At 39.9% G+C, this 72089-nt stretch overlaps 4 protein-coding genes across 12 annotated transcripts; all 4 read right to left on the minus strand.

Moving 5' to 3' along the window:
• Positions 1-23675: 23675 nt before the first annotated feature.
• On the minus strand, positions 23676-31436 carry LOC103710495 (histone-binding protein MSI1-like). The gene is made up of 6 exons (XM_008796218.6): positions 30893-31436; positions 29966-30292; positions 28106-28258; positions 25784-25908; positions 25577-25672; positions 23676-24103 (listed from the first exon to the last, which is right to left on the minus strand). The coding sequence occupies exons 1-6, from the start codon at positions 31235-31237 to the stop codon at positions 23875-23877; spliced, it is 1275 nt and encodes a 424-aa protein (XP_008794440.2). The 5' UTR covers positions 31238-31436; the 3' UTR covers positions 23676-23874.
• A 155-nt stretch (positions 31437-31591) lies between these two features.
• On the minus strand, positions 31592-35335 carry LOC149752802 (uncharacterized). The gene has a single exon (XM_089925424.1). The coding sequence runs from the start codon at positions 35333-35335 to the stop codon at positions 31592-31594; it is 3744 nt and encodes a 1247-aa protein (XP_089781550.1).
• A 2094-nt stretch (positions 35336-37429) lies between these two features.
• On the minus strand, positions 37430-47976 carry LOC103710496 (WPP domain-associated protein). 9 transcript variants are annotated; one of them, XR_015968691.2, is made up of 7 exons: positions 47669-47976; positions 44195-46518; positions 43209-43335; positions 41083-41184; positions 39445-39930; positions 38171-38249; positions 37430-37973 (listed from the first exon to the last, which is right to left on the minus strand). XR_015968691.2 is itself a non-coding variant. In XM_008796221.6 (6 exons), the coding sequence occupies exons 1-5, from the start codon at positions 47684-47686 to the stop codon at positions 38196-38198; spliced, it is 2625 nt and encodes an 874-aa protein (XP_008794443.2). In that variant the 5' UTR covers positions 47687-47976; the 3' UTR covers positions 37430-37973; positions 38171-38195. The 9 variants fall into 9 exon arrangements, 4 of the variants coding, with proteins under 4 accessions (XP_008794443.2, XP_038987885.2, XP_088560238.2 ...); XR_005514102.3 differs by having other exon boundaries at positions 39445-39943; XR_015968694.2 differs by having other exon boundaries at positions 39445-39943; positions 44195-46514; positions 47669-47931.
• A 12673-nt stretch (positions 47977-60649) lies between these two features.
• Positions 60650-61951, minus strand: LOC103710530 (caffeoylshikimate esterase-like). The gene has a single exon (XM_008796286.4). The coding sequence runs from the start codon at positions 61678-61680 to the stop codon at positions 60700-60702; it is 981 nt and encodes a 326-aa protein (XP_008794508.1). The 5' UTR covers positions 61681-61951; the 3' UTR covers positions 60650-60699.
• Between the last annotated feature and the right edge of the window lie 10138 nt (positions 61952-72089).

Below are 72089 nucleotides of genomic sequence, written 5' to 3' on the forward strand. Positions count from 1 at the left end.
ACTTTTGGTGCTTTTAAAAACTTTCTTAATTAAGTGTGGTGGATGCTTTCTTAAGCTATTTTAGTGAGTTACGCTAATGCAATAATAGAAGGTAAAGCAAGAGAAAATAGAGACACAAGCACAATACAAACACCACAATATATAGTGGTTCGGTGCTCTCCTTAGCACCTACGTCCACTCCCCAAGCGTACCCTTGGGATTTCACTATAATCACACGGATTACAGTTGGATTGTTTTCCGGGCTCACAATCCAAAAACCTAGTTGGTTTTACGGGCTCACCAACGAACCTATACACTTGGTTTTGCGGGCTCACCAAGAACCTTGTTGGTTTTGCGGGCTCACCAACGAACCTATACAACTTTGGTTTTACGGGTTCACCAAAAACCTTTGTTGGTTTTGCGGGCTTACCAACGAACCTTTACAAAGTGTTTAAGCAAATGAAAATAAAAGATTTAACTCCTAAATGAGCATATAAGACAATATGAACAACAAAGAAGAGTTTAGAAAGAAATTATCGCTTTGAAGTTGCTTTGCTCTTCTTTGTCAAGGAAGCTTCACTCTTCAATGGGGGAAGGAGCTCTTGATGCCTCTTTGAATCTGCTCAATCCCTTTCTTTTGATTCTTGAATGAAGCTTGCCTTGCTAGGGTTCTCTCTTGAATGCACTTGATGTATTTTCCCCAAGTCTTGCTTCCTCTGATGAATACTCCCTCTTAAATACTTCTCCAACCTCCAAATAGTCCTTTCTGACCGTTGGATTGAAGAAACTAGCCGTTTATAGCCGTTGGGAGTCCAAAAAGCATTTCTGCACAACTAGCCGTTATGTTCAGCCCGTGTTTGGGTCGGCTCAACCTGTCCTTGGGTCGACCCAACTTGGCCTTGGGTCGACTCAACCATTTCTTGGGTCGACCCTCTCAGTAACCACAGAAACCTCAATTTTCAGCCTTCCATCCCTTGGGTCGACCCAACCTTTCTTTGGGTCGACCCAACCTTGGGTCAGCTCAAACTTTTCTTGGGTCGACTCAAACCTTGGGTCAGCTCAACATTTTTCTTGGGTCGACCCAAACTCAGGAAAATCAGAACCTTGAATTTCAGCCTTTCTTCACTTGGGTCGACTCAACCTTTCTTTGGGTCGACTCAAGGTTTACTTGGGTCGACTCAACTTCTTCTTGGGTCGACCCTCTCAGTAAATCCAGAGAGCATTCTTCCTTTGCATTTTGAGGTTCTTTGGAGGTTGGGTCGACTCTTGCTTACCTTGGGTCGACCCAACTCACTGTTCATTTGTGCTGTTTTTGCAGGAGTGTGCCAGATGATTCCTCGATGTGCCGGGGTCGACCCAATCAACCTATGGGTCGACTCAATCCACACTTTGCTGCATTCTTAAGGTTAGATTCATTCAAATGAACAAGACCATATATATATTCTCAATTAAACAAATGTACTGAGAGTAATGAACTTATAAATGAAGTATCAATTTAACTTATAGCATGCTCTACATAATTGCTTGTTAATCATCAAAATAACACTATCATCCTCAATCTCCCCCTTTTTGATGATTACAAAATAAAGAGTATAAGCTTATTGATACTTGTCTTTAAAATCAGTTTATAAAAGGGATTGAATTTCTGAATTTCAGCTTTTGATATATATAAGTGAAATCTCCCCCTATATTATTCAAAATTTGCCAATTTGACTTTTTGAATGGCTCCCCCTTTCATTTATAATTCATTAGCAATGAAACTTCAAAAATTTGAGATAAAATATGAGTTTCAGCTTATGTATCGGGGTGAGAGAGGAGCGTGCCAAATTCTGAATTTATATGTGGCAAATTCTGAATTATGATAGAAATTTTTGATTTGATGATTTTCATTGTTGCAAATCGCTCCCCCTTAGATATATAAGCTTTCTTATATGATTTTCAATTTGTTTGCCCATTTATTTCTCTTTTCTTTTCATAACTTCTTTACTCACTCTTTCTCACAAAATTGAATACTCTATCTTTTCTTCTCCCCCTTTATATACTCTTTGCTTCTCCCCCTTTATATACTCTTTCCTTCTCTTTTCTTTTATATACTCTTTCCTTCTCTTCTCCTTTATATACTCTTTCCTTCTCTTCTCCCCCTTTTTGTTATCATCAAAAACATATATATGGGAAAAGATGCAATAAATAACAAGCTTCAAATTTCATTGATCAAAATAGGAACATTTTCATATATTAATGCTCAAAATGATGATAAGTACAATGTTCCTCAATCAAGATTTAAAGATATAAGGGAAAAACAAGATACATATGGGAAAAGGCAAGATACATATGAGAACTAGATACACATCCTAGGCTAGATAACAAGATCGTGAGACTCTCCCGGATCGCTTGGCTACGGCTCTCTTGGGTTCCATTTCTCCAAGATCTTGAAGTAATCTACTGTTTGGAGATGATTGGAGAAGATTTGTGAGTGGGGAATAGGATTTTCGGAAGAGGACAAAAGGTAAACAGTGCCCTAGATATGCTCTCGGGTCCCCTTTTAACAGTGGGGTCCCGACGTTGGGTCGACTCAAGATTTTTCTTGGGTCGACTCAACGTTGGGTCGACCCTGTTCTGGGTTGGGTCGGCCCAAGTGCAGACTTTTTCTTTTCTCTTCCTTTTTGCTTCTAAAAGGTTTTCCTTGCTTCCAATCCTTATAAACTCTTTATGGGACAATGATACATGAGTAAGGAATCTATAGATAACAAATTTGACTCATGTTTCATGGGTTTTTAGAAATGGAAGGAATGTATCATGAGACTGCTTGCTCCCTTTTATATCTCTTCAATAAAAAGGATCACATATGCCTAATTTCCTCCTTAGGAATGTATCTATCTTCACTCAAGGGTTTCATAAATATGTCGGCTAATTGTTTTTCAGTGCATATATGTTCAATACATATATTTCCATTTTGCACATGATCCCTAATAAAATCATATCTGATTTTTATGTGTTTGGCTTTAGGAATGAGATATTTAGGGTATAAGCCAGACGTGATCTCTAAATGTAGATTCCAAAGATAGTTTTGAAGTCAAGTGTAGATGGAATCTTTTTCAAGTTATTTCAAGGAGTATCAAGAATAATATTCAAAGAAAGCACGAATGTAAATCCAATACTTTTTTTTTTAACATGTTAAGTATATAACAACATGAGAGCAATCTAATTAATTTTTAGAGTATAGTATAAGAGCAGATAAAGATCAAAAACTTATATACTCGAAAAATATAAGATTATGTTGAATCCTTAATTCTTAATGACTTCAAAGTTCTTTCATGATGTAAAAGTATTGGAGCATAGATACCAAAACATGAATTTATGCAATGTAGGATACATAAGATTCAAGACTTTGAACGTTCTTTTAGAGCTCTCTTAAAAACTTTCTTTTACTCCTTTAAAGATCATAACATCAAAATCAATTAAAATGAATTGGCTCATGATTGAAATACTAAAGTGTAAGCCAATAAGAGCTCATTAGTAGATTCCAAAGTAAATTTTTAATACTAAGACAAATGGAATCCTTTTTACTTAGTTTTCAAAACAAGTGATTTACCAATTAAGTACAGATAAAAATCCAACTTTCAAAAGATATTCAATGAAGCACAAAGTTTAATACCACTTTACATTTAGTATTCTTTCTCTTATCTTTAGTTGAATTTCAGATTTTAATGATAAACGTGAATAAAACTGAACCTTTATGATATCAAGAATGTAGAGTGATCTAGAATTATTCAAAATTTATAGCAATCACTCTTTTTAATCTTTTAAGAACAAGTTATGCTTCCTCTTAATCTTTGAGAAAATGTACTGAAATATTAATCAGAAAATGATTCATTTGAAGCTCAAATTCTTTCAAAAGCATTTACATTTTCTTTCTTTTAAGAATTATTTGAGTGAGCTGAAATATTTCTAGACTTGAGATCATTCACTCTTTTAATAATATATATACATATATATTTTGATGAAAGTCCTTAACAATGTAGGAGAGGAAAAAAAAAATATATAGATGATCATTGAAGTATATGTATTTATAGAACTCAATTTTTTTTAATCAAGATTTTTCAGCAATGTATATATGAAGCACAATAAATCTTTTCAATATCAAAATAAAATCATATATTAAAAATATTTATTTGCAATCAAGATCATCAAAAGACACATCATTCAGACCAATATTAGTACACTTTGAAGATAAGAAATGATATGTTTCAGATGCGTATCGGGGCAAGCAATCAAGGCATCAGAATTATTCTATTTTTCTTAAGCTGTAATTTTATCTAGAAATTCATATTGAGTTTAAGCTTTTATATAAGATCAGATTCTGAATTTCATAAAGATTCTCAAGGAGGCTTTCAAAGTTGTAATTTGAGATATGTATCTTCTCATTGTAGCTCATCTTAAATCATTACGATTGAAAATACATATTTCAAGAACATTAGAGCACATCCAGAATCTTTGTAATTCATATTGAATTTTGGTACAAATTGGAGGACATGATGTTCTAATGTTAGGCAAGTTGAAAGATAAATTATAATCAATTCATTCTGCCTAATTTGCAAATTCAGATTATCCTTTTTTTTGAAAGATATTCATTGAAATAGAAGTATCCTTTTCTTCTTCTTTTTATAAATATATTCAACTTTCAGATTTCAAAGGTGATCATGAAACAAGAGAAATCCAACATATCATTGATGAGTATAGAATACAAGTAAAAACAATTTTCATTAGGCTTTGAGGCACAAGTTATTTCGAAGTCAAAGGTGAAGGGAAAACTTGTATACAAAGTTAAAGCCTATTCCAAATTATGAGTGTCATAGAAAAAAAATAAATTTGCTATTGGTAGAAACATGTTTCAATCAAATTATTCAAGCATGAAGCATTTCAAACTGAATATTGAAAACATATAATTCAAAGTATGCAAAACATAACAAGCATGTCATGGATCAAAATCAATTCTTTTCAAATAAAATTTCCTTTATTTAAATACAATTTAGCACTGATTTTATCCTTAAGGTGTGTTTTCAAGTGATTGAAACTTCATTTGATTTTTACAACCTTCTTATATATTTTCATTTATTTATCATTCATTCTCCAAATTTTTAATTTCTTTCTTTAACCATTCAATGAACATTTTGATTATCTTCATTTATTTTTCGGTTTTACTTTTCTATGCTCTATACTCTATTTGCTCCCTATCCGGTGGAGTTGGAAGGGGCACGAGGTACTACCATTAGCCTCCCTCTTGTGCCGTCCCTAATATGCCCTACACCGAATAGTTGGGTCAAATAGTGCCGGGTACTACCACTAGCCTCTCCATTGGCACCATCCCTATAATGAGCAATGTAGAAATGTTAAACTGTTCTTTTTAGCAATAAAATATTCACTCCAAACTCTCCCTATTTAAATATAATTAATTACGGATTTTATTCCTTCCAAAAGAATGTTCACACAAGTCTCACAAATATGCTGAATATATTATGCTTGTTTTGCTTTTCCTAAAGATTGGAGTATTTGCCTTTACTTAGATTTTACTTCCCTTGAGTAATTGTTCATTTTCTTTTCTTTATCTCTCCCTCTTTTTGTTATTTTCAAGTAATTTCATGAAAGAGCAGAATAAAGAATTAATTTAATATGCTGTTTATAAATATATATCATGCAAACAGCATTTTCATTATGCCCAATGATTCATAGCTTATCACAAGTTATTTTGAATTAGAGAATTGAGGCATAAACTTGTGTATTTCATGGTTATGCATTATACAGGCAAAAGTGAACTTCAATTTAATCATACCATGAAATAATTATCATTAGCATGAGAATGAAGCATGATATCAAGAAGATTAGCAATTAAATATTTGATCATGCTACCATATATTTTCAGACTATTAATTTTGCTCAACTAACTCACAAGAGAAGGGTTTAGATTACCAATGCATTTAGCATTCTTCAAGCCAAATATCTTTTAGATTCTTTACACCCTTGGCTGAAGAAAATCTCTCCCTTTTTTTTGTTTGCAAGGGAATGTTTATTGTATCTTTCATCGAGGTGTCCTTCAAGTTGAAATTTCTTGCTCATAAATCCTGTATCATTAACAAAATCTTTTTCTTTCTTGAAGGAGAGTCATTAGTTTCTTCAAGATACAAAACATTCATACAATATATTTCTTAACTAGATGGCTCAACATAAGATATGACAATAATTGAATATTGAGTTACTTTACTCAAGAGATTGTCTAAATATAAGCAAGCATATGTCACTTGAACTAGAGAGATAGTTTCATTAACCAAAATGGTTCAAGAACAAGCATGTGAGGCAATAGGAAGATTCATCAAGGTCAAATCAATTTCTTGTTTTCAGAATCAATTTAGCCTAGATTCTATTTGCTTAAGATAACTATCAATAAGATGTGCTAGCTAAGTTTTAATCAAATTATCTTAAACAATTGTGTCTATCAAAATTCAGATTGTTACATAGAATCAAAATAAACTATATTCTCAATAAAGGATCTAGTTTTAATAAGAATAGTATGAATTGATATTTCTACAACTAGTATATTTTCATTGAATATTCTATATGCATTGCTTGAAGAGTAATATCCAAAGAAACACTGTTTTATCATATTTGGCATATATTTCATTCTTGAGAATATAATATATATAACTGAAAAACATGAAGGTATGCAACATTTGATTCTCTGTTTTTCATGAGTTCACATGGGGTTTTCTTTAAAAATAGATTTAATAGAAACCTTATAATATGACAAGCTGTGATGATAGTATTAATCAACTGCTATCACAAAGCATTGTCCTTACACAACAAAGGTTCTATTTTTATATTTTTATAACCCCTATATGCAATACCATTTTCTGTACAAAACTTATCAACAAATTTGGTTTTCAAAGCTGTGCCATGAATTTTCACAGTTTGCAAACCTTTTTCATTTGAAACCTTTTGTAAGTTTGTGCCAAAGCAGAAAATATTTCAATTTAAGTGCCAAGAATAAAACCAACATTAGCTTTGAGAAATCATCCATAATTACAAAATTAGAGAGCTTATCTCCTAGGTCCACAATCCTAGAGATCCAAATAAGTTCTTATGGAGAATTTTCAAAGGCTAAAAGGTGGAAACAATGTTTTCAAATTTAGAAATGATTCTAGTTTATTTTTCTAGATAGCAAACTTTGACCTTGCAAAAATTAATCTAAGTGAGCCAATGACAAGGTCTTTTGAGATTAAGTCCATGCTAGTATGAGTTGATTTTATATGCCAAAACTAGACTCTTTAATCTTGGTATTCTTAATACATATATTTAAAAAATATACCAAGTAAACATTCTTATGTTTATGATCAATAAAAGATAATGCCATGGATAAGAACACTCAATCAAGCATATAGAGAAATTAAAGAGTTATTCTAAGAGTATTGATTAAGCAGATTATCCATCAATAACTGAAGCATAATATAGAAAGATGGAATGATTTGGTTATATTTTCTTTTCATACCAAAAGTATCACTTATATCACAGAAATGATCAATACCTGCAATTTATTTGATACTAAGGCAAAGAGAATGATGAGATGCAAGGATTACTAATTTCATTATTCTTTTTATTTCAATTACTTTTCTTAAGTATATTTTAAGTTTCATTCTTTAATATATGTCTAGAGCACCCAATGTCTAAATTAACATCTTTTGTTGGAGCCTTGAGTGCTAGATATACCTACAGAAAGTATTCAGATTTTCAACTTAGGAACCCAAGCTCTTTTGGGTCCTTGTAGGTTAGCTATTATTGTTCCTTTTGGAACCCATATTTTCTTAATAGCTATTTTGTCCATAGACTTGCAAATTTTAGGATTACAAGGAGTGAACTTCAGCATTATCTTGTTAAATTTAACAAACATAGATTTAACATGAGTAGTAGATAAACTTACAATTTTCTGTTTTTGCCTATTAGAATCTGTCTTAGGATAGATAGTAGAGGATTTAACACACATGTCATTAAGGGATTTTTGTGTGTACCAAGATTGATGTCCTAATCCATCCTTTTCAAATTCAGCCCTTTGATTATTTATCATTAAGTTCAATTTTTCATAGCTAATAGTAAATTTTTCAGCTATAGGCTTAACCTTGTTAACTTCTTTAGTTAGCCTTTCATTATCTTCTGAAAGTAATTTATTATTTTTCTGAGTTATATCATAGCTTTCAGCAAGAGATAGAATTTTTTGATTTAGCTTTTTATTCTTTAACCTAAGCTTCTTATATTCAAAGTATAGATTATGAAAAGCATCATGAAGTTCATCAAATGTAAAATCAGTTTGAGTTTCAGTAAGTACCTGATTTTTGAAAGTGAGATCACTTTGTATTTGAGTACATACCTCATCTTCAGGTGCTCCAAAGCATAGATTTTCAGTTTCAGTTTGATGCTCTTCTTCTTCGGAACTAGTTTCAAATTCACTAGAAACGTTAGTGCATTCATATTTAACTTCAAGCATATTCCATATTTCCTTAGCAGTTATGCAAAAAGATATGCTATTAAGTTCACTATCATCTAATGCACAATATAGAATATTCATGGCTTTTGCATTTTGCTGAGCCCTTTCTTTATCATGATTAGTGTTTGTATGTAGCCCATTGACTATGATACTCCATAAATCGTAGTCATGTGCTTGAATGAAAATGCGCATGCGTGCTTTCCAATATGTATAGTTTATACCATCAAATAGTGGAGGTCTATCAATTGATTGTCCCTCACTCATAGAATGTCCCACTTGGGTTGTCATGATCTTTAACTCTTGATTGTGAGATCAATGAGTACTATTAGAGCACCTTGCTCTGATACCACTTGTTGCCCAAGGTGACAATCCAAGAGGGGGGGTGAATTGGTTTCTTTTATACTTTTGGTGCTTTTAAAAACTTTCTTAATTAAGTGTGGTGGATGCTTTCTTAAGCTATTTTAGTGAGTTACGCTAATGCAATAATAGAAGGTAAAGCAAGAGAAAATAGAGACACAAGCACAATACAAACACCACAATATATAGTGGTTCGGTGCTCTCCTTAGCACCTACGTCCACTCCCCAAGCGTACCCTTGGGATTTCACTATAATCACACGGATTACAGTTGGATTATTTTCCGGGCTCACAATCCAAAAACCTAGTTGGTTTTACGGGCTCACCAACGAACCTATACACTTGGTTTTGCGGGCTCACCAAGAACCTTGTTGGTTTTGCGGGCTCACCAACGAACCTATACAACTTTGGTTTTACGGGTTCACCAAAAACCTTTGTTGGTTTTGCGGGCTTACCAACGAACCTTTACAAAGTGTTTAAGCAAATGAAAATAAAAGATTTAACTCCTAAATGAGCATATAAGACAATATGAACAACAAAGAAGAGTTTAGAAAGAAATTATCGCTTTGAAGTTGCTTTGCTCTTCTTTGTCAAGGAAGCTTCACTCTTCAATGGGGGAAGGAGCTCTTGATGCCTCTTTGAATCTGCTCAATCCCTTTCTTTTGATTCTTGAATGAAGCTTGCCTTGCTAGGGTTCTCTCTTGAATGCACTTGATGTATTTTCCCCAAGTCTTGCTTCCTCTGATGAATACTCCCTCTTAAATACTTCTCCAACCTCCAAATAGTCCTTTCTGACCGTTGGATTGAAGAAACTAGCCGTTTATAGCCGTTGGGAGTCCAAAAAGCATTTCTGCACAACTAGCCGTTATGTTCAGCCCGTGTTTGGGTCGGCTCAACCTGTCCTTGGGTCGACCCAACTTGGCCTTGGGTCGACTCAACCATTTCTTGGGTCGACCCTCTCAGTAACCACAGAAACCTCAATTTTCAGCCTTCCATCCCTTGGGTCGACCCAACCTTTCTTTGGGTCGACCCAACCTTGGGTCAGCTCAAACTTTTCTTGGGTCGACTCAAACCTTGGGTCAGCTCAACATTTTTCTTGGGTCGACCCAAACTCAGGAAAATCAGAACCTTGAATTTCAGCCTTTCTTCACTTGGGTCGACTCAACCTTTCTTTGGGTCGACTCAAGGTTTACTTGGGTCGACTCAACTTCTTCTTGGGTCGACCCTCTCAGTAAATCCAGAGAGCATTCTTCCTTTGCATTTTGAGGTTCTTTGGAGGTTGGGTCGACTCTTGCTTACCTTGGGTCGACCCAACTCACTGTTCATTTGTGCTGTTTTTGCAGGAGTGTGCCAGATGATTCCTCGATGTGCCGGGGTCGACCCAATCAACCTATGGGTCGACTCAATCCACACTTTGCTGCATTCTTAAGGTTAGATTCATTCAAATGAACAAGACCATATATATATTCTCAATTAAACAAATGTACTGAGAGTAATGAACTTATAAATGAAGTATCAATTTAACTTATAGCATGCTCTACATAATTGCTTGTTAATCATCAAAATAACACTATCATCCTCAATTCTATAATGACTAAGGAAGGTCAGGTAGGACTTAGGAAGTGAATTCAAAATGGCATCCTTGCCCAATTGCTCATGCAAAGGAAAGCCAAGTTTACTTAGGCGATCAATTTGTTCGACCATGTACAATACATGATCGGTGACCGATGCCCCTTCCCTCATGCGGGCATTGAATATAGCGCAGGAGGTCTTATGTCGTTCAACATCATCAGGTGTACCGAAAGACTCCTTCAACATTTGAAGGATTTCCACTAGCTGCGCTTCCTCGAATTTACGACTAAACTCGTCATTCATCGAGGCCCTCATGATGCAACGCACTGTAGTGCGATCGTTGAGCCACTTCTGATAAGCGTCTCTGATTGCACGTGGTGCATTGGCTGCAGGTTCCTCAGGTGCAGGATCCGATATCACATACAGGATCCGCTCATGCTCCAATACTATTTTCATCTTTCGATACCAGCTATCGAAGTTAGGTCCATTAAGCTTATCATTGTCTAATAGTGTTCGGAGGGACAATGAGTTAGCCATATCTGAAAAATAAAGGAAAAACCCAACTAATCAGTATATGATTTATTTAATCCTAAAGACTTGGACTTTAGTCTAAAGTTTTCTCCCACTATTTTAATCGAATTAATAGCCTCTACCTTTAATTCGAGGAATTACTTTAATTCCTTAGCGGGTACTAGAATCCACATGGACTGTATACAGGCCCGAGGAAAGCTCGGCCAACCCATATGCATCTAAGGGTAGGTACATTACCAATTATTTCTCTAAATAATTTCTAGTATTTTATTTTGCCCCAGGTGGTAATCAGTAGGCGGAGGCCTCCACTGAAAATCCTGGTCAGATCCAACCATTAATGAACTAACTCGATGACACTACCTAATGTATGATCAGGCCCGAGGAAAGCTCGGCCAACCTAATCACAATCAGATAGCTCAAAGAGCTATCATATAATGAAGGATAATTCCAATATTCAGATGAACACCAGACGGAAGCGTCCTGCATGTCCAACTGGAATACTGGACCAATTATCATCCATTTTAATGGGAGGCTATGACCTAGTTATCTATATAACTATATCATTTTAAGGACCTAATAATTTAGAGGATTTTAGAGAGACTGATAATTCTATATCCTCCCACTGACTGCACTGAGTCATATAGAGGACATAGAATTTCATTGGTCTATGGACATCTAAATCAGTCATACTGATTTCCTTATTGACATGGGTGAGTACCAAGTCTCAAGATATCTAAATCAAAGCTTGAACGACCACTTTGGCCAGGTAAGAGAGATCACGGGAGGGTTCCGCCATTAACCGTCTTTCCTAGACACCAACAGAGTTGGCCAGGAAAGAGGTAGCCCCAATTAATAACCGTAGATCCAACTTGCCTTAGACACCAAATGGTATGTCAAGTTGATTTAGATAGTCATTAAGAACTCAGGCTCGACCACTGAGCCACAATCAGATCCAATTGAAGTGTTTGGACATGATCAACAAAACTATTGAGTTTGATCAAATTAGAAAAATGAATTTAGTCTAATACAACTATTGATTCCAATTCAATTCTAACATTAGGTCTAACCTAATCAACTAATCTGATTGTGCTAACCCATGCCCCAAAATCCATGTTCAAATTTAAATTTTAATTCGAATTTCAAATTTTGAATTTTAAATCTTTATTTGAAATTCAAATTTTAAATTTTAAATTCAACATTTAATTCTTTATTAAATGTATTATGATCATGGATTCAAGGTGTCAATTTATTCCAAATATAAACAATTTATATTTAAACTTTATGGTCATAATAAATTTAAAACTGAAATTTCATAAACATCAATTATGCATAATTTCACAAAAATAAACTATTTATTTTATGATACAAATTAATCTCAATTTTGTGCTAGGACAACCTTTTCACTATAAGGGGTTAACCTTATAGCAGGACAACCTTATAATTCAGCACAAGATTGATATTTTATCAATAAATCTAGATCTAATCTAAATTTAAAAATTAAATCATGCACAATTCTAGATATTATAGGCCAATTCCATCGGCCAACCTGGCTCTGATACCAGTTGAAGGAAAAATATCCCGCAAAATCCGATAAAATCGGATGCCAGGTCAGAAAATCAGTTTTAAAATTTTATCTATTTATTTATAACAAGTATAAATAAATAACATAACTATATTATGTTTACCATACCTCAATCCCGCAGCGGAAGATGGTCAAGGTACTCAGGAACAGAATCTGGTACAGGGCCAAGTGCTGGATCAGATACTGGATCAGATGCAAGATCTGGTACTGGATCGGAAACTGGATCTGGAACTGGATCTGGTGCCGGATCTGGTACTGATGGATCTGGTGCAATGCAAGGCCCGGATGTACGGACCCTCTACTTCACACGCACGCCAAGAAATGCAGGAAGGTAGGATGATGTCTGTATAGTGCAAAAACCCTTTTGCAAATAAACCCTTGGAAGAAAAGAATTTCAAAAATTCTTTCTTCCCTTTTTTTTTTTCCTTTTCCTCTTTCTTTCCGTTTCCTTTTCCTCTTTCTTCCCGTTTCCTTTTCCTCTCTTTTCAAGCTACTCAAAAGATCACGAATCTCCCCTCTCCCCAGATCAAATCTCTAGCAAAGAATGAAGAGAACCCCAGCCTATTTATAGGCAAAGAAAAGGCTGAACCAGGGAAGAGAAAACGGCAAAAGGGAAGAGTGAACGCCAAACGTTTCACGATTTTATTGAATTTTTGAACCGTTTGATTTCAATTAAATCAGTCCTATGTTAAAGAGGTTTCAAAACCGAAGAGACACGTCTCTTCGGATCTTCAAATGGTAGCCGAAAGAGGGAAGATCAAGCGCCCTATGATGAGTTCGGAAGAAGAAGGAAAAAGCGGTCCACGGGAGATGATATGCAGAGAAATCGGTCCATGGACCGAGGAAGAAACCAGAACAACCCGTGTCATTAAATTTGAGGGGCAAAAATGTAAATTTTCAGACTTGACTTAAATGGGTTAATTCAAATGGGCTGAATCAAATGGGTTTGGGTCCATCATTGGTTCTAAACCAAATTGAAGACCAATTTGAAAGATTTTGGATCCGAAAAAATTCCACATGAATCTGATTCATGTGAACTCCAATTAGTTCAATTTTCGGATCAATCCAAGTCACACTTGGACTAGAATAAATATGGAATAAATTCTAATAAAATCATCATGAAACCCAATTACATTCATTTGAATCCAATTCAAAAACAAACTCAACAAATGAGTCCAAATCAATTTCAATTACATTAATTGAAACTTGATTAAGCCAGAATACAGACATAATTAAATACACATCCATGAAATTCAGTATGTACCTCATGTTCAGTGCTAGCTGAACATAGACAAAATCAAATCTCAAATGATCCACAATTTAATTCTCAATTAAATTGGATCAAGTCCTTCCAACTTAACTTGACTTATGTGCGTGACTCCGATAGGTTCGAACACTAAGCCGGTAGTACATGGACTACTCCATACACTAATCGAGGTGACCATCAAGCAATGATACCCGACGTCCGGATAGGTCGAATATGCAAAGCAACATTCAAGAACCTAGACGTATGGTTGTTGCATAATTCATCCCTATGACCTTCGATGCTCAAGATGACCTTAGAGAGGACTGTCGACCTCTGGGTCCGGTCATCCATAGTATATTTCAAATAATCAAATCAAGTGACCTATCACTTGGTTTACCCTGGCCAAGGTTTTACTGAATTGAAATACAGTGAGACATCAACTCCTAAAATCTGGAGCGGTCAATCCCATCTTGACTCATACACAGACTTCGCGAGTACTTGACTGCACCCAGCATCCTTCCGATCCCTGAATTAGAAATTCAGGTCATCCAGTGCCTAAGTACAGTGAGTTGCTTGCAAGTCACCGTGACAGTCTCAGGTCTAAGGGGTACTTATGCCCATACGTTTTACGAGCTAACTCCCGACAGTGGAGTGCTACGCAGGTGAGTCACTATTCAGTGACGATGTACTCCTACATCTCACCTGTATGCCATACAGTGTCTCCACACTCCTTGGTTTAAGAGGACAACCAACTAAATGGCACACAACGACCTATACTTGACCTATACTAAAAGATAATTAAAAGTAAAGAAATTTCTAAAGTACCTGACTTCGGTCTTTACTTGTGTTTGTTCATTTCTTGGTTTGAGTTCGGATTGTCACACTAAACCCTTTTTCTTGTGGAGCATTAGCTTATCTCGAGCTCCTCGGTCGATCTTTTTGGAGTTCAGCTCTCGAGGAATTCTGAGTAAGCTTGGTTGAAGGAGGTCCTAGGTTGGCCCGGGGTATCTCCTTTCATCTCTGGATTATAGCCCAGAGGCATCCATGGACTATGGTCCTAGAGGGATTCCAAGTGGGCTTGGTCTTCTGCTCATATCGTTTTCGACTTGAAGAGGTCGATCGGCACACTAAGCCTTCGGCACAGAGGCTAGTCTTCTGCTTGGGCCATTTTTGACTTGAGGAGGTCGGTTGGTATGCCAAGCCTTCGACGCCGTGGCCAGTCTCCTGCTCAGGCTATTTTCGACTTGAGAAGGTCGGTCAGTATGCCAAACCTTCAGCGCAAGGGCCGGTCTCCTGCTTGGACCATTTTCGACTTGGGGAGATCAGTTAGCACACCATGCCTTGGCGCGGGGGCCAGTCTCCTGCTTGGGCCATGCGCGAATTGAGGAGGTCAGTTGGCATGCCAAGCCTTCGGTGCGGAGGCCAGTATCTTGCTCGGGCCATTTTCGACTTGAGGAGGTCGATTGGCATGCCGAGCCTTTGGCACGGGGGTCGATCTCCTACTCGGACCATTTTCGACCTAAAGAGGTCGACGACATGCCAAGCCTTCAATGTAGGGGTTGATCTTTTGCTCAGAGCATCTTCGACCTGAGGAGGTCGATTGACACGCCAAGCCTTCAGTGTGGAGGCCAATCTCTTGCTCGGACCATTTTGGACCTGAAGATGTCTGCTAGCACGCCAAGCCTTCGGTGCAAGGGTCGGTCTCATGCTTAGGTCATTTTCGACTTGAAGAGATCGGTTAACATGCCAAGCCTTCGATGTGGGGGCCAGTCTTCTACTTGGGACATTTTCGACCTAAAGAGGTTGGTCGACATGCCAAGCCTTTGATGCGGGGGTCGATCTTCTACTTGGGCCGTCTTCGATCTAAAGAGGTCGGTCGGCATGCCAAGCCATCGGCACGAGGGGCATTCTTCTGCTTGGGCCATCTTTAATCTAAAGAGGTCAGTCGGCGTGCTAAGCTTTCGGTGTGGGGGCCAACCTTCTTCGTGGGCCATTTTCGACCTGAAGAGGTTGGTCGGCACACCAAGCCTTCGACGTGGGGGCTGACATTCTCATCTCTAGAGTACGATCCTAGAGAAATCTCTAAACTAAGATCCTAGAGAAATCCCAAGTGGGCTCGATCTTGAGGAGGCCCTAGGCTTCCTCGGAGTGTCCTAAGTTAAATATGATTGCCATAGTCTTCCGATCTAAAAGACAAACACAATAAGAAAATTTTTTATTGGAAATAAGTTCGGACTACAATGAGCCATACTGATAATAAGATAGACGGAGTTCCAAGTCCGTGGTATTGGGGTGTCGTCGGGGTGTTCCAACTGGTATGTCCCTGGTTGCTCTGCTTCAATTACTTAGTATGGGCCTTCCTAGTTTGGGCTCAGCTTTCCGAGCTCTCTTGGTCGAGATGCTTCGATCTTCCTCTAGCGGAGCTCGCTCGCACGAGGTGCTTGGGACCTCGGCGGGACTGCCAGCGATGGGGTTAATGACTCCTGCAGTCAAACGATTGTTAATTGGCTTCGGGGGCGGTGGATCGGAGGTTGAAGCGGGCGCTCTTCGGTCCTGCCGAGTGCACACATACCAATCGAGCAACCCGCATTGAATGAGTGTCTCGATTTCATCCTTAAGCTGGATGGACTCTTTGGTATCGTGGCCGTGATCCCAGTAGAAATGGTAGTACTTCTTCTAGTCTCTCTTGGTCGCCAGGCCCTTCATCTGACGTGGGGGGTGCAAGTAGCCTCAGCCTTCGATCTCCATGAGGATCTGGGTCCTCAGGATAGTGAGAGGCGTATACCTCTCAAACAAACTTTCAAAAAAGGCTCCTGGGTCATCACGAGCCCCTCCCGTGCAGATGTGAGACAATCCTTGGCTCTCTTTGTTCCTCATGCCCTCTCTGGCCTCCTTGAGGAGGTATCCCACCAACAAATTCCCTATGGAGGCCATGGCTTCCTTCACATTGTTATACTTGTCTGCCCATGCTTGTATCTCGGTAAAGTCGGAGGAGAAGCGCTTCTCCAAGGAGAAGAGAAAGCACGATGGCCACAGGCTGCTCTTCATCGCTAACATCACGACCGACTCATTCAGGTCGCAAACCTTCAGCATCGCCGCATTGAAGTGACTAATATAGTTCTTGAGGGTCTCTTTCTCCTTCTACTTGACATCGAGCAGCGCGTCTGAGCCACAATGCCGCTTTTTGCTAGAGACGAAGTGCATCACAAAGAGGCGGATGAGCTACTCGAAGGAGTAGATGGACTCGAGCCGAAGTTTCGAGTGTTAGCAATATATCAATTAAATAAACAATAAATCTATTAATTCAATTAATGGAAAATCTTAAAGGAAATAATATACATGCATATCATTCGGCATCCAAATAATTCTATTTTAATACAAAATAAATCTATTCTAGTACAAAATAAATCTATGCATTTAATAAGTCTATATCATAGAATTTCAAATCCTACCAATCTACTAATATTAAATTAAAAATAAAGGTAGAAGAAAGTAGCCTGATTGAAAGCAGGTCGAAGCGCGTAGACGCTGTCCCAAAGAAGTATTTGCCCCCACGTACGGGTCACCCGGCAATCCTTCTCGGAGATACGACGACCCTACAACCTCTTCTTCGGCACGTCTCGGAAGAAGTCAAAACGAACCCGATCGGACTTGCAGATCCAGCAAAGAACGGAATGAAAAGAATTAAATAAACTTAATAAAAATGTAAAAACAGAATTTGGAAGTGGCTAAGAGGGAGAAGAATTTTTCCAGAATTTTTCTACTGTTTTTCTCAATTTTTTTCGTGTGTCAAAAGAGATGAAATAGGGGGTATATATAGGGGTTTTACGCAGGGGCAAAAAGGTCTTTTTGGCGGACGCGTCCGCGCCTTCCGCAGACGCGTCCGCGCTCTTCACGCGAACGCTGGCGTGTTCCCATTTAAACCAAAAACGCCCGTTGGGCGTTTCCAATTCAAACGGTATTTCTCAAACGCGCACGCGGCCCGAGACCAGCCGCGTGCGCATTTAATTCCTTCTTTTGTTTCCGAAACCAAACGCGTAACGCCCGCTGGGCGTTACCTTTTTGTTTTCCCTCTCAAACGCGCACGCGGCCAAATTTCGGGCCGCGTGCGCATTTAAATTTTTCCTAACAATCCCCCACAAAAATTTAAATAATTTTAAAATCAAAATAAAATGCTGGATATCTTATATTATGTAATAGGTGTAGGTACCTTTCGGTTTGAACCTTCACTTAGTGACAATTGATTACATCTGTGGAGCCAAGGTGGTCTTAACCTTGAACCTCGGTCCATGGCTCAGATTAAATCAACAGCACACATAATATAGCCCGATCTGGGTTCTAAGCGGGTTGCGCTATTATGGCCATGCGCAGGTATCTATCATGTGCTTTTTAGGGAATCGCCCATTTTCCATAATCGCGGCCTCACGATTGCACATATAGGTGAGTCCTAATAAGGAAGCTAGCAAGGAAGCTCCTGCCTCTTGGGTCTCGGACTCATTAAGAGTTATACAAACGAACTCATCCTACCGCTTGCTTTTATGAGCACTAGCGCCATAGGGATGAGGAAAACATGAAATAGTGCTCCTCTTAGTCACACTCCGGTTTGTTTCTACCCATTGAACCTTTTAAGGTTGGGTTCCCACCGTGGTGATCTATCTTTATGGGCTAAGCCCCATCCCCCTCGACGACTCTAGAACTACTGTTCTAGACAAACCTTTTGTAAGCTGATCAGCTAAATTATTTTCTGATTTTACAAAATTCAAGGCAATAACATTATTTTTCAATTTATATCTCAATGATTTATGACGTACTTTTAAGTGCCTGTTCATTTTTACATTGGCATTTTCTTGGTTGCACTTATCTATTGCAGATTTACAGTCACAATGTAAGGAGACAGATGGTTGGTCCGACCACACACATAACAGAAACGAGCACCACCTTCCTCTTTCTTCTTCTTCTGCTCCTGGGATTGAATAGGCTTCCCATTATAGTGGTGGTTAGGGTTTCTAGGGTTGTAGGGTTTCTTCTTGAAATTCTTACGGAATGGTCGGTTTTGATTTTTCTTAGGAGGGGCCTCTACATTATATGCATTATTCTTGGGTCCAGTAGAGGTATTATTTCTGAGCCTATGCTGCTCTTCAATCCTAATGGAGTTTAAGACTTGGGTTAGGGTGAGAACTCCTTGGGTATGGCTCAGGGTCTTAGCAAAATCAGACCAGGAAGTAGGTAGTTTATCTATCAGACAGGCTACCTGGAATGATTCATCCAAATTGGTTCCATTAGCCCTAAGCTGGTGGATCAGGGTTTCAAATTCATGAATTTGGTCATTCATAGGCTTTGAGTCTACCATCCTAAACTTATTGAAGTCAGAGGCCTTGAACCTCTTTACCCCAGCATCATCAAGACCATATTTGCTATCTAGGGTGTCCTATAGTTCTTTGGCACTCTTGGCTGTGTAATAGATATCATACAGCCTCTCAGAAAGAGCACCTAGGATTCTATGGATACAATGATAATCTATCTCATCAGGTGTCCTAGAGGGTGTGCTAGTGGAGGCAGAATGTTCAGTGTTGGAAGAGGTAGTTGGGTTGGACCCGTTATCAACTTCGGTCGTACTTTCACCTATGGCTGAGATTAACCCTAATGTGGTGAGCCAGAATCGCATTTGGTTCTGCCACCTCCTAAAGTTATGGCCATCAAATTTTTCAGGTTTGGTACTAAGATGGTCACTAGTGTTTGAGGCCATAGGATCAGGGTTACAGAATAGTGACAGAAACCTGATTGAAAGCAAAAAAATCTATGTCAAAAGATTGCACTAATATTTATATTGAACTTTGGATGTCTAATTGATATATCCAAAAAACTAATAGCCAGATCAGCTCCAGATCGGTGGTGGAGCACTAGGCTCACTTAAGTACCAGCCTTTCTTAGGCACGTATGCCTTTTTGACAAGCTTTTCTTAGACACTATTAGTTAGTGGATATAATCACTAGAAATCACACAAATTCAATATTTAAAATAACCTAAATGCAAATTTAAACGAATTAACTAATTTTTGAATTTTTCGTTTGACCTTTCCGAATTAGCAATGATTGATTACTAATTTAGTAGTAGCAAATCAATTATTTTAATTGAGATCTAAAATGTCAATTTAATGAATTATATGTTATATTTGAATTATTGCTTTATTGAAATAATTGATTACTAATTTTATGGCAAATCAATTATTATAATTAAGATCTAAAATGTCAATTCAGCGAATTAAAATATTTATTTCTTTATTAGAATAATTTATTGAGATCTAATAAGTCAATTCAATAGATTAACTATTATGTATCAACCAATTTCCGAATTTTCCGTTTGAATGGGATCTGGAAATTACTCCTTGAAGAGTCCAAATGGAGGTATAATAAACCTCTTGGAGGTTAACCAAATTATTAACTCTTTAGAATAATCTATTATTAATGATATGCTAGCAAAAAACAATTATTGCAATTAAAATCTAATATGCCACAATTGTAATAAAGAATTTAATTAATTATATATTACTAACAAAAAATAAATACTTCTTTGGATTGTTAGCAATATATCAATTAAATAAACAATAAATCTATTAATTCAATTAATGGAAAATCTTAAAGGAAATAATATACATGCATATCATTCGGCATCCAAATAATTCTATTTTAATACAAAATAAATCTATTCTAGTACAAAATAAATCTATGCATTTAATAAGTCTATATCATAGAATTTCAAATCCTACCAATCTACTAATATTAAATTAAAAATAAAGGTAGAAGAAAGTAGCCTGATTGAAAGCAGGTCGAAGCGCGTAGACGCTGTCCCAAAGAAGTATTTGCCCCCACGTACGGGTCACCCGGCAATCCTTCTCGGAGATACGACGACCCTACAACCTCTTCTTCGGCACGTCTCGGAAGAAGTCAAAACGAACCCGATCGGACTTGCAGATCCAGCAAAGAACGGAATGAAAAGAATTAAATAAACTTAATAAAAATGTAAAAACAGAATTTGGAAGTGGCTAAGAGGGAGAAGAATTTTTCCAGAATTTTTCTACTGTTTTTCTCAATTTTTTTCGTGTGTCAAAAGAGATGAAATAGGGGGTATATATAGGGGTTTTACGCAGGGGCAAAAAGGTCTTTTTGGCGGACGCGTCCGCGCCTTCCGCGGACGCGTCCGCGCTCTTCACGCGAACGCTGGCGTGTTCCCATTTAAACCAAAAACGCCCGTTGGGCGTTTCCAATTCAAACGGTATTTCTCAAACGCGCACGCGGCCCGAGACCAGCCGCGTGCGCATTTAATTCCTTCTTTTGTTTCCGAAACCAAACGCGTAACGCCCGCTGGGCGTTACCTTTTTGTTTTCCCTCTCAAACGCGCACGCGGCCAAATTTCGGGCCGCGTGCGCATTTAAATTTTTCCTAACATCGAGAACTGGAACCAAGCCGCCTTGCGAAGAGTTGCAAGGAAGGCCTTGCAAAACATAGCTTCGGTGGCTCTATACAGCATCATGAGAGCCTTGAAGCTCTCAAGGTGATTCAGAAGATCCGAAGTGTCGTCGTACAGCTCTACTTAAGGTATCTTGAATTGAGGTGGGATCGGTTCCTTCAAGATTTGCCTGATGAATGGCGATTCCTATTTCTTCGATTCTCCTATCGAGGTCGGTATCCTGCTGGGGAGGGGACTCCGCAAGAGAAACGGGCGAGAGGCTCTGTACAAAGTCTCTACCAGAATGGGAGCTTAGAGTACATCGTTTCCCATTCCGGCCAAGAGTACTTCGCCGAGTACACCGACTCTGGCGAGATCACTCCAAATTTTGGTGTTGAGAGCGGTGGCTGACTAGGTGCATACGGTGCGCTCGTGACTGACAGTGGTGGCTGGGCTGGTCGGATTATAACTGGGCCGGCTTTGGTCATGCAACTGCCTATTGTAGACCTTAGACCGTTGCGGTCAACGCCTGCACCTGTTGAATGAGCAGGTAGAACTACTCATTGTCCACAGGTACAACGGGTTCTTTTGGCAGAGCAGATTTCGGGCTCTGTAACAACCCTAGGGAGGTCAGAGCGCGACATTGCGATACGTGCGATGCACCATGGGCTCCTCGTGACCTCATGCGAGTTGTCTCTCCCTTCATTAGATGTCGATGTAGCTGGGCAGGACCCTTTCTCTAATACCAATTATTGCACAGGATCCAGACCGAGGTCGGAACGCGACTTAGATGACCCTGCGGTCTATTGGAGTTGAGTTGAGCAGCCTGGTTGAGGCGTCGGGTGCTGGTGGCCTGCCAGAAGTTCGCTTGCCAAAAAGTTTTTGACAGAAGATCCTCCGATATCTAAATCAGAATAGAGATGCAACAACATAGAAGGAAAGGAGCCCAATAGAGTTTTGTTCTCTATGAGTAATATGGCATGCATACATGAGGTTCTCTGAATTTTTCTTTTATCTAGAGGAGTCGGATTTGTCGTTACTTCGGTTGATGTGGCGTACACTGATGGCTAGGTAACGACCAGTAATACAGACATGATATGAGAGCTAGTCTGTGTGGGCGGCGTGCGGTGCTGGTGGGGCGCAGGCCGTGGTGCTGCCACGACTACGGGTTGTAAGGCTATCGGTTGTTAGGACTGTTAGTCCTTATCGACATATGTTGATTATTCTTCTGAATTGATTGGCTCCTCAGCTGTCAGCTGATCAGCTCTTCGATCGGGGCCGAAGTCATTCTCTACGGTTTATGTTCGAAGTCAAGTCTGGCTCGAGATCAAGGTGGCCAATATTTCTATGCTCTATTCATCCCAACATCCTTCTAATTGACTAGATGTAAATTATGGTCTTAGATGGATGGGGATGGATTCTTCGCCCCAAGGAGAAGACATTTTGGTCGGTTCACAATTAAAGATTTAGGGATGAAGACGTGGCGCCAAGACCTCGAAGCTGCGAGGGGATGATATTTTTATGTGACGAAACTGCCCTCGTCGGTGCTCCCATGAAAGCTTGCGTGTCCCCCGCCGAGAGGCGGTCCATCCTTTGGCCACAAAAGGACGAGGAAACAGCCTGGACGAAGACTGGTCGGTGTCCTCGCCTGGGGGCATTCTCGTTATTCCAACGCGATCTGGGGGATTTTTCGCCATAAAAACAAAGGAACGGTACCCGGCGCTGGCGCACCTGACAGACTTGTCCTTTTTTTATTCTCCCTTTTTTTTGTCATAAGCTACCAATGCGAGGCTTAGATTTTAGACTACAGGGTTGATACGTTCAATAGTTTGAGCATTTCTTCAAACTAAAATCTATTAATATTATCTGTAGAAATGTTTGTAGTTAAAATTGTGGTTCTTTGGCAGTAGTTTAAATATCCATTCTATGATATTCAAATGTTTTCTAAATGAACCGTGACACTAGTTGGATGCTGCGAAAGCTTGCTTTGTCAACAAGACATGTTTCTTTTTTGTTTTTCTACACAATCAAAACAATAGGCCAAGATGATGCTAATGATGGCATGCCACAAGTGTCATTATGCTACAAATAATTTTTAGCTTAGTTATTACTCATTGTTATGATTTTAATCATGGAAGAAGCAAATTAAACTACAAACTTATGAACCTAGAAGGAAACAGATGACGCAACCATAGCACAACACATGAATGCCAATGCCTGCCAATTGGAATAATTCATTTCACCATAGTCATCCATCTCTGCATTTCGAACTAGTTCATACTTCTCATCCAAGGACTCCTGGGGGGAAAAATTTTGGATCCGTAGGTTTTATGGATCCATACTTTTGAAGACCCTGAGAAGATTTCCTGAATGATTGCTTTCTTCCTTATCAAGTGTTCTTGTATCAGTGTCAACAATGCAACAGCTAAGTTGATAACAGATAAACAATTCGACATGGATAATGGATAAAATTAGTCATTGGAGAAACAAAAAGAGCGATGTGCAGACTGCAAGATCAGTATATCTCACAGAAGTCACCAAAAGTATAAATAAGCCTAACCACGTCTTTATCGGCATCTTACATCTTTTTATCCTTCTATGTATTAGTGCTTTTGAATCGAGAAATTTGATGGTTAACGTGCTCTTTGTGGTTCATCACCAGGCAAATCATCTTCATCATGGTAGATATTCTCTGCCATCTGCCATATTTGAAGAATGTTATCTTCAGCAACACTAGCAATGACCCAGTCCTCGCAAGGATTCCAAGAGAAATCGGAGATCCTGCTAGTGTGGCCTCCATGAATAAAAAGTAGCTCTGGTGGGCCATCCTCTGCATCTTCTGGCGTTTGCTCCTCATCAATCCTGTAACAAAAATTACTTCAATATGTGCACTGTAAAGTCAAATGAATGAGGTACCATGTTACAGCAATTAAACATGTAACTACTATCTACATGACCTGACAACATTTACATGAATAAAGAAAATTTTGCTTTGATGGATGGACAGAATCAAGTAGAGCAAAGAAGGAAGGTGAAAAAGAAGAGCCCAAAATAAAGCTGAAAATGCATATAAAAAACAACAGAGAACCACGAAGCAGATCCACTCAGGCTAAATAAGCTCTGCCATAGCCCACTGGTGTAATTTTGTTTGTAACCTAATATCGGGAAAGGCATATATAGTTACAAAGGAGCAACCTAGAAAGCTATTTTAGTGCCAGGATGATAGCTTTTACTAAATGAACCTGAAAGAATATTTTGATTGCTATAAAAGCACAAAAAAACTCTCATTTTCTACATTTTTCAGGCTTCATTAAATCTAAAACAGTGGAAGTCAAAACAGACATCCACCTTGCATCCCACCATTTAGTGTGCCACATTCTGACCTCTCAATAAGATAAAAATCTTTGCAAGTCAATCCAAAGAGCCAAAATAATTTTCAGCAGCATGCCACTTTCTGGGTGTGAAGAAACATGTGAAATCAGAGACACACGGAATTCAACGTCAGAGTTACAGAAGCAAGGTTTGCTTGGATCCAGGACAAGAGAAACCTCGGTCCAACCACACAAAAGAACCTGAAAATTTCTTTGGGCTTGGTATAGGTGGAAGTGGAAGACCCTAAGGGTCATGGAAGTGGTGGTTTCCTTGTTACCAGGACACAAGAAAAACTTTGGTCTGACCACACAAGGGACCAGAAAGATCTCTTTTGACTTGCTAAGGTGATGAAAAAGCAATAGAGCAAAATATGCAGATGAATATCTAAAATAGTTCACTGATAGAGAATGAGGAAGAGATGAGTAGTGATTGATCAGCATGTCATATGAACTCTTGCACAAAATCAACAACGTGACTTGTGGAAGAATTGCCTGTCAGCTTCCTTGGAAGGAACACTGAAGTATGTCAAACTCCACTGGAGCCGACACCACAGTGCTTGTTAAGAATCAGCACTCCACCAGAAAAAGAGAAATAAACACTCCAAGACAGACCTCAAACTTATATTAGCTTTTTGTAAAACAGTAAAAGTGAATATAAGACTGATATTTAGAAGCTCTAGGGCATCCCTACTGACCTAAGACTCTTGGAGACCATAGAGCTCCTAAACATTAGAAAAGACACAAAAACAAGATAGAGTTTGGCCATGCATTGTCATCCTGACAGAAAAGAAAAGGCAAAACAACAATTTCTGGCAGTTTGAGACAGTTCTGGGGTAAAACAGCATTGTCTCCATCAGCTCTCTTACTCATATGATTCTTAAGCCGATGAAAGTTTATCAAATAGTATATAACACTTAAAATAGCTGAGATAGATAACATTTATAGCAAAGTCCTGTGAGAATACCTGCTAAGGTCCCACACCATAAGCCTTCTACCAAGACAACAAGAAGCTAAGATAGTCTCATTCGTTGGACTCCACCCAACTTGGAAAACCTGCTCCCTAATCATCAAGCAAAGTTGCAAATGACAAGAGAATTTATTTCTATCATCAAATTGAGATATACAGCAAATCAATGAATGGAGTAATTATACAATATAAAACTTTATTTACTTGTGACTGTCAAAGGTGTGAAGAGAAGTACTGAGCTTGCGGAGGTCAAATAACTTAACAGTTTTATCAGTTGAACCTGTTGCTACAACCCACTCATTAAAGGGATTGAACGCTAAGCAATTAACCTGCATGGAATCATGGTTTGGAAGTCAGGGTCATTGATTTGTATGTCTTGCAGTTATCGCCACATAAATAATTATAAAAAAAAGAATATAACATAATATCTGATGCAACAAAGTGTTAGATAATATCAACACAAGGAGAGTGAAATAAGTATTGCAAAATAAACAGATAGTGACAGGGAACAATGTTAAAGGCCCCACATCTTTTCTCCAAAATGGAATTATGTGAAATGCTTTTATATTATCAGAAAAGACCATTCGAAAGAAAGATCTCAAGAAGGACAATTTTGCAGGTTTCCAACACTAACCATTAATAGTGATTTAGGTTGAGATGAATACTTTATTTTTTAAAAAAAATAGTATTGATTCATAAATTGATCCCTAAAGCTCACCTTGCTGAGATGGGATAAGGCATGTTTTTAGAGGTCTAAGTTTTCGTGCATAAAGCAATGTTCACTACCACTAGAGCAGTCTAGCTTATTCCATTATCTACTCTTTTATGAGTCACCTGTTGATAACTCAGTACAACAATATATGATAACAATAAGTACAGTCACGATTGTTCAATTAGATGATAGTAAACATATTTGAAATATTGTACTTATCTGACTATTGAAGACTATGTTAATCATAACATTGTATTATTGTAATTGATTTCTTTAAAGGCTATATGTGCATGCAAACTTTGAATTCACAAAAAGAGAAGGGATAACTTTGCATGGTCTTACAACAGGACAATAGATTAAGCAAACAAGTAGGACATCAACCCCTTCAGAGATTTCAACTTCTCAATATCCAATATGTTGATGGGAGTGCAATTGGATGTTATTTGGTCATTAGTAATTCCTTGGTCCAAAAGAAATGTAAACAGGGAAAATAAAAAGGTACAAAACCTTTAAACGCGAGGCAGACAAAGGTTGCTAGTCAAGCACAGACTGCACCAATATATTTTAATGATACAGAGTGGACATATATAATTTGTGAGCTTGAAAGTTCAACTTGCATGAAGATAAAACACAAGGAGGTTATTCATTAAGCATATTTTTGACAATATGTTTATCCTTCATAAAGCATTTTGGATTCACGATTTACATTGCCTAGGAAAGAGGCAAATTAGGGCTCCTAAACAATCAAGGCTGCCTTACAGCTGAAGGCAAATTAGTGATGCTTACAAAAACTATTTTGCAACTTTTAGATGAAAGACATTTTTGAGAATCACCTTTCAGGAAGCAGAAGCAATGGCAAGCACATCCTTGAGGGGGAGAATGGGGAGTTACAAAATCTAAAATTGCCCTATACTTCCATTTCTTCCACCAGCCTGGTTGTGGATGAATTAACACAATTGATAATTACTTTTCAGCTGGTTTCATTAAAACTTGTCAATGAACAAAAAACATTCCTTCTAGAAGTGCTGTGAGCCTTAATATCCTCAAATTTATACACTTAATAACCAAGACATAAGAAACATTCATTATTCCAGATATTGATATCAGCTTGCTATATGGTTTAAATAAAGTTAAAAAAATATTTCTTGTCATTGCTCATCTACCTGTCTTGAAGAGGAGAATACTTAAAGCCTAGAGAAAGTAAAACTAATCCAGTAATGATTAAGCAATCAAGTCATTACATATTGATGGAACCATCCCAAGTATGTGCTGGAGTAGATTATGGTGCCAAACAAGGTGTTTAAGAAAATTACAGAAAACTATGAAGCTTTCTAGTTATTCCAGCAGGAATAGAAGAGAGCAGAAGATCAATGACATTTGTAACAAATTCTTCTTTAACAACTCCTACAACTGAAACCTATATATAAAGGTATTCAATCAGCATCAGTTCATTCAGATATCTACAAAGTCATTCCATGTTGAGTATAGACCAATGGAGAAGGATGACTGATTTATCCAATTTCAACAAAATCTCTTTCAACATAAAATGTCTCACTAGATACCTCAGAGGCATAACGAAAAGAGGGGATAGAGTTATATGCTTAGTTATTTATGAAAAGGAGGGAAGTTGCATGATCATAATGATTTCTAATTGACTAGCAAAATCTTGATGCTGATAACCAGAAGGAGGCACCACTAGCAGCAGAATAACATAATCTACTATAAACTGGCATTTACAATGAAGGGATATGAAAAACACAATGTTGATTAGTTATGTCAGAGGGGGTAACATTGTTATAAATCAAGACACTCACCTCACCTTGATGAGCAACCACTGACTGAATTGGCTTGTTAGCTGTTGGTGTACGAAGATCCCATATACGCAAATAACGATCATCACCAACAGAACCAAACAGGTATTCATGCCTCAAATGCCAAGCAACATCTTCGACAACACCTACATGAACCTATTTTCCAGAACATCAAGAGTTCAAAATTCAAAATTATTCAAAAGAGTAACACCACTTCAAAGGTATTATACCAAAATAAGTGACACTTCAAGAATCGTTGGTGACTATGATATACTCAGTATAACAAAGTACAGATAAAAGAATATGAGGAAACATGTGATGCCTTCTACCTCTATTGCTATTTGCCCACGCACAAGAGCCTTTACATTTGTGAAGATGAAAAATCATGATAGAGGATGATATATTGCTCAATTACAATAATCAGGTTTATACATTTGCAAGATATAGTGGTAATGTGCCACCACCAATCTTTGAACATTGGACCTCCCCAAGGGCAAGCCCTTCGGAGAGGGCTGCCAACTAACTGAGCTAACAACTATCAGGCAGGATTATTTACCACATAAAATTCAATCTCTTAAGGGTTCCATACATAGTTTTGTAAAAAAAAATATGCTCACTAGGGAGCACATTTGATTGTATCACAAATTTAGCTAAAATAAGTGGTTGGGCAGAAAATGACAAAAAACAAGTTTTATTAAGTACCATTTACAAACTAGATGATTTTAAATTCTCATTATGTGAACCATAAATTTCAAAACCTATTGTGTACATCTTTCTCCATCCTCACATGACATGAAAAACTTAAAATCCTAGTTGCTACATCTTTTTAACAGCACAGCAATGCCAAGCAAACTATAAGAATAGCTGAAGTCTTATTTACCTGAGTCAGGATTGGGCATGGGAGTAAATTCAAATGCAAGAGTAAGAAAGTGGAGCCCACAAAAAGTTTTAAAGAAAGTACCTAGGAAGTGGGTACACCAATGATGTTTTTGAGTTGATATGGGCCCTAGTCATGAGCTTTTGGCTATTAAGATCAAGCATATAATAATGTTCTAAGACAATAGACTATGAGATTGCTCAAAAAAATAGACTATTAATCAAATAAATATAAAGACGAAAACTTGTTATGAGATGCCCCATTTGTCCAAATCATTCGTAATTTCCATCATCAACCCATTATTAACATAAACCTTTTAAAAGTAAGAATTTTGGCTCGGACCTAGAATAAACTGGAACACCAGATTCATCCCATATTTTGAATCATCTCACCAAAATTCAGCCCATTTAACTTCTAACTGTAAGTGCCCAATTCTAGCAAACACCATTGGCAATCCTTATGCATTTACTATCTTTTCGAGCTTATGTCGATAATCATCAAACAACAAATAAAGCAAGATCCTATTCTCAGTTGACTCTTGGACTTCTACATATACCAATAATTTTCGTTGTTCACGTATCATCCACACTTGCAGCCCTACGAATCAATTACTTAATTTCTTGCCATAATCTATTGCAAGCATCAGCACAATGGCAAGGTTGCTCCATTGTGACATGGACGTCATAGGTTTGAAACATGAAAACAGTCTCTCCACACATGAGGGTAAGGTAGCATTACATCTGACCATCCCCAAATCCCACAATGGTAAAAGCCTTGTGCAGTAGGCCACCCTAATCAGTTATATGCTCCATCTCTTCAAGTTACACTTAACCTTCTTTATGATTTGCCTCTGAATTATATCATTAGTAGCAAAGTGTAACTGAAAATTTTTTAAGGTAGATTAAAAGAATGTATACGAGCAAACAAAGGATAAAACATGTATACTATTAGCAAAACTCAATTTAGTATATGTGTAAGAATCTAACCTTAAAAATCTGAACAGCATCAAGAACCTTATTTTTAGGTGTCACATGAATGTCCCAAAGGCATATTTGAGAATCATCAGAACCACTCAGCAAATGGCCTTGGTTTAAAGGGCTCCAAGATAGACCATATCCTTCAGAAATGTGACCCCTCAACCTCAAATCAGGATTGCATACACCATCTATAGGAGGCTTTGATGGATGCTTGCTGTAATCAAAAACATAAACCTCTGCACTAACTGTCTTTGTTGCAATTATAAAAGAATTTTGAGGCATATAACGAGCTCGGTTGACCTCTCCATCATGATTTATCTGCTGAATTATTTGCACCTGCATAATAAAAACAAGTTTGAAAATTACATCAGAAGCATTACCGGCACTTTGTGCATCATACAGGAGATTCTGCCATATCAGAACAGTCAATACCCTATCAATCAGCAAGAACTGCCAAAAACCTAATCTCTGAAAGCACATTCCTGAATATGAGTAAAAAATGGAAGCTCCCATATAGGTTCGTGACTTTGTATGCAAGGATTTTTGATCAGTTATTTTTGACTGCTTGTTATGATATAACCAAGCACAATAATGAATTAATAAAAGAAAAAATGTTTAATGAAAATAAAAAAAATATTTAATGGAAAAAAATCCGATGCCATCCCATCTGAAAACCTAAAACGCGAAACATGAAAGAAAAGAATCCAATCTCTTCTAATATCTAATCCAAACTCAACACTTAAAATAATGCAAACGCTACTCTAAATCTAAAAAGAAATAATAAATCAAAAGGAAAAAAGGAACAATTTTTCTCTACAAGAAAAAAACTCCGGGAATCCAAATCGACCAAACCCTCGCGTCCAAAAGCATCAGAAAACAATCAATCACTGCGAGAACATAACACTGATCGAAGAAAGGTAGAGAAAAAAAAATCACCTTTCCACTGGCGCAGCCGAAGCCACCGATCTCGCCGTGCTCGTCGTCGTACTGGCGGGCGTCGTTCTCGGCGTCCTCGAGGAGGAGCTGGACCTGGGCGATCATCAAATGGTTGGGCTCGTTGTCGGAGGTGTGAGTCCCAAGGATCATCTTCTGCACGGAGTAGTCCTTCCCGGGGGGCTCGTCCCGTTCGGGGAGCCACTGGACGGTGAGCGATGGCCACTCCAGCGCGTGGGTGATCACCAGATCGTACAGGAACGGCGTGTTCTTCTTCCAGATCTTGTACTCCTCGTTGATCAGCCTCTCCTCGATCTCGCTTCGGAACTCCTCCTCGTCCTTCGCCATCGCACCTCTCCGCTTCCTTCCTTCCTTCCTCCCTCTCGCTCGGCTCTTATATCTTCGATTGCCTTTTCTGCTGGGCTTCTCTTCGGAGACTCGCTGCGCTTCCTTTGTTTTGATGGGAAGAAGCGCCGGGATTTTGGCGGCTGGTTTGAATTCTGGAGGGAGGGGGAAATAAATGGCGGAAGGGGAGAAAGGGAGCGAGGGGGGGGACGAGGAGGAGAAGAGGGTTTATGTAGAGCCCAGCGAGGGGGAGGGAGAGAGATGGAATTAAGAAAATGTATAAGGTTAGTTTGGTCATTTGCTAAAATGGCATTGATTACTTGTTTTTTTTTTTTTTTTTTTGGTGGAACGGCAATTTCATATTACTCTAACGTGAGTACACCTTGCCATATCAGAAGAAAGCAAAAAATACAGTGGGGGCGGGAGCCCTGCTGTGGAAGTCCAACAAAAGTCCCCTGAATGTCGTGCAACGTAGGAGGCGACCCAGTCTGCCACACTGTTCGCCTCCCGGAACACATGCACTGCCTCGAAGTCGTCCATCTCTAGGGCCAACCTACGGGTCTCCCGAATGAGAGGATGTCCATCTCCATATCTATCCGCACCCTGAATCCAGTCGATCACAATAGAGGAATCCCCCTCGAGGTGCACCCGCCTAGCGCCAAGCACCCGCCTCGCATAGGACACGCCCTCCCAAGCTGCCCGTAACTCAGCTCCCACTACAGTGAGTCCAGGCGTATATCGGCCACCCGCCACTACCAGCCGTCCAAGATGATCTCTGATGACAAATCCAACCCCGCCGGACCTACCCTCTGATGCCACACTACCATCAAAACTCACCTTGAGATAGCCGGGGGGTGGGGGCACCCAAGAAGCAAACACAAACCTGGGCGCTAGTACAGCACAATGAGTACCCCAGATGTCCCTAGCCGTCCCGGGAGGACACAAGTCGAAGCCGGAAGAAACCTCCCCAGCCTGAAGAACAGCTCTGTCCACCACCATCCTCGTCGTGAGCCTCCTGCCCTCAAACACACGTGCATTCCGATCCAACCAAATATGGTAGGCCAGATATGCTCTAAGTATACCCACCTGGGCGAACCTAGGACTCCGCAAGGAAGCCCGCAGCAACTGTAGCAAATCCTGTGCCGACTCCACAGAACTAGGAAGAGGAACAGGTGACCTCGTCCATATCTCCCTAGCCCTGGGACACTGCAGGAGGACATGCTCAATAGTCTCCACGACATCAGTGCACAACACACAAAACTGGGGAATCCGCACTCCCCGCCTGACTAGCACGCTACTGGTAGGTAGGCAACCCCAGGCCACCTTCCAGATAAAAAGTGCCACCCGCGGATGGATACGCATCCTCCAAATCCATCTCCCCTCAATCTGCCTGACTGGCTCCCCACTGAACAGTACCATAAGATCCCTAGTCCGCACCTGTGACCGCCCCGATGGTACCCAAATCAACCTATCAGACTCACCTCTGGAGGGCACCGGAATAGCCAAGATCAACTCTGCCAACTGCTCCCCAAACACCTCTCTGACCAACCCCTCCCTCCACCTGCCCTCATCTGGGAACATCAAATCGCTGACCCTGCGTCCGGCTAAGCGACCGGAGTCCACCATGGTGGGCAAGCGGCTGATCGGCTGCGCCGTCACCCAACAGTCCTCCAGCACATCAATCGAGCATCCATCGCCAACAGCCCATCTGATCTCCGACAGTACCGCCCCCGCTCTGGCACACATCTCCCTCCACACTGGAGAGTGGTGACGTGCTGCTCTCCCTCCAGGAATCAAAGCTCCATACTTGGCCCTCAACAACGAGGACCACATGCAATCGGGCTCCATAACAAATCTAGCGACATGTCGCGCCGCTAAAGCCCCCCGCCTCACCAACAAAGACTGTACCCCTAAACCACCCCTCCTTGTAGACTGACACACCACCTCCCATGCCAGCAAATGAATGCCATCTCTACCATCCTGCCTCCCCCAGATAAAACTCCTAAGGAGCTGCTCAATGGTCCTCAACACCGCCACCGGGATAAATGAAGTAGAAAGTAGATAGGTAGGGATCGAGGAAAGGACTGACCGAACCAGCGTAATCCTCCCCATCATGGATAGTGAGTGCCTCTGCCAACCCTCCACCCTCTGCCGAATGCTAGCCTCCAAAAAAGTACAATCCCTGCCGCGGAGCCGCCGACCAGACAGCGGAACCCCCAGATACCTCAATAAGCCATCCTGCTCTGTCACCCCCAAAATCTCCATGATAGAGTTCTTCTCCTCTAGTCTGGTCAACGGGCTGAAGCAAACTGCAGATTTCGATAAATTAACCCGTTGACCTGATATAGCACAGTAGTCCCGTAGAACCCTACCCAGCACTCGGGCATCCTGTCGTGTCGACCGGGCCAGTAGCAGAAGATCATCCGCAAACAACAGGTGAGAGATCGGGGGAGCATCCACTGCCGGTCTATAAGCATCCAGCTCCTGAGAAGATACAGCCTGATGCAAGAATCTGGATAAGGCATCCGCACAGATAATAAACAATAGGGGAGAAAGCGGGCATCCCTGTCGCAAACCTCCAGACGACACAAAGAAGCGGGAGGGTGTGCCATTCACCAAGATGGCGAAAGAAGGAGCCCTGACACAACCCATAACCCACTGAATCCAAATCTCCGGGAAGCCAAACACCTGCAGAGACTGGTGGACAAAGTCCCACCGCATCCTATCATAGGCCCTCTCCATATCAAGCTTGACCCCCATCAAGCTCCTCCTCATCGGGGCCCTCCCCAGATCAAACATGAACTCCTGAGCTATCAAAACATTGTCGGAGATACTCCGACCACCTATGAAAGCACCCTGCTCCAAACTAATCAATCTCGGGAGTAAATCCCTCATCCTGACAGCAAGAATCTTCGCCGTTGCCTTATACAAAGTGGAACATAAGCTGATCGGTCGAAAGTGACCCGGCTCAGTAGCATCCTGCCGCTTCGGAATCAAGGTGACGAAGGTCTTCTGCCAGTCCGGTGACATCACAGCTGTGGTAAAGAACTGCTGTATGGCCGCCGTCACATCCTGTCCCACCACCATCCAGTACCTCCGAAAAAACAACGGTGGAAAACCATCTGGTCCAGGTGCCTTCTCCCCCTCAAGAGACCACACTGCCGCCCTGATCTCCTCCTCTGATACCGGTCTAATCAGTGCCTCTGTCTCCTCCTCCGACACCCTCACAGTAGGCATCGGCATCTCCACTCGACTCCCCCCATCCAACGGCTCAGTCCACCTCACTCTAAAGAAACTCTCCATAATCCTCCGGATCGTGTCCGGGTCCTCCGACAGCTGTCCATCCTCTCTCCTGATGACTCTGATCCTGTTCTGATTTCTTCTGATCACTGTCGCCTGATGAAAAAATCTAGTGTTCCGATCTCCCTCCAAAATCCACTGGACCCTGGACTTCTGTCTCCATAATGTATCCTGCTGCCTGAGTAGGGAATCATGCAAGGCCAAGTGCGATCTGAGCTCCCCCATCTCCTCCTCCGATAACCCTCCCATCTGTACCTCCTGCGACTGTAATCTGTCGATAGCCGCCTCCTCCTCCTCTGTTCTCCTGAAAATGTTCCCCACCTCCTCACGGTTCCACCTACGCAACCGCCTCCTAGTCAACTCCAACCTCCTGGACACCCGATACATAGCGTCACCCCTCACTGGGGTACTCCATGCCTCCCGCACCATATCCCAGGACCGTGGGTAGCATAGCCAGAATTTCTCAAATCTGAAGGGGGATCGAACAGGGATGTGTACCTCAGTGCAAACCAACAGTGGACTGTGATCCGAAGCTATCCTCGGCAAATGTCTAACATGATGATCAGGAAAACTCTGGACCCACCCAGCTGTGGCGCAAGCTCTGTCTAGTCTCTCCCACACACGTGCCCGTCCCTGCTGATTATTACACCATGTGTACCTAGGGCCCGTGAATCCCAAGTCTATCAGACCATTTGAAGTAAGAAAGTCCTGAAACTCCTTAATCTTCCTTTCATGGGAGAAGGGTTTACCCCCCATCTTATCCTGAGGATCAACAATGCAATTGAAATCACCCGCCACCATCATAGGATAACCCTGATTAATCATCTGTGAAACCTCCTCCCACAGAGTCCTCCTCACCCTATTTGATTACTTGTTCGAGTAGGGCTATGAACGAATTGTAATTCCCTACCCGACTAAATTTAACCATGTAAGTTAAGAATGTTTATTTTCTTGAATTATGTTAAAAAAGATCCATTCAAATGAAAAGTCGTATTAAGTTTGACATGGCTTAAATTTTATTTGAAAACTTTTAATTTTTTTTATTATCAATTATAATTTTTGAGCGATAAAAAATTGCTAATCCAAGCGGACCATTTGGGCCCAATAATCTAACCTGAATGGCTTGTTGAGTCCCTGTGTTTTTCATGGGCCCAATGTAACCTAAATTGATCAGCCAATATGTTGGTTCTCCATCTGGAACCATATGACTCGAAAAATAACTTAGTTGGATCGGGGTGAAACATGACATAGTTTTTGCTTGGCCTATTTCCAACCCTAATTTTGAGAATAAGATAACCGTAAAAATACCTGACTAAACATTTCATTTTCTTATTTTTTTTGTAAAGTAATACACAACCTATTGTGGCTTTTAGGTCTAGTCATGCAACAAGACAGGCAATTCAAGAATAGCTTGTAGTAATTCTTGTTGGGTATCATAATTCCAATGCAAGGCAAGATAAGGTGGGATAACTTTCCTAACTATCCTTATTCTCAAGTCGTAATTGCATTGTACCATAGTACAAGTGACATAAGATATAATTATTGTTAGCTTAAAAGACGAAAATGTGATCCTCTTTATGGTTTATTTTTGCTAATAAAGGGCTGTTTTGGTTGCTTCAATAGCAAAGGTGGGATAAAATATATGGATAACTCCAATACCAGAGTATCTTGGGTATTTGTTGATCCCCGGTTATCCTCAGTTTGACCAAGTTGTAAGGATCAGCAATTCCAAGCGATTAAATGGTGTGTTTGGCATTTTTTCCAGGGATAAAGCAGGATAAGTGCCTAAATCCCATCTCTCATGTGGCTTCAAAACTAAGCCTAAGTCTTAGTTTATCCCGCTTCTCATATATGCTAGGAGGTGTACCTGCCTTATCTCAGGGATAAATATCAAACCGACCAAATTATGGCATGGAACTAGTGATCCCCCAAAAATTCGGTAAGCTTTGGGATAATCAGGGATTAAAAGTTCCTTTGGGTCCCTAGAATCCTATTATCCCCTTATTCTATCCTCACACAATTAGTAAAAATACCCCAAAAGCCTTTCATTAACAAAAAAAAGTAACAAAAAACAAGAGTACATTTATCTTTTTATGAGCATATCAGTTATACTATGGTACCAGTATATACTGTAAAAAGAACACAAAGCCTGTCTGTCTATGGGGCATGCAGTATGTAGTCATGGCTTCTTCCTTTTTAAGGAATGGTTAGCCATTGGCAGTCACGCCTGATAAGCCTATTGCCGCTACCTGGTCTTCCTTTGAAAGTATCAAATGGGGCTTGGTTTAACTAAGAAAAAATCAACTAATTTTTCCAAAGCATTTTGATTGCAGGAAGAGGGAACCGAAAGCCTTAAATGAGGCATATAGAAAACTAGTTTGAGTAATATATGCACATGAGATATGAGGACACAGAACTTTTATAGTTTATTCAATAAGTTGATGTAATATAACTAGCATTGCCATGTGGGATTAAATGATTAAATCAGGTGCTAATATCTTTAAAAAAAATTTTGGTATCGAAAGGAATATAATGAAATATCTTTAATCTTTATCGCACAAGAAAATAGTAATCCAGAAAGCTCTTGTTTATGATTCACCAACTGAGCTCATACTTTCCTGGAGGGCCTGATACCATCATAAAGCTACTCCATAGATTTGTCTAAATGTTATGAGATCTTGAATTGGAATCAATACCCTGTAATAGCTGCAGTTGGTAATCTATTTTCCTTTGGAAAGTTCACCAACATTTCTCTTTACATTGTCTTGTTACCACTGAATGTCCCAGTATACAATCAGCTCCAGCTAAAACAATGAGGAAGAAATCATGAATTTAAAATCTATCCTCCATCTGTAGACTAAAATTAAATTTATATTGTAATATGTGAAAAGGGTCTTGCATCAACTAGATCTTCTCAATTGCTAAATGAGAGGATGATACAAGATAGTGATCGGCCAATGACTGTTTCTGAATATTGCTTCCATATGCATGAAGCCCTCAAATGGATTACAAGCAATTTTCACAAGCTATTCGTGTAAATAAACAAATAATTTCCTGAAAAGAGAAAATACATACCAGCATTTACATCATATACAATTGAGCTTGCATTGTATGACATCCATGGTTCTACGTGAGATGGAAAGAAACCGACAGCTTCCTTTTATTTTCTCCAAACTTTTAATTGCAGTTGGTCAGCAAATGATTGTGAAGCCAACACGAAAAAGCACTCACAAGCGACTTCAAGCATCTACCTGAGCATACAGCTACCAGTGCACCGAGAATAGCTTAGCTTGGTCATTGCCAGTTCTGATTCCTTGACATGGTAATGACTGCTTCCTTGAGATATTAACACAAATAATATGGCTCTTGACAGATGCCCACTAGGAAATGTAGAAACTGCATCCTATGCTTGCTGGAAAATCCATAGGATCTGTCTAAACTGAAAGCAAAAGAATGAATAGCAAAAGATATCTCAAGACTGGCAGCATTTGTTAAATGACATCTAAAGTAGGCTATTGAATCATGCAATCCAGTCAATTTTGAGTTCTGTGCTTAATGTGCCATGGGCTATTGAAAGATGTTTTACAATCTCACACTTAAAGCACAAATACATGATGAATCGCGTTGGTAGTTTACCTGGCACAGCAATAGATCAACTATTCTAAATATTTTCTCCTTTTAATTCTCTTTGAACCAATTTTAAAATCTCCATCACCTGCCAGAATGTGAAAGATAATAATGGTGAATAAAATTACTAGCATATTTCAATGATCTTCATGCAAAATTATCCACGATTTGGAAAAAGAAAAACATGAAGATACTGTATCATACCATGTTAAAGATATGATATACACTCAAAAGCAAATGGTTTTTTTTTCAAAATATATTCAGCATCAAAAGCATGTTTCCAACAATATTCACTTGCAAAAATATCTATAATTATTAAGGATCATGTAGTTTCCTATTGTGTCTCAATTTGACACTATCATAACATGTTACACTAAAAGATATTCATGCCTGTGAAATGATCTATAAGATTAACAAAACACAATATTTATGCTACTATATTCAAAAATTGACATGATTTAAATCTACATGATAGTTTATTGACATGGAAGGAGATTCAAGAGCAAGATAAGAGAGCAATGATTGTAGAAAATGGTAGGAGGAAAATTCCTAGGAAGCATTTAAATAATGTATAATTATAATTGTTGTAGCCTTAGCCTTTAGACCTCGAACAATGGTACATGTGAATGTAAATTCAACATATGCCCACCAAAAGCAATAGCCCTATGCCTTGACAATGAGATATATAGAACAGAAGTAATAAAGAAGAGCCAAAAAGCCATGAGTTAAAGGACAGATAAGAAAGAAAGAATGGTCACAAAGGGAAGATAAAGAAAGGAGGGAGACCTACTAAATCATAGGCATATGTTTTGCCCTCCTTTTTAATTCTTTTTCTTTAAGATAAATATGGTGCTCTAATCATGAAGAAGAAGGGACTTAAACAACTCTTCGTGGAGGTCACACCTATAGATTGTTACACACAATATGGGCAACATAAATAGGCCCAAAATAATAAGGCTCATTAAATTGAAATTTCAAAATAAACGTATTAACCTTGTCACAAAGCATAAATATATTTATTAAATAAGGTTTCAACACTCTGCAGTAGGTAAATTATATTTCCACCACCCACTCTCTCTCTATCTCAAGCTGTAAAACATTATAAAACACTTGCATGCATACATGCACATGCACACATATGGATATATAAATATATACATAGATATGTATGTGTGTACTTTTTCATTCCATGCCTAGTTCCAACTCTGCACAGGTGACTTGGTTAAGATGACAACCAACTAATATGTAGTTTTTACATGAGTAACATTCCTTCGTTCTCTTACCTCAGAGTTGGTCTTGGTGCAACAATAAGGTTACTCCACTTTGACCTAGTTGTCACGGGTTCAAAACATGGAAACAACCTCTCTACACATAAGGGTAAGGTTGCGTACATCTGACTCTCCTCAATCCCTGTAGTCGAGGGAGCCTCATGCGCTGAACGCCCTGGAGCTATCCTTTCACTATAAACGACAATTTACCGCAATGTTCTTTGTCCATTCATGAAGCTCTGCAGCTCGAAAACGAGAAAAGATCTTGTTTGGACCATTGATCACAAAGCCTATCTCCTGCAACAATGTCCTCAGCTGCATGAATTCATTTAATGCTAGCCTTCTAGTGGATTTAGCAACCATCCCATGTTCTTCAATTTCCATGCCACTAGCGTTCCATTCTATGAAAAATACAATATTTAGTGGAGAAGCTCCAACAGAAAGAAGATCCAGTCCGATCAAAATCTGAAAAATCCCTTTAAGCTTTGTTTCCCTGCAGGCCTGTGAATAACACCTTTCATAGGAGCACTCTATGAATATCACAGTATGCAAAATGGTGTATTTTAGTTGAAAGTTGAGTGCACATAAATAATAAACATAGTAATCAGAACAAAAGCTATGTAAAGCTATACTATTTTTAATAAGGCATACTTGCCAACGTATCTCCTGAAGTTCCTGTATTAGCTGGCTCTGCTTCAAGCATTACTAAATCATCAATCACGCTTTCTTCATAACTGATACTGGTCTTGGACTTGGCTACTTCAAGAAATACATTTAAGTTTCAAATCATTGGTTCAGAGAAAGAACTGTTGATGGATGGATCACAAGTTACCTCAGCCAGACTCTTTCTTTTACATCATATTTTTTCCTCTTTGAAATATTTTAATATAATTAAAAAGCTTTAAGAACCACCAACCAGCAATAGGAATGACATAACCTCATCAGCCCATCATCATCTCCACAAGTATTCGCTCAACAAATACTTGATACACACAACACTAGCTGTATAAATGTATAAAAAGCAAATGGTTTTATACTAGACCATATTAGTCACATTATCAAATTGACGATTCTAAGATTCTAATCATAAATTAAGCACTAGAATTTCTGAAGAGGTGAAAAAAAGAGAAGATCTATGGGTGATGGTCATATTAAAAGGACTTTGCAATTAAGAAGCTGATCAATCCACACATTTTATGGCATAGTAAAACACCCTCCTCACTACACAAGAATTTTCTTTTGGCCCTTTCCTGTTTTTAAAGTTGTGAAACTTTTAATGACTTAGCATGCCTTCCTAAAAGCACAAAATAAGTACAACGAGAATATGCAACATATAAATCATATTGCTTTATATAAGCCACCCAAACATTTTGCTACAACATGCGTAGTATGATAACCCTAAAGGAAACCAAAGTTGCAAACATCGTGTATGAAGTAATATAGGTGCCACTATAAGCTTATGAAGTCTAGTTGCATGCAATGTAAATGTCATTAGCTATCTGAGAGATTAAAAAGAGAGTAACACAAAAAAATCTACCAAACCTTTTGGTTATACCCAAATATCTGCTGAAAATCAATCATTCTTAACAAGATTAAGTTGTAGAACATGCTAAAAAATAACCAAAAGCAAAATGAAAATGAAAAAAATCTTACTCCAGGATAATGTTGCAATACTGGAGAGTAATGATCAAGTGCTATGTAAATCTTTCCTAGAAGACCCAGAAGAGCATCAACCTCATCCCCTAGAAGATCAACCTATGTCCAAAAAAAATATCAATAAGCAACTTGTATAAGTGAGAAAAATTATAAATTGCATTGGCTAAATTCCTGGTATAAATGTCTTGACGACGAGGCATGTCAAAATTTAATAATTATTACTGTGTTTAAAATTTAAATGGAGCAGAAATCAAGCTAATTTATGATTTTCCATGTTCGTTGAGAAACTATCACTTTTGTAAGAGTAAGTTTTCTTGTGCCTTGATAATTTAAGGATCCCTTCAAAAAGTGGAAAATCTACAAAGAGTATTTGTTTACTCACACATTGAAATTTCCTTTTTTAATTTTATTTCATAACGTTATCTTCTAAAATACTTATTTTTTTAAATATGAAAGAAACAAATACAAAGAAACATGATTTAAAACTAAGGATGTCAAAACAGATTCTTCTTGTCAGCTCTAAAGACTACTTTCCAATGTTATATTTGTAATGTAAGAAACAAGACACCGTTTATTTCCTACTTCAGAAAGATAAAGGGGAATCCATAATCCAAAAGCATTGAAACCAAAGTTGGCGGAACCATCCCGAACCAGGCGGTTCCGGCTGATCCGAGCCATACCGATGAGCCACTAGTACGATTCCGACAATAGAAACGAGACCCATTGCCGGAGTTGAAAAAGAAAGAGAGCAAATGGGGGAGGAAGGGGGAGGGAGAGGGAGAGGTTGAGACGCCGACGGAGGGAAGCTAGGCCGCGGCCGCTTCCCAGTTTCGAACACCCTCCTCCGACCTCCCTCCCTCTCTTCCCCTTCTCTCTCTCTCTCTCTCTCTCTCTCTCTCTCTCTCTCTCTCTTTCTTTCTCTCTTCCACGGTATCGTGCCCTCTATCAGTACAGGCCCGGCATGGCCTGTACAGAGTGTGCTGCCGGAGAACCCGTACAATGCCCGGTATCGGTTACTCTGACATTGATTGAAACTTAAAAAAATGTAATTATAAAAGACGAACTGCCTTATAAGATGTGAAGATATAAAAACTTACATATATTTTCCTTTAATCAATCTAATAGTTGGTACCAAACCCCTAACATCTAAATTAAGGGTTTAATTTGACCTTGAAGCAAGTTTGGCTCAATTAAAGAGCCACAAATTAATCAAGTTGCTTCGAGAAGACTCTTGCTCAGTTCAGATTGAAATCTGGCTTGATCAAGCTAGTCAAGATAAGAAAGAGTCAAATTTATCCAGAATTTCAAGCTTGAAATTTATTTCAAGCCATGCATGATTAGGACCAGGTTCGATCAAGCTTTGTTCTTCTAAACTGCTAAAGAAAATTGAAAAACTAGGAGAACACGCAGAATAAAAGACTTGAGCTCCAGCAGTAGAAAAGATCAAGATAACATAGCTAGAAGTTGAAGATTAGGCATCCTACTCCTAGCATCATATTTAGCCCTTAATATGAATGGACACCAAAGTTTTCCCAAGGCCAAAACTGAATCATTAAAATATTGTTTGTTGGTTATGGTTATGCTTTTCTAGGGAAACGGAATCTAAAGGTCTAAAGAACTAACAAACAGTATATAAATACCATTTAAGTGATAAATTTTATTGAGATGAGGCTTCATGATGAAAAATAGATGCAGTAAAATTTGGCTCTATAAAAGAATAACATTCAGAATATGATTATTAAATTTTCTAATAAAAAAGTTGTGGATAATGTAGAGATTCATTTCTCCAGTGTTGGAACAGATCAAAAATCTGAGTAGAATTATGTAAGCAAAAAATCACATACATCACATAGAACATGATGCTGGTTTAGCATGAAGTGAGAATAAACTTTAAATGGCAGTTGATTTGGCCCAAAAATTAGGGTGAATACCAGAAAAAAATTATCCCAGCCGCGCATACATATGAAAAGGCTTGCTAATTATGGTGATTTTATTATTAATGGTGTTTTATAAGTTAGGAAAACATTAATGATAGACAGACTTAACAAATTATACCTTAGAAAAGGTCGGGCCAAACTTGTAGGAATAAAAACATAATCAGCAAGCAAATTTCATACATATACCTCAGCTTCAGCCTTTTGGAAGTTAGAACATCTGATTTCAAGCATTTGTTTGAACCAAGATTCCTTTTTCTCTAGAAGGATAGCCTGTTTCACTAGTGGCTCAAACTGATGACTCAGTATTTTTAACCTGTTAAAAGCAGATAACATTACTTACAAGGTATTCAGTTCATGAGATGCAAAGACCAAGATAGAATTATTAAATCAAAGTCAGAGATGTTTCAATCCAAGTGCAGTTGTTGCCCGATCTGAATTGTTTAAAGCCTCACAGGTTATAACAGCTTTTACTTTCAAAGAGGAAGTGAAGTAGAGAGTGAAGTCATAGCATACAAAACCTTATTTTTTGAAAATACAAAATAATTTTTCTGGATGCCTTCCCCTAAAACATGCAAATATTTTCAAAATTTTGCATCATAACCTGTCAGGCTCTCTTCTCAGACCAAGTCAGACACAACACAAATCTAATTCCTGATATTAGCTCCATTTGTACAAAGGACTTCACAAGCAATTACTGGGTAAAACTCAATATTGAAATCTCAAACTCTTAGTTCTTCCAATTATGCAGCCATAATATGGCTTCAAGAAAATGGGCATAACACCATATTCTGATTTCCTTTATTGTATATAGCTACCTATCGAACAATAATAGAAGCTAAATACCGCCCATAAACCATTTTATTCTGAGTGCAATCCAGCACTCTCCCATATCAATTCTGGAGCATCCAAGAATGATCTCCAAGAATGAAATTTCATCTATATGTACACAGAAAAGTGCAAGGACACAGAATATATACCATAATGTATGTAAGATACACATGCATGTTAAAATCTTGTTGCATATGTGTTATTCATTTAGGTTTACTCTTATTTCAGGCTTAAAGTAGAATAAGACCAATTTAATCCACTTACTCTACTTTAACTGGCAAAACACTATGATGCATTCAAGTTAGAATAAGAAAAGCTGAGTAACAAAAGCAGTAAATAAGCACCTAGACTCAGTGCTTTTGATTTTCTCCGCCAATATGCTTTCAAAGTCTACAGCTGCTTTTGATAACTCCATCACAGCAACAATAATGCATTCCAACTCCTTTGCTTGCTCTCTACCCTTAGCGTCAGATAATGATAGTGACTTTTGCTTCTCCTCAACCATATCATGAAGCACGGCTTTCTGCTTTGCTGCTTTCTCCAAGGCATCTGTTGCGCTCTTCAATTTTTCATTCAGTTTGTTTGTCTCCAACTCATATTGATGAATTTGTTGCAAAGCCTCATTCAATCTACTCTCCATTGAATGTGATTTCTTCTTGAAATCTGATATCAATACGTCTTGCTTGCATACCTGGTCTCTGAGCAGACTAAGTTCCTGGTGAACTAAGTCGAACTGCTTCTTCTGCTGCATCAGTGTAGATCCAGTATCTACTGCTAATTTTTCCTTTTCCTTCATCACTGTGGATATCGATGCTATAGTTTGCTTTAACTTCTGTTTCTCTTCAATTTCTAATCTTAATGCCTTGTCTTTTTCCAAAATTCTTGTTTCAAGAGAAGCCTTTTCTGTATAATATTTTGATATAGTAGGATTTATGGTAGAAATAACATCCCAAGCAATTCCTTTAATTATAACAGAGTAAATCTCTTGCAGACAAATGGTCTCAATCTTTATATCCTCCATCCTGCATTGATGCTCACAAATCAACTCCCTTAAAACAACATTATAAAATTCATCTCTAATGTTGGTTTCCATCTTCACGTCTTCCAGATCCCCTTTGAATTTCATAATTTGTTTCCGAAAGTTAGCCTCCACTGACGAGTGAAGCAACATTTGGCTCGCTGTGTCGGAGACCTGTGAATATAGATGTTTGACCTCCCTATTTTTATCCAAAAGCAAACTTTGTAGGCCCTGATTTTCTAAAAACAAGGAATCAATTCTGTCCTTCAAATGACATATTTCGTCATGATCATCATATATTGGGGGCAGCTTCTCTTTCTCCAAGAGAATCCCATTGAGTTTCAAAATGACTTCTGGAATTTTTCTCTTTAAAAGTTCAGACTCCTTATCTTTTCTAAAATGTGATGAACCCTTTTCCTTGAGGAATTCCCTCTTGAGTCTGAACAACTCTTCTGTTTTCTCTTGCAAAGCTGATTCATGTTGTCTTCTCAACTTGGTCATTTCAGTTTTGAAGAAAGACACCAGTTCTTCTTTTGTCATGTGCTTCAGTTGGGATAAATCAGCAACCTCCATCATGAATGTGCCAGAGTCCCCAGATTTCTCCATGATGATGGTTCCATTTTCCTCAGCATGAGATGGAAAATGATGATTTCCTAACACTTTTCCAGGAAAGAGTTCCTTTCTTTTTGAAACACTCCATTCTTCGAAACTTTCATGGCTGTTATCTGAGCTGAATAATGACTTAGAAATAGCATCAAGTTCTTCACACACGCTAGCTAGCTCTGTAAATTTCTCCTGCGAGTTCTTGATTAAGGTATTAACCAGTCCTCTTTGCTCATACAATTTTGTTTCAAACTCATCGTGTAGACCCTTAACATAATACTGAATCATGAAATTACTGATTTCTCTCTGAAATTCATGTACCCAATGCTGTTCCCACATTGAAGCCTTCATCGACCAGAATATGTCATTAATTTGTTCAAATCCTAATTCTAGCATTATTTTTAGACCATCAATTTGTTCATCTATTTCAAGCAATTTTTCCTCAGCCTTTATCATAGGAAATATACTAAACTTTCCTGAATCCGTGGAGCCTACAGTTATTCTACCATGAGAGTTCGAGGTCCTTAAATCCTGAAGATCCTCCTGAAGTCTATGAAGCTGTTCTTCTGCTGCAAGCTTTAATCTGCCTAAACGCTTTGGATAATTCAAATCTACACTTGCATCTAAACAGCTCTGATGCAACTCTGATTTTGTTTTGTCAATTTCAATAGAAGATTTTGGCAACATCACAAATGATGCTAACCTGTTACTTATAGCTGCATCAGACTTACAAGACTGCAACCTCTCATTCAAGATAGCTATTTCTGCTTCCTTTGAATCAATTTTCTCAGCAGCTTCTTCAACCAGAGCATTTACTATACCCTTGAAGACCGACTCACTCACCATTCTTGAAATGCTGAGCCGGTCGTTTATCTCATCCCAGTAAGAATCCAGATCATCAAGGAGAAACTTTTCATAAAAAACCGAGTCATTCTCGATGTTCCCATTCCCCTTAAAACTTCTACTTGATGACAAAGACCTATATGCTGAAGTACCTGCCCTTTCATCCCAAATCTCAGAATTCTCCACCGGTAACTGCACTTCTGACTAAAAAGAAGTTCCAAACATCGACAATTCCAATGAAAAAAAAGAAGAAAATAAATTAATTTTAATGCCAATTCCAGAATAAACAAAACTAAAATTTCCACTAGTCTCATTCAAAAATGGAAATAGTTATGCTTTTAATGCAAATTTCTGAATAAAAGAAACTAAAATGCTAACAAGTCCTTAATAAAAAAAGACATGCATGTCTCATCCGGCAGAAAAACAACAATTATGAGAAAAACGGACCAACACAGCAAAAACAGTGAATTTAAGCAACAACAGACCCCTTCTTTACTATCCTAATACAAATTCCACAAGCCAATGCCAAATTTGAAGGTACAAAAGTAATTAAGCTGCCCTCTATAATGCATATATTAATTCAAAATGCCAAATGCAGGAAGTTCGGAGATCCTAAATCAATTAACCTTGTTTTAAGTACGAACCCCACTGACACAAAAGAAAAGACAAAAAAACAAAAAAGAAACAAAACCCAGAAGAAAACGAAAATATCTCTGCTTATGTAACTAAAAGAAACCGAACTCCCCATTCAGATTAGTAATCCAATCCAGAAAATAAAAGAAAAGACAAGTAAAGTGCAAAGTTAAATAGAGAGATCCTTCAGCTAAACCAACTAAAACGGCCAAAAGATCCAGATATTCCAACTAAAAACCTGACCTTTACCATCGTAATCTAAACTCCATAAGCCAGTACCAAATTTCAACGATATAAAACTCCTGAAACCACCATCAATAATGCAAAATTTACTTCACAAGGCCAAATTTAGAAGCTCCAAGATCATAAATAGTCCATTAATTGCTATAGTGCTAGAACAAAGCCACTACAGGTGAATATTTAACAGAACCAAAATCATAAAGTACCCAATTCTTACCTTTGTATCTCAGATAAAATCTAAGAAATCTAACTTAAACCAAGAAAACTTTTGGAAGACCGATGCCAAATCGATGAATCCCTATATCCCACCAACTGAAAAGGCCAAAGGCGCCACTGTTCCAAATAAATTAACTATGCCCGCCAATGATTCAGGCAAGAAACAATTCCAAATAAATCAACTATGCTCGCCAATTATTCAGGCAAGAAACAACCAAAAACGGATCGGAAAATCAATCAACAGTCAAAAAAAAAAAACACTCACGGATTCGATCCGGTCCATGGAAGCAACGAAGAGGGGACCGTTGGGGGGAACACTTCGAACTTCCCGCCACGGCTTCGTGCGGTCTCGTCCACTCGAGTGAGCCGAAGCTAAAAAGGAGGGATTTTTAGGTCTGCGAGGGAGATCTTTTTGCCCTTTGTCCGATTATGCGGTAAATTTCTTTAGGGTTAGGAGAAAATAAGGGAGGAGAGAGAGAGAGAGAGAGAGAGAGAGAGGCGAAAGGAGTCGTCAGTCGGAAAGAGTCCAAGGAAAAGTCGTCGGCAGGAGGCGGCAATCAAGCTGTCTGAGAGGGAAAACTAAGCTCGAAAAGTACAATGTCCAAGGCGAGATCGACGGCAGACAGGTGGTCCACTGTAATTAGTAAACTCTAGCGATCAGGAAAAGCTTTATTTATTTCTGTTTGACTTTTTTTTTTTCCTTTTATATCGAATATTTTAAATTAATATTAATAAGTTAAATCTATTTTTGTTAAATATTTTTACAATTAATGTGCTCCCATATCCAAAATTTCTTGGGCCATTTGGTACTGGCTATTTATTTTGTACCAATTCTTTCAAGTTATACTAATTTTTTTGTTTATGGATGAAATTTTTCATGTGTATGCTATATAATCTTTTGTACAGCGATACGAGAAATGATTGTATGCGGAGGGTTGTATAGTGTTGTGTAGTAGAGGGGCATTGTGCAGTCCGAAATTATTAAAATTTTATGCTAAATTAATTCTTATAAATATTGATATAGATGCATATGCTTTTCCAATATTTTTTTAAATTATTGATGTAATTAATAAAAAATCCCATCTTAAGGAGAAGCATTTCTTCTGTTTCTCTCTTTAAAAATTAATTTAAACTACAGGGAGTAGATTAAAGGATATAGCTGGTCATCATTAGATAGAGATTTAAAATAACATAGAGACATACTAATCATATGGAGACTCGAATCTCTCAAGAGTTTAATACTAGAATAGCTAAAGGCAATTGAAAGGATAAAAAAGTACATATTGATGTTTCTATAGTTTGATGTTTCTATAGTTTCATCAAATTTTGAATTTTTTTTTGAATGGAATTAAATTTTTGATATTGAATCTTGTTGAACCTACTTTTTATATGTATGCGAATAAGCTATATATATATATATACCAAAACTATCTAACTGCTATATATTCTCTTAATTGTTTTTAAGTGGCATTTGCACTATTATCTTAAAAGTTGACACCACACTATCACCATTCACATTATTTGATTTACCATTCCCTTTTGTACTATCCATTGTAAAAAGAAAAATGAATGTATTAAACTAAACAAGTCAAAGCTATACAAGTTATTATTATCATTTCAAGGCTCAAGATCTATGACCTACCCTTTTGATGAATGAACTAGCTCGACCCCTCTTAAGCTAATTACTCAATTTACAATTCTACAAATCATGCGAATAGTACAACTTATTCTAGTTTCTATGCATGAGAGCTTATATGTAGTATGTTAATAAATAAATTAAAGCTTGATTTGGAGTTACAAGTAGTTAAAGTATAATCTTAGAATGTAAATAATAATGGAGAAGACAAAGGAATGACAAAATTTTATGAAATCCAAAAGAAATGGTTAAGATAACTTTTTTTTTTTGATTCACATAGCATGTATAGATAAATTAAAGTGTTTGACCTGAAAATCCATATAAATAAATATCTGGATAATTTGTATAGGCAATGTTTAACCTTGATTGCATATAGGGAGCTATAAATCTTATCTTTTAAGGAAAATGCTCCAAAATGAAATACAGACTAAGGCATGCCAGCTAAAATTTGGGATGACTTGGATTTAGGTTTAAGCTACCATTGTACAACTGAGCCCAAGACTACTTATACTCCATCCCAACTTGCAATGTATCCTCTGCGCCCGCAAATTCTTTGCGTATAACCTTTCTTCCATAACTTAAGAAGATTGCATAAAGCAAGCTATTGGTCCCAGTTTCGAGACTGGAGAACAAAGCATGAAATATAGCTGCCCACCAAATCCATTAAATCATATATTTTTCTATGAAAGAGTCCATTAAATCATATCATTGTACTACTGTTACTCTTTTTTTTTGTGGGCAGTTATATCACTAATGAACCCAATCAAATCCATCTTTTAGGAGCAGCAGCTAATGACATGATGGTGGTATTAGTATTTTATTTTTTATTTTTTAGAAAAGGGAAGGGGTGAGGAAGGGACAAGCCCATCCTCATGTAGCAGCCTCCACTGGCCCCATCCCGCTAGAAGAATGTTCGATACGGGCAGAAATGACCGTGTGTTGGTATTTGGTCACCAAAATTAGAACTTCTTTTTTTTGGGTAAAAACGGTAATTTATAAAGCCCTAACGTGAGTACATCTTGCTAAATCACGAAAAAGTAAAGAACATAGAGAGGAGGGAGCGAGCGTCCATTGCTGAAGTCCAAAGAACCTCTCCGGCATGCCGAGCAACAAAAGAGGCGATCCAGTTTGCAAGCCGGTTCGCCTCTCTGAACACATGTGCCACCTGAAAATCGTCTATCTCCTGAGCTAGTCTGCAGGTCTCGCAGATGAGGGGATGACCATCGCCATACTTGTTTGCTTTCCAGATCCAATCGATCACCACTGATGAATCCCTCTCCCGATGCACCTGCTCGACACCAAGTACCTGCCTTGCATAAGATAAGTCCTCCCACGTTGCCCGGAGCTCTACCCCAATAATGGTAAATCCTGACGTACGGCGACTGCCAGCTGCTACCAGTGTACCAAAGGAATCTTTAATCAAATTAGAACTTCCTTTGTTGTTTGATAAATGTCTTGATGCAATTGGTCCATCCTTGATGGATTTTCATAGCTTTAGAACAAGAGAGGGCATAAGCAAAAGCAACAACAATAACCATTTGGTTTCTACCCCACCAAAAAGAAAAAGAAAAAAAATCATAGCCACAGGATAATATAGGCATGGCAAACGCAAAGGTAAGTAGGACCCACTTAAAAGTTAAAAGTAGCTTTTTAGGTGGAAAGCAAGCTTTGATGTTTGGTTGTTTGGGGGATCCCATGTTTCTCATGACGAGGAGGGGCAGAAAAGTGGACCCGGTGGAATCAAATTGTTTCTTTGGAATTATGCGCGCACCTTGTCTTTGATTTGAAGTCGGCGAACAAAGAGAAGCCGCGATGTTGCGATTCCATGGAATCGGCAATTCGGAGACATGGTGTTTTTCTGAGAGTTTTACTCGTATCCCCCGTAAGAAATCTTTTTTTTTAAATAAAATAATGCTCAAAACTAATTTCAAACTTAGATTCATCTGACCCGAGCTCTATCAAGCTCACCTCAATTACAACCCCAAAAAATCGTGCCTTAAAAAATCAGCTTTTCTTTTTTTTAAAAAAAAATATTTGGTGCTAAGCTGTCACTTATAATAGATGGTTTCAAACTTTAAATTAACGAAAATGTTCGCTAATGCAGACATGAGACATATCTTAGGTGGATGGCATCAATCTCCGATCATATTTCAAAAATTTTGGCAACAGGGAAACATTGTTTTGAGCTAGTAACTTAGTAAAGCCTTGCTCAATTTGATATTGAAACGGTCAACAAATATTAACTTAACTGGTTGGCACCCCTCGCTAGGGTTTGAACCCTGATAGTGATAGCATCATTTTACCTCAAGAAGTTCATATAGAGATTGTTGTGGTTCAAATCTGGACCGAGGGTGATCACGCCGGTGGAGCTGAGGGAGCCGCCGGTGCTGGAAAGGGGAAGACAGGAGCCACCTCCTGCGCGACGGCCGCAGATCTGCACAAAGCCTCACCGGTGTTCCCGGTGAGGGCCCTCCGACGATCAAGTTAGAGTGGGTAAATTTAGTCTAGCCAAAGGTCCCTTAGAAATTACCTGACTGGGCTACTTATAGCCTCGGTAAAGAGGCTGAGGTGGTGGAGGTACTGTCAGTCCTCATCATGAGGGGGCGTGGCTCTGAGCCGGATGGCGCGCAGTTCACACTGGCCGGTGACGTATGGTACAGCCCGTTTTTGAGAACGGTAGGGTGTTGACAATCACAGTAGGGTATGGCCGGAGTAGTCAAGGTACCGTCTGACTGTTGTTGGCGATCGTGGAGACATGACACGGTAGTGCAGCGAAGTACGGCCACGTAGGTGGGTGTAGACCCGCACATGGGTGTGGTCGTTGGCGAGGCCGAGCTTATTAAATAGTCGCGTCATACATTTGACTAGGTCGGCTTAGCAGATGTTGGGAGTAGCTCGGCTTTTCAGATTTTGAGATGTGCTCGGAGGAGCGCTTCGAGCCCAAGGGTCGGAGCGTATCGCTGGGGTTGGTGTCCCGAGCTTGGTCGAGACGGTTGGTGATTGTATGGAGGTACCCAGAGCTTGGTCAGGGGAGTCGGCGAATATCTGGAGTTGGTGGAGCTTTCGGCGGGATTCCGAGGACGAGCTGGCCTTGGGCCGGAGTAAAGATTCAGTCGTCCATCATTGATGTTTACTGGGCCAAAATTTGACGGCCTTTTAGTTGTGAGCTGGATGATCCATTTTTCCCTCTATTAGAGATGTTTAACAACTCTAAGAAAAGTCATGAACACCCACTTTCACCGGATATATAGCTGCATTTAATTCAAGTTTGTAGATATCAAATACAAATTACTTTTCCTTCAGAATCTCATATCATATCTTGACCTGGATCACTAAACATATCATGTAACGTAGTGAAACAACTGCTAATTTCAACGAGTTTGAGCCTCATGAGCCCATCAAAAATCAGTCCAAAGTTCTTAATGTAACTAGGCATTTACAGTTGAAGAACAGTGCCTCCTAGCCAACTGGATTATACTAAATTTAATCTAGTGCATGAGGTTTACAAATTATATGGAAGCAGGTGGAATGACTTAATGAAGTCCATCTTCTCCTTCATGGAGACTCTTCCATGGTCCTCACAACCTTGAAATAATGGGTTAAATGGCAATTTACAAATTATATTGAAGCAGGGGGGATGACTTAATGTGTTTATTTTTTACTACTTACATGCCAGAAGAGTTAAAGAATTAGGCTGCAGATAGCCATATATATTAATTTATCATTTCATTGTGCAATGTATAAATACAAGTTGCGAATTCTTAATTTATAGCCAGACATTTGTATGTAGGCAAGTTATGAATTCTTAACCTAGGCAGAGGAATGCTTGATCGAAAAAAGCAAGCAAAAAAGCAGTAGGATACGGAATATGAAGGGGCTCGAGGTAGAGCGAGGGGTTTGATATTTCCCAGCCTAGCTCGGCTAATGGGCCTTCATAACATAAGTTCATGTGCCATATACTCTAGTGGTTTGAATGTCTCAAAATACACAAGTACACATGCACGCATTCAAAGAGGAAAGAACAAAGTAAAAATTCTAGAGGCTTAGTTACTGGGTTCTTCCAAAACCTTATGTGTCCGGTTTTTTTTCTTGATATGTGTATGCATTTGATCAAAATACTGTGTACCCAACTAATGAAGGATGAAAGTCGGTGGAAGCTTGCTACACACCACTCTCTGTTGCGGCAGTAGGAGGTGTTCTGAAAACAAAAGTCTCGAGTCCAGTGGATAAAGAAGGGTGACAGGAACACCCGCTTTTTCCACCGGTCGATCATTTTTAGAAGGTAGAGGAACATTCGCTCCATGGGGGATGGGACTGGGCAGCGGGTGGAGGAGGAGAGCACAATCCATCATACATTGGTGGACTTCTTCAGTGTCAGATGGAAGGAGGATGGTGGAGTCCAAGGCAATACCCCGCTCCCCCGACCGGATACCATGGTGGGGGTGGCCGAGAACGCTATCCTAATTAGGGCAGTCTCTGAGGTGGAAATTAGGAGGAAGGTTTGGGCACTGGGGGAGGATAAAGCCCTGAGGCCCGATGGTTTTCTCCCTTCTTCTTTCAGAGATACTGGGGTATTGTTGGGCGGGCGGTGGTGGAGGCCATCCAGTTATTTTTCAGCTCAGCAGTCATGGCTGAAGACTGGAAGGCCACTTTAGTCACCAGGATCTCGAAGCGGCATGATGCAGCTGAACCGAGCCACTACATGCCTAGTAGTCTATGTACTACCCTTTATAAGGTGGTTGTGAAAATCCTAGTAGGTAGGATGAAGCCCTTGCTGCCTCACCTCATTTGTCATGAATAGGGGGCTTCATTGGAGGGAGAAGCATCACTAATAATACTATGATTTGCATTGAGCTCCAAGGTGTCAATGCATTATGGCCATCAAGCTTGACATGAAGCGAGCCTATGACAGAGTTCGGTGGCCCTTTCTCAAGCAGGCGATGGAGAGCTTCTGATTTCTTGAGACGTGGATTGATTGGGTACTTGGCTGTGTTCCGAGGCCATCCTTCTCAATCTTGATTAACGGCATGTCGTCGCCATTCTTCCACTCAACCATCAGGCTATGCCATAGATGTCCCCTATCTCCATACTTATTTTTTATTTTTGCTGATGTTCTTTCCCACTCTTTGCAAGCCGCCTGTCGGGTGCGGGAGCTGGAGGTTTATGTCCCAGCCTCCGTGGCCTGCCCGATGTCCCACTTTTTATTTGCTGATGATTGTCTTCTTTTGTCTAGGGCGTGGATGCGGGATGCACGAGCGTTGAAGTAGGTAGTGGAGGATTATTGCGAGGTGTCTGGTCAACGAGTGAACTTTCACAAGTTCACATCAGCCTGAGTATGGAGTTGCGAGTTAGGCAGGAGATCCATGCACTCTTTGCGATGAGAGAGCAGGAGGGGCCTTGGTGTTACTTAAGTGTCCCCATCTTTGGAAGAAGATTACGTGTGTCCAAGTGCCTCGACGTGGTGCAATATGTCTAGGAGCGGCTGGAGGGTTGGAGAACGAATGAGTAGAGTGACCCTGGTCAGATCGGTCCTATGCTTCATGCCAGTATACCTCATGTCCTACATCGTTATCCCAAAAACGGTACTGGAGAGGATCGAACGACTTCTTCGGGGATTCCTATGGGGGTCTCTCAGCGGGGGCCACCAGGGTGCACCTTGTAGCTTGGGAATCGATCTGTCTTTCGACCCGGGCTGGCGGTCTGAGGCTGTAGTCTCTCTTATCGAGAAGAGAGGCTTTGATCGCCCGACATGCTGTCGGATTCATCCTGGAGTCCCAGTGTTTTTGGAGTCAAGTGATGGCATCACGGTATGGTCCAGCTCGGGTTGGCGAGACACCGACTATGAGTTGGCGATGCTCCCCCCTGTGGCGGGAGATGGACAGGTATGTGCCTTTGATTTTATCTAATTGCAGGTGGCTAATCGGTGATGGACAGAGCGTGGACACAGTGGGAGACTCCTAGGTCGATTCGCTTTCGGTAGGGTGGTGGCCGACCATGGTCAGCTTCGACACCCCAAGAGGGTTGCAGATTTGTGACCTCTTTCGGCCCGATGGGGCAGGATGGGATACTACCCACTTAGCCCAGTTGTTTGGTGACCAATTTGCTGAGAGGATCCGGTCAGTACCAGTTCCAGTTTGTCTTTGCCTTAATGTGCGGGTATGGAGCTCGACATGCAGATCTAGAGTCAGGGTTGGTGATATCTTCGGCCTTCTCCAGAGTATGCAGCACACAGGGGTTGACTGCGCCTAGGTCTTGCGCTTTGGTCTACATCCAAGGATGGCCTTGTTTCTCTGGAAGGTGTTCTAGGGCAGGCTGCCGATGAGGGTCCTAAGTGGTAGGGGCTTGGAGATCCATTCCCAGTGTCCCTTGCACTAGGTGGTTGAGTTCGTGGACCATGCATTGTTCCAGCACCAGTGTGCGAGGAGGATCTGGGAGCTTGCCAAAGTCCCTTTGGGAGGCCGGCGTGACTCGGCATCCTTTATGTGATGACCAGATGGTGGACAGCCTCACCACGCTCCAGACAGGCAGCTATAGTGGTGACCTATATGGCATATCATATCTGGTTATCCAAGAATGCCTGGACGTTTGGTGAGAGTTGTCCCCCTCCGCGATTCATGATTGAGCGGACTCAGAGCTAGGCAATTGAGGTTATTCAGTCGCATCTGTCGGATGAATCCTTGATAGCTCGGGACACTTGGGGCTCCGCTCTTGCTCATAGAGCATTTCACACGGTGTTCTTCACCTGGAAGCCCCCACCCCTGAGTTTCCTCAAAATAAATTTTGATGGTTGTGTACTGGATGACGGGAGTAGGGGAGGGGCGGGCTTCATCATCAGAGGTCTGGACTCCAGGGTGCTTGTGGCTGATGGATGCCAGATCTTTGACATCTCGGTCAGAGGGGCGAAGTTGAGGGCAGCTTTGTCCAGCTTGAGTTATGCCCGACGCTTATTGCGAGCATGTGCTATAATGCTGGAGGGCGACTCAGTAACAATTATTGGCTGGATCCAGTAGAGTGCGGGTTGGGGTGGGCGACAGCTGCCTACTGCTCAGGGATGTTCGGGCGATGGTGAGTGGGGGGATGGCCTTTCAGGCAAAGCATGTGTACTGTAGGCCAACGGGGCAGTAGATTGGATAGCCTCCTTTGTGGCTAACCATTCTAGGGAGACCCTTTGGCTGGAGGAAAGGGAATTATCTGATGCGCTCCGGATCTTATTATCTTTTGATCTTTTTGGATGTATTCATACCCGCCGTGTATGATACGTCCGCTTCAGCAAAAATAAAAGAATGAAAGTTATAAATAGCTTGTTTTTCTAAAAAAAAAGTTATTGGTAGCTCGAATGGTTATTCTAGAGTTCGATTTGAAGCAAAACAATCGTGGATTATAAATTAATGTTGTAAATTAACCATCATACAATCTTCCCATTCTCATTCCAATTTCAAGAAGGAATAAGAATGTTCCAATTCTTCAAAACCCAATGCTTACTCTCTCCAGTATTCAAATTCTGTTCTAATTCTGATTCCTATTAGGAACCAAACATATCGAGGAATATGGCCATTTCGATTTTCATTCCGAATTTGATTTTGATCGTGAACCAAAAAATATTAAATAGAATTTTAAGTATCGTGAGTTATCTTGAAAGAGTACAAAAGTGAAAATTTCAAGACTATGAGGGGTTGAACCACGCATTTATCCACTGCTAAAACGCACCCAAGGTTGAGCATTCAATCACAATAGAAAGAACACAAAAGATCACCATTCAAATGCTTATCGTGCAAGAAAATGACGAAATAAAGTTGCTCCTTAATGTTTCTCTCTTTAGAATACTGAAACTTTCTCAGGTGGAGAGTCTGGAAATGAATGGTGTTAAGAAACACAGACAAGAGAGGGAAAGAGAGGGAGAAACTATTTGGGAGTTTCTTTCTTTTTCCTTCAGCTATTCCCTCTCTCATTTGCATATTGGATGATTTTGATCGGGCTAGCCCATCATGGACGGCCCAACCAGGCCCAAAAACCAACATAGACCCAGTACCCTAGTATCTATGAGTAATTGAAACGGAAGAATAAGCTAGACTTTAGTTAAATATGAACAAGGCGCTAAATACATGTGAAGAGGACTCTTCGCTCAAGATCCCAGCGTGAAAAGAGGCATGCTTTTTGTCAACTTCAGCCGGAATGATCGTCTTTGTCCAAACTATAATGTTATGTTGAATCTATAGCATTTGAAACCGGCCTTAAAGCGTGAAATAATATTGTCCTTAAGCAAATTTTACCCCCACTATGTTGCTGTTGGTGTTCTAGCAAATTCGCTCCAGAATATAACAAAACCGAAATAAAATCCTGGCCAGCAAAACTAGGATTTTTCAGAATAACTGAATAAAAAGTTTAAAAGAAGAAGTTCTCGGAAATCTGTAAAGGACATTAGCTATTTATAACCAGAACTAAATTCTGAACCAACACAACTATTGGAACAGTATCTGTTTAAAACATAACTACTCATGGAGTTATTTTTGTACAAAACTGATAAAATCTGCCTTGGCAGTTTATGTTGTAAAAAAAAAAAACTGTATTAGTGTAATAAAAATAAATAAATAAATAAATTCATAGCCAATCTGAATTTTACACATGGCACGTGTCCAAGTGTCAATCTTTTTGATTAATATTTTATTGACTTTTCCTCCACAAATTTTCATTAAAATCTTACTTGAACATGTATAGGATATGAATGCTTATAAAGCTATCTAAAAAACTCTACACAAAAAATGTGGGACAAAAACTCTTCTCAACATTACAAACTACCCAAAGGAAGGAGACTTTTACACATGACCCTTCCTGCTCGCTCTTGTACATGCCTGGTCCATATTAAACTTCCGTAGTTAGAAATAAAGGTTTTCGTTGCATATCACGTGGAAAGCCAAGAAGCTTGCCAATTGATGTTATATCATCACGAGCTCAACAACTTAGGAGAGATGGAAATAGACCTTAGAAACTATGCCAGCAAGAATTGATGTTACATGTTCTTAAGACCATGAACATGTCCGCCTTGCATTTCTCATGGCCATCATGGATTTTAATTCCAGATTAAATTGTTCGCAAGCAACAAGAATGAAGATTATTGGGTGTAAGTCTATCATATGACAGTAACAATTCCTGACACATTTGGCCACAATGGTTATATCAGATTTCTTGCATGTCAGCAAGAAAAAAAGGCTCCCATGTTCATCAAAAAGAGCTATGTAAGGAAGAATGGTGGGTTGATACTTCTTGGTAGAGATGAAAGTGGATCAGATAATATCCATCTTGATCCGTTTTCATATCCAAATCTATCTAAATATGGATAAAAATTTAAGCATCCGATTAATATCTGTATCCATATTCGTTAAAGAAAAATAGATATGGATCGGCAACCATCCTATTCGTATCCGAATATCCGATTCCATTTGTAATCCTATTTAATTTTATATAGCATTCGTAAAGTTTTTTTTTAAAATAAATGATCATATTAACATGCTATTAATTTGATTTATCATCCACTTAGTAATATCTTTGATTCCGTGCTCATAAAGTTTAATTATCCGATTTATATCCGTATTTATATCCATATTTTTGGTATCCGATTTGTATCCATATTCATTTAAAATAAATATAAAAATAAATTTTTACATTCGACTAACATATGTATCTGTATATGTATTCATCAAATAAAACAAAAATGAATATGGATATACTAGTATTCGAACTGTATTCGATCTGATTTTAGTCCTACTTCTTGGCCAAATCTAATATTAGGCCGGTCAAAGTTGCTAGGTCACGAGACCTTTGTATATGGTTCAAGCCTACATGCTCTTGTAGTGGGTTAAATGCATCCAAGAAACAACGTTAATTCTAACAAGCCCGCACAAAACACAAAACAAGAGGAATAACATTTATTTTATTTTTTTTGAAAAAAAAAAAGGCTTGAGGTGTGCATAGATCTCTAGACCTTCATATCCTTACTTGTTCCTGAAGGCCAAAGCAGGAGCCTGGTTAATGAGCTTTCTCACAACATACATGTTTGCATTTGATGGTAAACCCTGAACCCAAGTATGACAGCTGAAAGTAACTGGTTACTGTATGATCATTTCAAAGATTGAATGGAAGCAAAGCATGCTAGAATTGGATAAGTTATGATTTCCATAAGGATTAAGTTTAACAACTACTATCCTATACCATACAATAATTGTTGCCATGCTTCATACGGCAAAACCAGAATGAACATATGTCTTATCAAATTACTTGAGATCTTTGAGGGTGTCGTCCTCCGTCACTTGCAGTAGTTAGCTGCACGAGCAGAATTGAGTCTATTCCATGCTTGCACGTGAATAAGCACCTTCGAGGAGTCGATTAAGCCTCCTTAGGCTTTGGGAAAGCTATGATGAGAGAGAATGACACTTCAATCATCAGACAACTAGCATCTGAGAACTATGTAATTAGTATAAGGTGATGGAGGGTTGTGCAATTTAATTTCTCATTTGGTACTCGCACTTATGATGTAATTCATGACCTTTCGATGAGTCCTATGATATATCTATTCCTTAACAACTATTGAAGTATAAATAAAATCCTCTTTTTTTTGGTATAAAATAAAAACAACTTTTTTGAGAACGAGCTTGTGAACATGACATTATAACATGCTCGTCTCCACAGCCGAAGATAAAAATAAATCATCCTACGAAGCAGCGCCAGCAAAATTATTGATAGATATAGCTCTTCTATTTTGAGACAATGAACAAACCTCTGATAACTCCTAACTTAGCCACAGATGTTGTCGTTGCTGGAGAAAGCAGATGGTCACTAACAAAGGTGAGATTACCAAGACTTAATTTCCTTTATTCTTTCTTGGCCCTAGGAAAGTTATATGAGGTTGGAGTTGATTTCTTTTTCTTTCTTTCTTTTTCACTTAATGCCTTAGTGGGGCAGATGCAGAACTCCTCCATTGATTATTAGGATGAAGGCATGTCGCTGAATGATGGCATTAGTATCTAATCTTTAGCGACTGCCAATTTTATCACTGGCACCTTCAAACTAGAAACCCAATCAAATGAAACAGAAGAGTTAAACAGCTCAGTAATTATTTCTTTAACAAAACAATAAGCAACAAGCAAAAACAATTTACTAATATTAAATAAATTTATATAACTTTTTTGAGAACAAAAATTCATGCAAGTTTTATTTAAGTAAACAAATAATTCACCAGTTTTATCACAGGCACCTTCAAACTAGCTAGAAACCCAATCACATGAACAAAAGAGTTAAAACACTTCGTTTTTCATTTTGTAACAAAAACATAAGCCAAAAGTAAACAACTTACTAATATTAAATAAATTCATGTTGAGAACAAAAATTCTGGCAAACTATAATCAAATAATTAAATAATTCACCAATTTTATGCCACCTTCAAACAACCCAATCAAACGATTGAAAAAGTTAAAACACCTCGGTCGTTATTTCTTAACAAAAACATAAGCAGAAGGTCAAAAAATCATTAATATTAAATAGTTTCATATATATAATTTTTTTAGCACAAATATTCATGCAAACTATAATATAATAATTAACTCATACAACACAACATTGCTTTAATTCAAGATATATAATTTCCATCATAAGAATCCATGGACTGATCAATAATTATTAAAGGAAGCCAAAGAAGCTCTTTTGGCCCTGTCCTTAAGCCAAGAAAAGATGATCCCAAATCCCAGCTCAACGGTCTCCTGCGGCTCTCCAATCAACTGATGCCACATTCCCGGCAAAATCTTCAGCGTCTTGTCCTTGCTTCCCGCCAACTCGTACACCAGCTCGGCCGAGCCCGAGTCACAGACCGAGTCCTCTCCGCCATGCAGCACCAGCATGGGAAGCTCCAACTCGCCGCACCTCCTCCCAATCTCCTCACAAATCCTTAGAAACTCCAACGCCGTGGATGCCGGCGGGTGCTCGTAGTTCTGAGCTCTTGGGCTCCTCCTCACGAGCTCCCTCTTCCACTTCTCCTTGTACGACATGTCCACCAGAGGCTTCGTCACGGTCACCCTCCAATTCGGCGCGATGAGGGCCGCCAATGGCAGGAGCTTCTCGAGCGGCCACACCGGCTTGAACTTGGCTGAGACGCCGCACATGGCGCCGTTTAGGATCAGCCCGTCCCACTTAGCCTTTTGTCGGAGGTACACGAGCATGGCGATGGCTCCTCCCAGAGACTCGCCATATAAGAAGGCCGGGAGGCGGCCGTAGGCTAACCGGACCGAGTCGAAGAACTGGATGCAGTCATCGATCACTAGACTGATGGTCGGAATGTGGCCTCTCTGGCCTTCGGAGTAACCATGGCCAGGGAGGTCGAGAGCGCATGCCAGGAACCCCAGCTTGGCGATGGCCACGGCGGTGAGCTGGAAGATCCAGCTGCTCTCGGAATTGTAGCCGTGGACCATTGCGACGACGCCCTTGAGCTCCGACGATGGCGAGGCCGGACGCCAAGTCTGGGTGAAGATCTTCCCGTTGTGCCCGTTGAGCATGAAGGCCTCTTGATGGAGGAGTTGGTGCTTCTGGTAGAACTCTTCCCTGGTGAGGCCCCCATAGGGGCAGTTCTTGTTGGCTTGGAGTATGGGATGATTCATGCAGCTAAAGGAGGGAGTGTTGCTATTGAGCTCAAGGGATGAAGCCAGGCGCCTTTTGTGCTTGTTTGAGTGTTTGGGACTTCAACGTTGGCATTCAATAGTGTTGGGGGGGCGTTGAGTACCCAAGGCCTAATAATCTCTAGGCCTAATCAATGTGAACGGCTTGAGAAAAAGACATGCACCAAAAGCTAGAAGACTTTTGAGAGCTATTGGTTCCTCTGTTCTAAGACAGGCATTTTGAGGAAGAATACCACTTGGGTTGCTTACTTTGATAGCATCAAAGAAATTAGTATCTTGTATCAATATTTTACATTCTTGTAGGCCATCTTGTTGATTTAACATTTATATTTGTTTATTGGCATTGAAAGTAATATATGCGTATTCTAGAGAAAACTCGTGGATGAAAAAGCAAAAGGAGTTATCCCATCGAAGGAAATGAGTATTGGCCTATAAGAAGATGTTGCTTGATAAGATTATATAGGATTTCTTAAGTTATCATTGTCCCATTTTGTCATTCTTCAAGTAAGAGTGGTAGTCTTTCTACGTGTCTGTATCAACCATGCCCACTATGAGGAAATAATGCTTTCAAATGGATATATTGGAAATAGCTATGAAAGTTAAAGTCATACAATAGACAGCATGGTCTGCGAACGAAATAACACACAAATGACCTCTCTAATTGTGTAGTTCTGGTGAACTCCCAACGGAAATACCCAGAAGATTCTATTGCAACCCCCATACGTACATAACGTGTTGCATGCATACTCACAAGTTCAGAAAGAATTCAGAAAATCAAATATTATGAACAGGTTGAAAGCCAACTCGACTTAAAAGTTTAAGCCATCAGATTTGGGCCAAATCATCTATATCAATCATTCTACCTCTCAATATTTATTCTGCATGCATTCTCCCTCTTCACACGCGTGTGTGCCGATTTCTAGCTCCCTCTCAAGTCCAATCAACTATTCTGCAATCAGGTCCTGAGCACAATTGCTCTTTTCAGTGCAGTGCACGTATATCACCATTCCAGTCCAAGATCTACTTTTCAAGTGCCAAGCTTCATCATAGCATATCACTGCTTCAGTCCAAGAGTTATCCACTCTCCAAAAGCCATGTTTCATTATACCTTACAAGAGTTCTCTCTTCTAAGAACCATTCTTAAGCCACTGAGATGGTAACTCAGTGGAACTGAGCCTTACTTCCAACCAAGTGGTTCCAAGTTCGAAACGCGCGGACGTCGATTAAATTGTGGAGATCGGATGCTCCCTGCTTGGACACGGGGTCTGGAAGGGCTTATTGGTCCGCTGATAGCCTCGGTGGTGCCAGGTGTAACGTACTTACATGGAAAGTAACCGTGCCGGAGCGTAGAGGGGTAACAAGTCGGGCCCAGAGGTGGGAAGGGTATGAGTAAAACCGGCCGGGGTGCCCAACACACGGTCATTTCTGTCCGCATCGAACATTCTCCTGGTGGAATGGGGGCCTAGTGGGAGATGCTACGCAGAGGTGGGCTCGTCCCTTTCTCCCCCCCCCCCCCCCCCTCCTTTCCCTTTTTTCCTAGCAAAAAAAGAAAAAAATAAAAAAAGAACCATGCTTAACTAAGTCCATTTACCGCGTCCGCTCATTATATTGTGACTACCGTGACTCTACTCTCCATAAGAGCCACCTATTATGTCTTTGCCATTTTGCAGAGTTTGCTAAAGATCATCAATAGTTTTGATACCACTTGTTGAGGAGATATGAGGAATCCATGTCCAATTAGGAGGTCGATCGTCTTCATATACATATTAGTACGTACAACCTAAAAATTCAATTCTTTAGGTTTTAGGTTCAAGTATCTAAATCAATCCTTTTCTCTCCCACTAATTATTTCTATTGGACAAATCCTTTCAACAGCCATCCTCTCCAACAGCTATGCCTGACCGCACTTCAGTTTTGGAATTACTTAATTCACCATTTATTGCAAGTATGGATTTTTCTGAGTTGTTAATTCCCATTGATCTATAGCTGGCCAAGCAAAAAAAAAGTTACTAATCTTTAAGTGGTGTCGCCAGTTGCTTGCACCTGTAACCAGCCACCAGCTTGTGCGACAAGCATTAATCCCAAGCAGACAAGGGACATTGATCAGCTTTTGCCTGTAGAACTTGCATTTCAAACTTTTGTATGCTCTTTACGTACAATATGAAAAGGAAACTAGTGTTATTAGCACAAGGGCTGCCCCAAATCTCTTTAAGGTTGATTTGGCCCCTGGTATGCAAAGCCTTTTTATGTTCAGCCTTTCAGTTTCTCCTCTCTCCTAGGCCAGGAAGCTTCATTCAATTGGATCTTTTTGTTTGACACTACGGCACAGCTTTAAGGCATTCAAGATACGTTTGGTTGGAAAAAGTTGGATTTCGAAATACTTCTATTTCAATTATTTGATTGTTAGAAAGAAATAAGAATACCCCGATTCTCTAAAATCCAATCCGCACTCTTTTCTTCTATTCAAATTCTACTTCGATTCCTACTCTGGTCACGAACCAAACACATCAGGAGATATGACCATTTCGATTCTAATTCATTTTAATTTCAATTCCATCTCAGGTCACAAATCAAATGCGTCCTCAATGTGCTGTCAACATGAACGAAGAAGTAATACAGAGGTATTTTAGCAAAAAAAAAGAAGTAATACGGAGGTATAACTTTGCATCAAGCTTTAGTTAATATAAATCTAGAGTGCTAATGACGATTTTGAGTCGGGATGAAAATGGTAGAGAGGTAATATGAGGCAAGCCAATCATAAAAAGAAATTGATCAACCCATAAAAAAAATTTAAACTCAAAAGTCATGAGTGATAGCAACTGATTTCTTGCAATAGAAAAGTGTGAAAAAAAAAATATCAGAGACAAGCTTTCAAAAAAGGACATTTGATGAAAGGGAATTCATAAATCTGAATCCAAGTAGTTGAGCAAAGTTAATTGGCCTGATCTTGGTTACATTGCATGCCATCCCATCAATGACCCAAGACGTTACAAGCTAGAGTGAGACCTGATTTAAAGGGCTCTGCAGTATGTCGAGGACACCATGTCCACTTTGCTCTTTGTGAGCCACATTTCATGCAGCTCAGTGACGACACCGATACTGTTGTTGTTTTTATTTCTTTACATATTAGTAAAATATCCTATGGAGGTTGATGTTGGCAATAGCACATGCACAAAATTTCTATTATTCATTCTTTTCATTCTCACTCTCCATATAAGCAACAAATTTTTGCTACCCAAATCTTTAAAGATTTCACTAACAATTTGAAATTAAAAAAAAAAAAATGTTTGTAATACATGTTTTTTATCCTTGTTTATTTTTCGTGGTTTTTCAAAAAAGAATAGATAATGAAAGCAATCCAAACAGTGCTTCGACATTAACATTCTACCTAATCTTGTTATCACTCTATTAAATGATGTGTTACTTAAAAAGTACATCTTACCTTCCATCTCAATCAAGGAAATCACACTCGCTTGTACCATTGATGTTTTTATTTCTTTACCAATTAGTAAAATATCGTATGGAGGTTGACGTTGAAAATAACACATGCACAAAATTTTTACCATTCATTCTTTTCATTTTTACTCTTCATATAAGCAATAAATTTTTGCTACCCAAATCTCTAAAGTTTTTACGAACAATTTGAAAAAAAACATGGTTCGTATTACATTGTTTTGAGGCTTGTTTATTTTTCATGATTTTTGAAAGAAAAATAGATAACAAAAGCAATACCTAATAGGTCCTTAATTTTTTGTTTTTTTAATTACTATGCTTCAACATTAACATTCTACCTACATACCTAATCTTGTTATTGCTCTATGGAATGATATTTAAAATGTCAATTATCATTATTAGCTGAAAATTGGGATGCGTATGTTACTTAAAAGTACACATCCTACCTCCCATCTCGATCAAGGAAACCACCCTCGCCTACCCAATCAGAGAAGGAGCTGAAATATTTGCCAAGAAAAATATTGGCTCTCAATGGTCTGAGCTGGGGCCATCAGTAAATGAAGGCCAACTAAAAGTTGCAACCTGGAGTAAATGAAAGCCAACTAAAAGCTGCAACCTAAACTCACTAATTTTTAGCATATGAGAGTATCCTGTTTCTTTGTTCTTTTATAGGTAAGGTGATTAGTTTCTTTCACAATGAGCTGTCTTCCACGACTTTACTCGGTTGTATGATACTAATGGATTAATACATCAATTAATAGGGGCAGTGGGTTGGGTGTCAGCTTCCACTCGACTCGGTTAGCTAATGGCTTACGTTCGTGGCCTAATTAGAACTGACAAAGTTGGAAAAGGTGCCTTGGATTGGGACCCAGGTTTGAGAGCTTGGAGAAACCTGGTATCAAGTTTGCTCAAGCTTATCTCTGAAATTTGACTTGAGAAGAGTGCCATGTGAGAAGAGAAGTGCAAACCTCAAGGATCTTGGAATTTGGAGGTAAATTAGCTTGGACTAGCTCTACGAATTTTCGAAATTGAGAAGTGCAAACCTCAAGGATCTTGAGTCATACAACTATCTTTCAAGAATTTTTATCTGATATTTTACTATTTTGGAATGTAGTTAATCTTTTCCTTGCTATATCAAATAAGATAAATCAATCTTTTTTCATATCGGTACCTGTTAGGGGGAATATTGAACACCTCAACCTCAAACAAGATCGACCTCTCTGTGAGCAAACTCGCCTCTGACCGAGGGGCCTATCGACACGTGCCAACAAGGACTGACAACGCTAGCAATCGGCCGTTGTAACAGCGACTGGCCATTGCGGCAGCTCTGCATTTAACCTGCGGTCGGTGTCGTACACTGCCTATACGGACTAACGCCACGCCGTAGCCATAAGACTAGCCGCTGCCTAGCGACTAGTGCACATCACGTCAACCTAGGTAACGACAAATCTGACTCTCCTATATAAAGGGCCAGTCCAAGGGACCTTAGGTACACACTGTTAGATATCATGCAATACCACTCACAGAGAGCGACACTCTGCTAAAGTTTTCTCCTTTCCATACTGTTGCCTATCTATTCTGACTTAGGCATCGAAGGGTCCTTCGCTAGACACTCTCTGACAAGTGAACCTTTTGCAGGCCACCTTCGAAGGAGCACAATCCCTGACACCTCAGCCAACCAATTCAGCTTGGTTCCAGCTGCCCTCAGGGTCGTCCAAGCTGCACTCCGACTTTGGTCTAGATTCTGCAGCAAAAGATTTGCGCTAGAAGGAGGGTCCCAGCCCCAACTACATTGGTATCAAGCAAAGGGAGGAATCGCCACATGAGGTTGCGAGAGTCACGCATTGCGTCTCATGCCTCGCAATGTTGTCCTTCAGCCTCATGAAAATTGCTGCAAAGCTTGGAACCTACTTCGCTGGAGCAACCCATCATGCCTATAGACAATGAGTAGTTCAACCTACTCATTCAATAGGTGCAGGCGCTGATCGCAGCAATGCAGGGCCTGCAGCAGGCATCGGCGTGGCCAAAGCCAGTCCATCCAAAATTCAATCAATCTAGCCATCACTCTCAGTCGCTGGCATGCCACATGCGCCTAGTCAGTCACCACTCTCAACCCCAAGTTTCAAGATTCAAAGTGGTCTCGCAAGAGTTGGCATACTCAGCAGAGCAATCCCGATCGGAATGGAAACGGCGTACTCCAAGCCTCCATTCCGATAAGGATTTCGTTTAGAGTCTCTCACCTCCTCGCCATGTGGAGCCCCCGCCCCGGCGGAATGTCGACCATGATAGGAGAATCGAGGAGATACGTCGACAGATCTAGGCCCTCGGGGGACAGGCTCCAAAGGCAAACAACGATCTCAGCTTCTCCTTAAAGCCCCCCTTCTTTTAGCAGATCATGAAGGAACCGATCCGACCTCGGCTTAAGATGCCCCAAGTAGAGTCATACGACGACACCTTAGATCCACTGGATCACCTGGAGAGCTTCAAGACTCTTATAATACTGCATGGAGCCACTGACGTCGTGCTTTGCAAGGCGTTCCCCACGACCCTTCGCAAGGCGGCTCGGTTCTATTTCTTTGGGCTTCGACCTGACTCTATACATTCTTTCGAGCAGCTTGCTCGCCTTTTCGTAACACACTTCGTCTCCAGCTAAAGATGACGCCATGGTTCGAACGCATTATTTGACATCAAGCAGAGAGAGAAAGAGTTCCTCGGGGACTATGTTAGCCTCTTCAATATGGCAATGCTGGAGATCGTGACCTAGATCAATCGGTATGGAAAAGCACCGAAGGACTTCCCTTCTTCAAAGTCCCCCTTCTTCAAGGCCCTAAAGCACCAAAGGACTTCCAATGGACAGAGGAGTATCAAGAGGCCTTCGATCGGCTAAAGGAGTACCTCAGCTTGTTGCCTTTCCTCACAAAACTATAGGTTGGAGAAATATTTTACTTGTACTTAGCTGTTTCTCCTTCTACTTTGAGTTCGGCTCTGGTATCGGAAAGAAAAAAAGTGCCAGAAACCGATCTACTACACAAGTTAGATCCTGTGAGATGTCGAGACCAGATACTCTAAGCCGGAGAAAATGGTCTATGCCATCATCATCTCAACTCGAAAGCTTCTGTCATATTTTCAGGCCTAGTCTGTCACAATCCTAACCTACCAACCGGTTAGATATATCTTGCAAAAGCCCAAAAATGTAGGTGGGCTAGCAAAGTGGGCAGTGGAGCTCAAAGAGTTCGACCTGGAGTACTGACCCGGACATCTATCAAGGCCCAGGTGTTAACAAATTTTCTGGTGGAATGCGCTATTACTAATGAAGACCCTGCAAAGCTCCCCAAAAAGAAGACCACCAGAGTGGTCGTAGATCCTACACATAGACAAGTCGTCAGGCTTGGGGGGCCAGCGGGGCTGGACTCATACTCACTAGCCCGGATAGAGTAATCATGAAGTATGCTCTGCAATTCAAATTTTCGACCTCAAATAATGAGGCTGAGTATACTCATCACCGGTCTCAAGCTTTCTAAAGAACTCGAAGTTCTACAACTGAAGGTCTTCAACAACTCTCAATTGGTTGTTGGCCAAGTTCGGAGAGAATTCGAGGCTCAGGGGCCATCGATGATCAAATACCTATAGAAGGTAAAGGGCATGACCTTGGCCTTTCATATCTTTAACATACAATAAATCCTCCGGACGAAGAATGCAAGGGCCGACCTATTGTCAAAATTGGCCACTTTGGAGATTGCCAACTTGACCAAGCCAACATACCTCAAAGTCAAGGAGAAGCTGAGTATTGAAGGGCTCAAGGTCGTGATGAATGCGGCCATCGAGCCAAGCTGGATAGACCCCCTTGTCGACTTCTTGAAAGAGGAAAGCGACAAACCTCCCGCTACATCCTCTTCGACGACAAGTTATATCGGAGGTCATTTTCGTTGCCGCTCCTCAGGTTTCTTCATCCAACCGAAGTAGATTATGCACTCTAGAAGGTGTATGAGAGCATTTGTGGCAACCATTTATAGGGAAGATCCCTGGCCTACAAGGTCTTGTAGCAAAAATTACTGATCCCGCAACAAGTGTATAGAGAAATATTGGACACCTCGACCATGGACAAGACCGACCTCTCTGTGACCTCGACATAAACCAACCTTAGACAACTTTGGCTCCTCCCGAGGAGCCGACCAACTGAGGTGAGCAAACTCGGCTCCAATCGAGGAGTTTATCAATACATGCCGACAAGGACTGACAGTTTTGGCAATCGGCCATTATGATAGCAACGAGCCGTTGTGGAAGTTTTGCATTTGGCATGTGGTCAGTGCCGTACGCCGTCCATGTGGATTGATGCCCACATCTTAGCCGTACGATTGGCTGCTATCTAGCAATTGGTGCACATCATGCCGACCTAAGTAATGACAAATTCGACTCTCCTATATAAAGGGACAATCTGAGGACCTAAGGTACACAACTCACAGAGAACAATACTTTACTGAAGTTTTCTTTTTTCCATACTATTGCCTCTCTATTCTGACTTAGGCATCAGAAAGTTCCCCGCTGGAAACTTTTCGAAAAGCAAACTTTCTTGCAGGCTAATTCGGGGGAGACCAGCTACAGCATACCTCAGCCACTTCGTCTAACTCGGTTCCAGCCGACCTCAAAGTCATTCCGAGCTGCAATCTGACCTCGATCTAAATTATGCAGCAACAGTGTCGTACGCTGCCCATGCAGACTAACACCCACGTCGTAGCCGTACAACTGGCTGCAGCCTGGCGACTGGTGCATATCACACCGACCCAAGTAACGACAAATCCGACTCTCCTATATAAAGGGACAGGAGGGACCTCAGATACACATTATGAGATATCATGCAATACCACTCACAGAGAACGACACTGATGAAGTTTTCTTCCTTCCATATTGTTGTCTCTCTATTCTGACTCAGGCATCGGAGGGTCTCCTGCCCGACACTCTCCGGCAAGTAGACTTCTTGCAGGCCACCTCTGGATGAGCTTAACCCGTGACACGTCGGCCAACCAATTCAGATCGGTGCAAGCTGCCCTTAGAATCGTCCGAGCTATGCTTCGACCTCAGTTTGGATTCTACGGCAGCAGTACCCATCACCAACCAAAATAGCATGGAAATGACCTTAGAAACCTTGTTAAAGAGGTCTTGTGCCCCTTCATGACAAACTCGAGGCTCTTTTCCTTGAAAAATAAACTAGAGGCTATCAGAATACAAGTTCTGCCGGTCAAAGCGGTCTTGTGCCTGTTCATCACAAACATGGATTATCACATGGGAATAGAAAGGAGCTTGGTCTCATATAGAAAATAAAAGGAAAACACGTCATTATTCTTCTTCTTTTTTTCTCTTAATGTGAAACATACATAGATCATTGTTTAGAATAAAAGGATGTCATAATGCAAATAAATGCTAAGGAAGCATGAAATGGTGAAGAGAACCACTTAAAACTTCAATCACTGGCATTTCTTTACAAGCTTGCAGGAGGCCCTTCACCTAACAAACCTGAAATTTGTAGAGTCTCTCTCTTTAGCCAAAGAAGAGGGAAAGAGGAAAGAATGGTGGCTACAGTGGTGCTTGGGGTGAGAGAACCCATGGCTGGCAACGTCAGAATAGATCAAAATAGGGGTTCCAACCCTTAAACCATAGATCCAACGCATCCCGATGCCAAATCTCTGGCCACGACTTTCCACCACTATGAAGGATTAAGGAAAGCCTCCGGCAACAAACGTCGATGACGGAGGCAGCCGAAATTGGAACAAAACAGGTCGGTTTCCAAAAACAGAGGAAAATGGGGCATTGCCCTTCTAGGCTAAATTCTGGTGATCACTGGCCGAAATCAAGATTTCAAAACGTCCGGAGAGAAGAGGAGAGGAGTAGCTCAAAGGTGACAGGGTTCATATCGATTTCTCGGCGGCGATTGGCCGCAATGACGGTGCGAAGGCGATCGGTGCTTGAAGAGAAAAATCGAGGAAAAAGCTGGTGGTGAACTTCGATCGAGGCCGGTTCTCTGATGAGGGTGAGAGAGGAGTCGGAGAGGGCCTCTAAATAAGCCTGGGGTGACCAGAATCCGACCGAGTGTTGGATTCCATCCAGTGATTTGGCGGAGGAAAAAAACTGTCAACGAGAGTCTTCTTCTCTCCAAGCATGTGCACGGCATGTGAGAATTTTATTTTATTTTATTTTATTTGGTGGGGGGGGGGGGGTGCAAATTTAATGGGGCCGGTCAAATGGATCAGGCGCTGATACTAGGTATCACAGTTCCATGCCTTTCTTCTGACGCATCAGATACAAGGCCATTTCCACGTTTCAAGGCCTCAAGGAAGACACCATAGATCAGAACAACTGAAGCTCACACCATAAAGCAGTGCTAAACATAAAATTTTCTAGGAATGGAAACATTAATGCACCAGTCGTTGCTACTCCACTATTCACGATAAAGGCATAAACTAGCTCCTTCTGAATATAACCTCATGACCTCAGAGATGCTATACTGCTACCATATAAACGTAGAAAGAGTGTTTTTCTTCTGTTCTTTTAAGTTTCGATAAATAAGATGATCTCTGATGAAGATATGACCCTGCTTTTGTTGGAAATATACTGTCCCAGAAAATTTTAAATCTATAATACTCTACTTCAATAAATAATAGGCAGAAATAGGCTTACAGAAAATAAATAGAGAAAGTGGAAAAATGGAACCCGAGATGCTGAGGCGTGGTATGTTGGTCACTTTCCTTGAAGTAGATTTCGCCGCCTTACAGTGCACTAGGCTTAGATGGCGTTCTACTCCTGAGATACAACAGCCTCTCGCACTGTTCCTTCTGCCTCAATGATTTGCACGGATCAAAGAAGCTTTCGAACCCAGAATCAGTATGCAGCAAGCCCGTTGATTGAAAGAAAAACAGCAAAACCGGGAGAATAGAAGTTATCTG

This window comes from Phoenix dactylifera, chromosome 9 (assembly GCF_051530095.1).
Source record: "Phoenix dactylifera cultivar Ajwa chromosome 9, Ajwa_hap1_PhDact_Kaust_v1.1, whole genome shotgun sequence".
NCBI classification, from domain to species: Eukaryota; Viridiplantae; Streptophyta; class Magnoliopsida; order Arecales; family Arecaceae; genus Phoenix; species Phoenix dactylifera.

Excerpts from the sequence above, each read along its gene's own strand:
- LOC103710530 (XM_008796286.4), bottom strand. The coding sequence starts at position 61,680 with ATGAATCATCCCATACTCCAAGCCAACAAGAACTGCCCCTATGGGGGC.
- LOC103710495 (XM_008796218.6), bottom strand. The coding sequence starts at position 31,237 with ATGGCGAAGGACGAGGAGGAGTTCCGAAGCGAGATCGAGGAGAGGCTG. Across the intron at positions 30,293-30,892 it reads TCGGCTGCGCCAGTGGAAAG|GTGCAAATAATTCAGCAGAT; the intron begins GTGATTTTTTTT and ends TTTATTATGCAG. Across the intron at positions 25,673-25,783 it reads CACACCTTTGACAGTCACAA|GGAGCAGGTTTTCCAAGTTG; the intron begins GTAAATAAAGTT and ends CTTGATGATTAG.
- LOC103710496 (XM_008796221.6), bottom strand. Across the intron at positions 43,336-44,194 it reads ATCAAAAGCACTGAGTCTAG|GTTAAAAATACTGAGTCATC; the intron begins GTGCTTATTTAC and ends TGCTTTTAACAG. Across the intron at positions 38,250-41,082 it reads TATTGCAACATTATCCTGGA|GTGATGGAGATTTTAAAATT; the intron begins GTAAGATTTTTT and ends ACATTCTGGCAG.
- LOC149752802 (XM_089925424.1), bottom strand. The coding sequence starts at position 35,335 with ATGGTGGCGGGTGATTTCAATTGCATTGTTGATCCTCAGGATAAGATG.